The 72,089-nt window shown below is 38.7% G+C and overlaps 4 protein-coding genes, 1 long non-coding RNA gene and 1 pseudogene across 6 annotated transcripts; 2 read left to right on the top strand and 4 right to left on the bottom strand.

Annotated features, from left to right (window-relative positions):
- Positions 1-4,932: 4,932 nt before the first annotated feature.
- LOC307152827 (trace amine-associated receptor 13c-like) lies at positions 4,933-6,428 on the bottom strand (annotated as a pseudogene). Its single transcript has 2 exons — positions 5,537-6,428; positions 4,933-5,046 (listed from the first exon to the last, which is right to left on the bottom strand). The product of its transcript is annotated as a trace amine-associated receptor 13c-like (transcript).
- Positions 6,429-8,292: 1,864 nt separating this feature from the next.
- Positions 8,293-9,290, bottom strand: LOC307152837. The gene is made up of 4 exons (XR_013820062.1): positions 9,139-9,290; positions 8,703-8,756; positions 8,458-8,522; positions 8,293-8,357 (listed from the first exon to the last, which is right to left on the bottom strand). It is a non-coding gene; the product is annotated as an uncharacterized lncRNA (long non-coding RNA).
- A 12,183-nt stretch (positions 9,291-21,473) lies between these two features.
- LOC307152055 (trace amine-associated receptor 13c-like) lies at positions 21,474-37,480 on the bottom strand (the record flags this gene model as incomplete). Its single annotated transcript, XM_079860450.1, has 2 exons — positions 36,497-37,480; positions 21,474-21,518 (listed from the first exon to the last, which is right to left on the bottom strand). Exons 1-2 carry the CDS (start codon positions 37,451-37,453, stop codon positions 21,474-21,476), a joined length of 1,002 nt encoding a protein of 333 aa, XP_079716576.1. The 5' UTR covers positions 37,454-37,480.
- A 3,483-nt stretch (positions 37,481-40,963) lies between these two features.
- On the top strand, positions 40,964-41,962 carry LOC307153109 (trace amine-associated receptor 13c-like; the record flags this gene model as incomplete). The annotated part of the gene is made up of 1 exon (XM_079862283.1): positions 40,964-41,962. One exon carries the CDS (start codon positions 40,964-40,966, stop codon positions 41,960-41,962), a length of 999 nt encoding a protein of 332 aa, XP_079718409.1.
- Positions 41,963-58,424: 16,462 nt separating this feature from the next.
- On the bottom strand, positions 58,425-59,420 carry LOC307152646 (trace amine-associated receptor 13c; the record flags this gene model as incomplete). Its single annotated transcript, XM_079861466.1, has 1 exon — positions 58,425-59,420. One exon carries the CDS (start codon positions 59,418-59,420, stop codon positions 58,425-58,427), a length of 996 nt encoding a protein of 331 aa, XP_079717592.1.
- Positions 59,421-65,894: 6,474 nt separating this feature from the next.
- LOC307153108 (GTPase IMAP family member 8) lies at positions 65,895-69,863 on the top strand. The gene is made up of 4 exons (XM_079862282.1): positions 65,895-66,025; positions 66,738-67,275; positions 67,358-67,422; positions 67,914-69,863. The coding sequence occupies exons 1-4, from the start codon at positions 66,016-66,018 to the stop codon at positions 68,561-68,563; spliced, it is 1,263 nt and encodes a 420-aa protein (XP_079718408.1). The 5' UTR covers positions 65,895-66,015; the 3' UTR covers positions 68,564-69,863.
- Positions 69,864-72,089: the final 2,226 nt, after the last annotated feature.

Below are 72,089 nucleotides of genomic sequence, written 5' to 3'. Positions count from 1 at the left end.
GTGGCCCTTAGCGGCATTGGTTCTATGTGGCCTAGTGGCCGTTGTCTGTGTGTCTAAGTGGCCTTGAGGCATTGTTGCCTTGCTAAAAAATGGCCATGGTGGTCTCGTGGTCCTTGCGGCCTTGGTTTTGTGTGGCCTTGCGACCTTGTCCAGTCTTAATTCGTCTTCTGTGTGGCATTAGAGGCCGTTGTGGCTGATCGCCAGCCTTGTCTCTGTGGTCTACTAAGGCCATATGGCTGTTTGCGGCCTTGTCTCTGTGGTCTAGCAAGGCCTTGTGGCCCAGTGTGGCACTGCTCTGCACTACTTTGGCCTGGTTCTGTGTGGCCCAAGGTGGCCTGGTTCTGTGTGGCCCAAGGTGGCCTGGCTCTGTGTGGTCCATCTCGGCCTTGTCTCTGTGTGGTCTATAGTTGCCGGCTCTGTGTGGTCCATTGCAGCCTTGTCTGTGTGTGGTCCATTGCGGCCTTGTCTCTGTGTGGTATATAGTGGCCGGCTCTGTGTGGTCCATCGCGGCCTTGTCTCTGTGTGGTCTATAGTGGTCGGCTCTGTGTGGTCCATCGCGGCCTTTCTCTGTGTGTGGTCTGTTATGGCCTTGTTCCGTGTGGTCCATAGTGGCCTGGCTCTGTGTGGTCCATCGCGGCCTTGTCTCTGTGTGGTCTATAGTGGCCGGTTCTGTGTGGTCCATCGCGGCCTTGTCTTTGTGTGGTCTGTTCTGGCCTTGTTCCGTGTGGTCCATAGTGGCCTTACTCTGTGGTCCATCGTGGCCTTGCTCTGTGTGGTCTATCACAGTTCGTGTTTCCAATGGACTGTCTTTATGTAACTAAGCTAGCCTCATTCTCAGTTTTATGTTCACTATTCCCCAGCGCCTTGCTTCCCTTCAACTCGTTTCCTGTAGCTCAAACAATAGAGCATTGGAGATTATAACGGTAAGTTCATTTGGTTCATTCTCCGGGGAAGCAAGAAATGATAAGACGTAAAGTGTGTCTTGAAATGTAATATAAGTCGCTTTGGATGAAACTGTCAGCAATGGATACATTTTTAAATGTGTATATACAGCAGCAGGAATATTAAAATGCGTAAATGCATAATACAAGTCTTCACATTGTACCTTACAGGTTCACTGTTTCTCACTATGATGAAAGTTGCCCTCTTACTAATTAGCTATTAGCTGTCGTCATCATGATGTCACCCGGCTGTCTTCCTCCATGGCTCCTCCCTCCAGCTACGCCGCCGTGGAGTGCAGCCCTGGTTTTGCACTGGGGCATCATCTACCTGCTTCTGCTCAAGGCCATCCCATGGATCCTTCTACCGTCATCACCACCCTGGACTCTTCTGTTCTGCCTCCTCCCGGTTATCCGTCCATCTCCAGAACTGCCTCCTGTATCCTCGGCCTGTTTCACCATCTCCTTATCCTCCACAGCTCCTTCTCTTTACGGCGCGAGGACGCACCTTCCGGGAGGAGGAGGTTCTGATAGTTTGGACTTCTGTGTGTTTCACCACCTCCTGCCTGAGTTAGTCGTTTGTTGTCTTGGTCACTCATTATGTTCAGCTGTGCACTCATTATCTACCTCATTATCACGTGTGCAAGTTCAGTTCTGTTGGTGTTCATTGTCTTGTATTGTCTATGTTATGTGTGTGTGAGTAACTCTCTCTCTGTTTTGGATTTATGCCTGTGGATTAATTAAAGAGACTTTTGTCTTCATCTTGTTCGTGTTGATCATCTACACAGCAGATGTCACAAAAACAGGACAAAAACCCCTGTACCACAATACATTTTGTATCGCCAGATTATTGCCGATACACAGCCCTATGAAACAGTAGTAATATATTGTTTATTAGCACAACTCAGTGTTGGACACAGTACTATCCAACCTCTATTTGTGGACATGATACTTCGGCATCATCTGTGCAAAATACCGCTTTTTATGTGTTTGAATTCTGAAAGAGCAAGCACAACAAAGGTTTGCCTGGACTCCTCCAGCTTAGTTTTCTGACTTGTTTACTGGAACGTGGTCAACTCCGGTGTGACGTCATTCCCAGCTCAACATCCCTCTTTTGAGGTAAATGGAATGCAGCATTAAAGTGACAGCAGCCTAATAAACCTGCTGTCTATTATTGATGATAATCAAATAGTAAAAGACAAAGACAAAATCACTCACTGCTCTTGACTGAATAACTTTTGTAGCTTTAATAATGATTAATCCTTGATAAATACATTACAAAAATGATGAAAACAATTACTTTTTTGAGACACACTGATAAAACTTATTTTGTGGTGTGGTAAATACTACAGAAAAAAACAACGTAATTTACATGAAAATTTAGTTCAGGCAATAATTAAAAAAACTAAGTAAATTCTATATTAGTACTCAATTCAAGCGTGTAGAAATGAAAGTGTAAATATCAATGTTATAAAATTAAGTAAAATTACTCAACTTTTCTGATACTGGTGTTCCCATCATGCACTGGGCCTTGAATAATTAATTAGGTTGATTTTTCACTATTTTCCAGCTGTATTGCTGTTTTATCATTGCTTTTCTTGTTAGGATTAGTAACTTGACATTTTGTGACATTTGGAGTTAATTTTCTACTCATAACGACACATTCAAACACAAAAACGATCCATCAAATTTTACCGTCATTGTGTATTGTCTACCAAGTATTGAGGTCTCTGCATTCACTTTAATCAAAAATTTTATTATGTAAATATGGTGTTTTTACACAATATCTATTGTATTAATTACTTAGATGTTTCTAAGTAAAGCATATACTTTAAAAGTGTGGTTTAATTTAATATTATATTGTTTGAGTGAAATGTATTGCAAAGGAATCTTAAAGGGACACTCCACCCATTTGCATTAAGCTTTGCATTGTTAGAAACCCAGTCATACTATTGAATGGTCGTGCAACACTCTCTCATTTTCCCCTGAGACGGGAGAAATCCGTTATTTACCTCTTACACTTCCTCCTACAATGACGCAAAAATCGTCATTTTGCGTCATTGTAGGAGGAAGTGTAAGAGGGGGGGATTTCTGTTGAGACTACAGACACTCGTTCCTCATCTTTCCCAGGGGGCGGGACCCGCTCACGCTACAGACCTATTACAGATCAGTGGGTGGGACTTTACTCTCTGAAACTGAAAGCAATATCCTCCATCTTGTTTGAAGCTAAGCTAACAGGCGCTGTGGAGAGGAGACAGATGTAAAGTTATGACAATAGCGGAGGAGAGTGCTCAATATGATATAGAAGAAGAGGATTTCGGAAGTCTGATGCTTGAATCAGGTGTTTGTGGCTACCTTTACAAGCCGCATTATAGCGAAGAGCAGCCGAGGCAGAAGACCTGCCTGCCGCGGACGAGGAGCCCGGACTGGCTCGAGTTAGGGCGGACTGGTGGCGCCGGTGATCTCACTATGCAACTACGAACCGCTACGAACACAGAGATAGAGTCCGTCTGCGGCAAAGAATTTCAACGATGACAATTTCTCCTGGACGAAATCTCTGAATCAGACGAGGACACGGACGTTTGTGTTGTGAACTATCCTAGTTTCGCACCGCATATGTTCTGACTGAACATCCAGGTACCATGCAATAATTCACCTTTTCGAAAGAAATACAAACGAGGAGTAATGCACTAATAAGTTCGCCAACTAACTAGACATTTTGTGTGAAATGAATTTCAAGCTCTGGTGGTAGCTAGCCTTGTAGACGGAAGAGTGATTTCTCTTATAGGCAGATATGCGCTTTCTGGATTAGTGGGAGTGGCTTGCGGAGCTGTGCAATGTGGTGCATTGTGGGAGTTGTTGTCTTTCATACAAATGCGTCCTGAAGTTATTTTTTGTCTTTCCTCGGTCACGAAGGCACCAAATTCAAAATTTATTTTACATTTCGACTACATATATGACCCACTTTAAATAAAAAACAATGTTCAAATGGGTGGAATGCCCCTTTAAATTAAATAGATATTACTCAACCTTTTACTAGCCAAGTTAAAATTACTTATTTTCTTTGTTACTTTCACTTAACTTAGTTAAGTAGAGTTTACTTAATTCCATATGTGAAATTTACTTAAAAAATATGCATGCAAAAACTTGCCAAATAAAAATTAAGTAAATTTTACTTATTGTTTTTTCAGTGCAGGGCAAGTAAAAATATGAAGCAGCCAGTAGAAAAAAAAAAAAATCCTTAGCATTGAGCATTGCTATGTTAAAGGCACAGATAAATGTGATATTTATTATTATTGGTTTATGTGAAGATTGTTTTTTTTTAAGTTCACTTACATGTAAAAGTTATTATATTTTTAAAGCCTATTAGATGTAACAGTTATGGCTTTCAAATACAGTGTAATTTTGAATGGTTATAATTAATGGCTAAACATGAGGGGAGGGGGGGGGGGGGGATCCTAATATAGACATTAGTATTGGTATCATAGCAGCGATGATGGCCTTTATACTTAGTAAAATGATGCCATTAAACACCTATTTAAAATATAGGTCTTTGAATCTACAATGTAAAATTACTACAATAAAAAAAAAATTATGTTAGGCATGATTAATCAGTATTAATAAGGAATATGTAGGAGTAAATATTAATAAGGATTGATGATGTTTTTAACTGATATTTTAAAGCAGCAGTAAAATAAAGCATAGAAAATATTCAGATATGATGTCAATGTACAAGGTCCAAGTTAGACATTTTTATATGGTGGATGAGATAACTGTAAAAAGCAGAAAAACTGTCCCAATTATTCCTAATGTCAGAGCTGATTTGCTCTTTTTTCCTTACCGAACCTTCTATTACACATTTACCACCCTTTATCAGAGTTTATAACTTTCACTTGCTGATGTGCAACATAAAATATCCTAAAATACAAAGTAATAATCACTGTACAAGGAAACATAAGGGAATGAGATCCGTAACTCTCCAAGCAAAACTCGATCATTTATAGTCTGGGAAAAGACTGAAGTGCTCTGATGATGGATTCAAGATTTTTAGAGTAACAATGTGTTTAGCTGATATTCTAAACCATTTATAAAACAATGCATAAATAAGTAGCCTGGTAATACCAGACTCTGCTACTTCACTTTGCTTCGTAGAGAGAGTCTGGAATAGCATAATAGAGAAGTGTTTTCTCTCTCGCGGGGGGGGCGCTTGTCTGAAGTTTAAAATCATTGGTTACCCGTAAGCCAATCACATAACGTTTGGTTATGGCGTGTGTTATGCGCATGCTCAGCCGCATCTAACTTCCACTGTAAACACATGTATGATGCAAAAACTAAACCATTGAGCGAAATACCGGAGTGAACATGGCTGTGAACGACTTTTGCAGATTATGTGAAGTAAATCTACGCAAGTACGCATCCACCACGGTACAATCAGCGTCTACGTCACGGCTCTCAGCCCGCCCTCTGTTCGTTGATTGGCCCGGCTGTTTTCAGGCCGGTGGAAAACTGAAAGATACGCTGCTATCTCAGACTGACTACAGGAGCGAAATGAAATTAGCGGAAGTAGGAAGTCTGACGTAGTCAGGCTAATAAATAACTGGATTCATACAGGAATTCATGTACACAATCCAGCATGTTACATTAAGTTCAACTGATTCTGTAGACTCATTTCCTTCAATAAGAGTGACAATATAGTATGGTATCCAACACATAAAGAAAACTGCGACAACAATCCCCATTTTTTTCGACAACAATTTTTCCTGCCTTTCTTTGTGACCTGCTGACACCTGTGACAGAATTTACAACCTTGGCCTGATGCTTCGCAACACAGAAGATTTTCACATATATAGACATGATTACAGAAGAAGGGGCAACAAAAGTGACTATGAGATCTGTGATAAAATGTTCAAAATTAAAAGAAACTGAACAGTCTCCATAACACCTGTTATGTGTCTCTGGATAAAACATAGTATTGTGTAATATAATGACAGAATATATGCCACAACACAGCCAGTTTATAATAATGCAAAAAATAACTTTATCAGTTGTGACCCTTACTGTGTATCTCAAAGGGTCACTCACAGCAATGTAACGGTCTACAGATATAAAAAATAAATTACCAAGAGATGCCGTAACAACCATAAATATAATAAATGAAAATAAAGAACAAAATGTCTCTCCAAAGTACCAGCATGATTCTATAAATCTGATGCCCATTAAAGGTATAACAATCAGTCCCACAATCAGGTCAGCCACAGCCAGAGAGAGAATGAGCAGGTTGGTTGGAGTGTGAAGTTTCTTGAAGTGAGAGATGGAGATGATCACCAGCAGGTTCAGAAACACAGTGAACACTGACAATAAAGAAATGAAAACATACAAAACAACATACTCCACTTCAGGTTTGTTATTTTTGAAACATGACAAATTGTTGTCTGGAAAGCAATACTGTATGTTTTGGCTGTTGTCCTCCATGATTATTGTGTCAAACATTTCCACAATTAAAATATCCTTATATGTAGTCTGGGACTGTGTACCCCCTTCTGCATCAAAAGACCACTTTGAAGCTGTGGTACAATGTTCAAACTCTCAGTTCGACTTTCTGCCTTCCTTTACTGACTAAACTCTGATTTAAATGTATAAAAAACAGAGACATCCAATGAAATGTGAGGTTTGATTATACTGCATTAAACCCACCTACTATTTAAATATTCAAGCATGCAATGAGGAAGTCATCTCCCACATTCTTATCTTTTTGACCTTCTGGATATAAATACACCTGTCAAACATCTAAGGTCTTTGGATCAAAGACTTTTATTGGTCCCAATGTCTTGACTGAAGACTAGGGGTGATCAGCTTTTTTTTTTTTTTGTTCCAAACTGTAGATCAGTCTACCACACTGTTAGACTTTTCAAGGGTTTTTTACAGTAACTTACTGGCAACACTGTTGCCAGTAAGTTACTGTAATTAAGAGTTACAGTACCAAACCGTATTTCAGTTTTGTGTAAATACAGTGCATTACTGTAAAAACTAAGCTAATCAGTACAGTGCATTACTGTAAAAACTAAGCTAATCAGTACACTACTGTAATTATTTTTATTTGTACTAAATATAAATTAGATTTGATAATTTTGATATATGATTAATTTTATTTTTATCCTACATAAGTACTACTTTCATACAAACCAATTAGACAAAGTTATCACAAATACCATTTTTTTATTTAAAACATTTCGTATATATCACAAAATAAACATGCCAATGCTGGAAATGATGTGTGAAATTTTTACACATTAATGGGTGAGTTTAGAGACAACATTTTTTTGTGTTAATTTTAACTCATTCATTGTGTTAATGATTTTAACAAAGTAAATATGTCAGAGAGGTTAGCACAAAGATGTGTAAACGTGTTAAATTAACACATTATGTGCTGTCCTTCACTGCAAACATTTTTGAAAACATACATAAAACCATAAACAAAACATTAGCATTTGACTAAATGAATGTAGAGTCATTGGTTGTTTAGCTTATACAAGTATTATAATGAAATATCAACCATTACATTCATAAAACTGCAGAATATAAATACATTTTTAAGCATTCAAAAAGGAAATGTCCAAAACAGGACAAAACACAGTTCTTTTCACAATACAAGACACATAACCCCACCTTAAAAATAATATCACTTATTTCCAAAAATGTGTTGGATTCATGTACACTGGTGGCCAAAAGAAGTATTTAAGTGTCTTAATGTTTTTGAAAGAAGTCTCTTTGATGCTCAAGAAACATTTCTTATTATTATCAATGTCTGACTGTCTAGTGTCTACTCCATCTTTTCTACAGCATAGGAGTAAAAATCATCATCAAAAAAATCTTCAAAAAGCCAACACAATGTTTTTGTCCACCTTTGTGAATAAATGAACTTCTCCAAAGATTGGTTCCTGTTCAGAACTTGATTGACAACATCAGAATGTTCCCTGGTCTGCATGCGTGTCCACAAACACAAATGTACTCAGTCCTTCAGAGGAGATCCTGGTTCCAAAACTATATGAGAGAGAGAGAGAGAGAGAAAATATTAGTGTCACATTATTTTTAACCTCCTTTTTTGTTAATTTTTATTATTATTTTCACAAAAACTTAAGAATATATATTTGTAAACAGCTTTTGTCAATAAATAGCATACAAAAGAACTAAATTAAATTATGCCAGATTAAATTTTAATACTTACAAATCCTAAATTCTGTCCAAAAATGCTGAGATCCATAGAAAGTGAAGGAGTACCTGTTTGAGACAAATACACAGTAAGATACATGCAAGAAATCACTGTGTGATGATCGTTCTCCTTCCTACAGTATAACCCACCTGTGCGCTGATATTAGGACCTTCCTAGTCAGGTGGGACTGCAATGGTAGAGTCTTCTGGCTAATAAAATATCAAAATAATGCAAAAATATAAACTTAAGTTGTTTAGAATGCTAGATTTGGTATGAATGAATTAGTGAGAGTTTAACTGCAGTGTTTACCTGGATACATTTAATCTGGTGAGACTGAACAAAGACAATGGTCCATCTTCTGATTGGTTCATTTGCTGTGTAATAAAGTTAGACATAATGCAAAGGTCACTTATTTGATATAAAGTTTATAGAGATTTTATAAGATATTGTAAGCTACCTAGTCTGCACCAGTGGCTCAAAGCAATTTTCACATAGCGTATGCTAATAATTTCAGCAAACTTATCTCAAAATATATCACAAATGGGCTGCTTTACCTCTGGAATCTTGCTAGAAGTCACTGGCGCGAATTGGCGCTTTGTTGCAGTTGCCTTTAAACACAAAAATGGAAGTATATATTAAATTCCATTTAAAAAAAAAAACTATAATATGGTATTGTTTGAAAAATAATGCTAAAACTATAAAGGTTCTCATCAGTAGGCCAACATTAGGCTATAAACAGAATTTCACATTAGTTTATTCACATTTATTGTTTATGTAAACGCGTTGCTCGTTGGCATATTTTAACTCGACAATTCAATCTAACAAAGTGTGTAAAATGAAACGTTAGCCCAGTTTACCATGGTAAAGTTCGTTACCGCCATGTTGACGACGAGTAACGTTAGGCTAACGTTAACGTTATAACATAGGTTAAACTGGGCACAATCCTGTCAACACACACAGAAGGTATTTTTTTTTTTTTTTTTTTTTTACCTTGCTTGCTGATCTCTCTCTCGGTGAAGTGAATTCCGTCTCTTCCCCGGGCCAGACACGAACGTCGCGATCCAACAAAACACAGACCCCATTACCCATAGACATCATGCCATTACCTACACTGGATGCTCTGACGCGACACGACAAATCCCAGACAGTGATGCGCCGCGGCCGTTATATAGTCCGATACGAGTCCAAGCGCTCGCGCTATTTCTGACAAGGGACAAACAGGTTTGCATTTAAAGGTCCGGTCGCTTCAATGTGTCCAATATAGACAGCCTCTGGCTATTATAGCGTTGTAGACACGCGGTGTAAGGCAAAAATTAGGAAATAAAAAGCACGGTGGAATGGTGCCAGCCAGAGAGGCAGTTACGTCTAATACAGTAGTATACAGCAAATTTAAAAAATACAGTAAGTCTCTGTATGTGGTGTTAGACGTCACAGAAAATTCCCATGATGCAATGGGAATCACAGTTATTTACTGTAAAGAGAAATAGCAGTATAATACTGGGGGATTTAAAGTAAATAACTGTAGAAATTACAGAAAAGTCTAACAGTGCAAGTAGAGATGCACAATATTTCGGCCACCATATCGGTATCAGCCGATACGTTCATTTTTAATGTTATCGTTGTCGACCCAATAATAAAATTTGCGGATAAATTCAAGCCGATAAGTAATGGATTATGTCCTTCAGCTGAGACACTTCAGATGCATGATGATTTCAAATGGCTTGAAATATGATTGGAATCACTTCGAAAAGGAAAATACAATTAAGTGCAGTAAAAGAATGATGAGAATTCTTTTTACACCCATTTTAGCAAGTTGTTAAAGCGCATCCACAACGCATCCATAACAAGTTACACCTTCATGACAATAAGTTGGGCTTGTTTGCAGCTTTTTGTTTTGTGCAATTGTAAGTTGTAATATGTTTATTTTGTGTATATATGTATCTGATTTATCTCATATAGAGACATCATATAAACGCATAGTTTGGTTAAGAATTAACATGGTAGAGCAGCGCACCAGTGATCATTGTTTCAGCACATGCAGCTCAAACAGCAATGCACAAATTAATAACTATTGGGACTTTCACATTACATAATGTTACAATGAGAACACTATAATAAAACGTTGTGAATTCGTTGGGTTTAGTTGTCACGTTTCAGCACGCTGTTACGCAAAGAGTCCATCAAAAACAGGAATTTACTTTAAATAATAGTATATTTAGTAATAGTTTAGGAATAGTACTTTTAGCAAGTAATTCTAGACATCCATGCATTTTCAAAGCCATGATGAGAATTTTGATTAATCACAATGTAAACGTGTTCAGGGACTTTTTTTTAAAGATTGATTTGGTTTGCTTTAATCTACAAACACTAAAGAACTGTGATGTGGTGTGATGGGGAAAAGTCGCTTTGCTGGTAAAGGATGGAAGTTAAGAGAATTTTTTTTTTTTTGACATGCTCAAGTAGTGTCATTTCAGAGATAATCTTTCATTTAAGTGAAAGACTTCTCAGGTTTCAACACCAAATATTATTTATACTGGCCCAGCCAGAAGAAAAAATGCATTACATGTTTGTAATACATGAGGATCAAGACAAATGAGATAGAAACGGGATAAAATGACTAAGGATTAGTTCGAGTGATGATATGGACAGTTATTAAGCATTTCATTTTTCCTATTTTCCCAGTAGTGCCTGTACTGTATTTAACTTACACACAGTATTGGAGATATAGAGCCCAGTGTGTCTAACCAGAATTACTGTGCAGACTTTCTTTCAGTGATACTGTAATCAGTACTGTAAATCTAGAACTAGTTTACAAATCAATTTTTTGTTATTAAAATTGTAGGCCTCCTTTAATTGAAACTGACCTAGAGTATGCCGTTCATGTATAAAATTTGACATTTATTTTATACACAAGAATTAAAATTGTACTTTCTCCAATTTTATTTTAATATGTCTTTAAGTAACATAATTAGGCTTTAATCATACAGAGTTTTGTTAGATCTGGAGATGCTCGGGATAGTATACCTGTAATCTCTCTCTCTCTCTTTGGTAAATAAAATCAATAATTCCAGCATTATTCTAAAAAATGTCCAAACATAAATAAAGGCCTAGTACTAAAGCATAAATGCAATGTTGAATGAACATGATCACACACACACACACACAGGTGTGTGTTCACTCTTCACCCCTGTACATGTCTGCTTATTGCTGTTTTTTTTTTATTTTTATTTTTATTTACTTTTTAAATTTAAATTCTTATTATCTAAAGCAATTTATGAACATTTGGATTATTGAAATAAATAATATGTGATTACAATCAAGTCTTGGCTTAGTGGCTACTTATGCAAATGTATGTGAAAAACGTCTCGGTTACGTATGGTAACCCTCGTTCCCCGAGGAGGGAAAGGAGACATACATCATGACTGACGAAATGGGGATCTCACTTGAGAGACCAATCTACTTTGAGTGTAAACTAAATGAGCCAATGGACATTGGCATGGAATAATTGCACCAGCTGCTGTGCATCGTGGCGCAAGCATATAATAAGCGGCCGGTGAATCGCATCTTCAGGAGCCGGACTTGTGACTCGGCCGTACAGCGGAAGCTCAACAACTGTGGCGACGGGACGTACGTCTCCGTTCCCTCCTCGGGGAACGAGGGTTACCATACGTAAACCGAGACGTTCCCCTTCATCTGTCACTATGACGTACGTCATGACTGACGAAATGGGGATATCTACCAACACGCCACTGCTACTGGCCTTTCCAACGCTCCGCTTGAGTCTCCTGGCCTGACCACAATGTTGGGCAGAAAGTAGGAGCTCTAAGCAGAGAAGGTCAGTCACTGATGTTCTGCTAGACCCACTCAGTGTGACTTATTGGATAACGCTGGGAAAGCATGCCCTTGGAAAAGGTGACGCTCCGGAAGCCACGTCCTACCCCAGAGTGAGGCACTGTGGCGGTTTTATATATGGACTAGCCGAGCAGGGTAGTACAACATATGGCAGTCTCTGGGGTGGTTCCAGCCTAGTTCTAGGGGGGAAAGAACACCAGCAGAGATGACAGAGTGGACTCTGTCAAGGGAAAGACATGGGCTCATCCACAGAGGAGCTGATCGTGGAGGAATACACATATGGGGTCGCCACAGGGAACGCTACATATGGACACCCAGCCTAGCAAAAGTTCCACAATGCATACGAGTGTAGGCCTGGCGTCAGACGCTCCACAACGTCTGACTGCCGCAGGGGTGACGGAGGAACTCAACAGGGTTAGCCATTTCTGGGGAACACTACTGGAGCAAATGGACGCACATATCTGGCCCAGCAAGGCGGGAGTGGTGTTGCAATCCGACACTAAGAACGGGTCCTTCGCGCTACTGGCCACTGGGGGCGAGTAAACGGGAAGATACCGGCTCTACACAAAGGCTATAGAATCTAGCGAACGTGTTGGGTGTCGCCCAGCCCGCAGCTCTACATATATCTGTCAGCGATGTGCCTTCAGCCAGCGCCCAGGAGGAAGCAACACTCCTAGTTGAGTGTGCTCGCAACCCGAATGGGTAAGGCATGTCTTGGGACTGATACGCCAAGACAATAGCATACATGAAGGGAGTGGTAGGAACCTTGGGCACGTATCCATGCCGGGGTCTCAGGACAACCTGAGAGTTGGCTGGCCCGAATTCTAGGCACGATTCGTCGACCGAAAATGCTTGCAGGTCTCCTACCCTCTTGATGGAAGCCAGAGCAGTCAGGAGCACTGTCTTCAGTGACAGGATTTTTAACTCAGCTGACTGCAGTGGTTCAGAGGGAGGTCTCTGCAGTGCGCTGAGCACCAGAGAGAGGTCCCAAGAGGGTATAGAGGGGAGGCGAGGAAGATTCAGTCTCCTCTGACGATCTGATCTGGAATCTGACGATCAGGTCATGCTTTCCCAACGACTTACCTTCAATTGCATCGTGATGTGCGGTGATAGCGGCAACATACACTTTGAGGGTTGAGGGAGACAGCCTTTGCTCCAACCCATCTTGCAGGAAAGAAAGCACGACTCTGATTGGACATCTTCGGGGGTCTTCCCGGTAGGAAGAACACCATCCAATGAACAGGTTCCACTTCAGTGCATAGAGGCGCCTTGTTGAGGGGAATCTAGCGGAAGTGATGGTGTCTACCACCGCTTGGGATAAGTTACCTAGAACCTCCGCATCCCATCCAGGGACCAGACATGGAGTTTCCAGAGGTCTGGTGCAATGTGCCATAGAGTGCCCCGTCTCTGAGAAAGCATGTCCTTCCTCAGAGGAATGGGCCAAGGAGGGGCTGTCGCGAGGAGCAACCAGGTCCGGTTGGGCCAATACGGCAAAACTAACGAGACCTGCTCCTCATCCTCCCTGACTTTGCACAGGGTCTGTGCAAAAAGTCTCACTGGCGGAAACGCATACCTGCGTAGGCCCCGGGACCAGCTGTGTGCCAGTGCATCCATGCTGAGGGTACCCTCAGACAGAGAGTAAAACAACTGGCAATGGGTCGAGTACGGAGAAGCAAACAGATCTATCTGTGTGGCTCTGAAGAAGTCCCAAATCAGCTGGATCACCAGGGGATGGAGACGCCACTTTTCTCAATTCTCGTAAAGTACATGCATCTGATGAGTTTTATCGAGTTGATGTCAATAGCGCGCGCTCTCTGTAGGCATATTCATATTTTGCCGCTATGTGAAAAAATCCAGCAAAATGCGCTGGCGTGTTTGTCGACCCCAGAGGATTAACTTTAGCCTACCCATAAATTGTGATTACAGTATATATATGATCACTCACAGCAAGACGCCGCTGCGGTGGTGGAGTCCATGCAGGAGGAGCAGCGTTTGGCACTGCGCAAGCTGCGTGGAGAAGCTCATTTCCACCTCTATTGCGTTGGAGAAGCAATCCCTCGTAAAATGCAGGTTGCACACTTGAGCTCCACTGGCGCCTAATTTCCAAGTCTGCTGGAAAGCTATGCAGTCCAGCAGTGCTGATGCAACCAGCAACACTACACCTATGTACTGACCACTGTACTAAATACAGATAAATCTATGCTAACTTGAAGCTATCCTAACTGATGCAGTACTATGCATGGTAGCTCGTACCAAGGGAGGGCGTCGTGAGCTCGTACCAAGGGAGGGCATGGTGAGCTGGAACCTGCTTACTTCACGTGCCACCGCTTACTTCACGTACCACCGCAAACATCCAATAGGAAAATTCAACTGCAGTAGCCACCGTTCAACCTGAAGAGGGCAGCACTCAGACGTTTTTACATCATATATTGTAGAATTAAAACACTTTATACCCAAATGTCAAAAAAGTTACTCGAATCAATGAACAGCACTAATAAAGCCCCATTCTTAGAGATAATTAATTTAAAAAAAGTTGGTTTAGGGTTTAGTTACCCTTTAATGACAGACACTGCTGCCGTCACTTTAAGAGCCAGTGCATGGATCCATGTTATGTTTTCTTCATCAACTGCTTATGTTTATCTAAGACATTACCGACTGTGTTTTCAAGGATACTCGTCAAGACCGGAATTTTGACAATTTTGTGTCTTTTTGACCATTAATCTGTGAAAAAGAAGTTACTCGTAAGCTGTTTGTGAGGCTCCATTGCTTCAGAGAGCGTGCAAATACTGAATAGTTTAAAATCGCTTGAATGTTTTTATTGTTAAGACTTAAAAAGACGTGCAAATGATAAACTTTAGTGACGATGCAACACTGATTGTACGAAGCCCCTAAAGGGACGTGGTAAAAAATGGGATGGGAGGAAACAATATTTTTCAAATCTTTTGCGTTCCCCTGAGAACTTTTGCCTTCACTCGCAAAGATATTTGCATTCCCTTGTAAAACCTGTTGTGAGCATTCCTGTTTAATGCCCCCTGGCAGTGTTTCAGACAGCTCCATATGTCAATAGAGCGCTTCATAGTGTATGAACTTAGACTCAAATATAAAGAAATGCAGTTTGTACTTAACTCAAGGAGTTCAAGGAGTTTAGAAGTTGGCTAAACGTTGTTAAAACACAAATTACACATATTTACACTCATAGTAACATAGACAATGATCTACAATTTTCCTCAAAACAAGCTTTATAAAATAAATTGATCTCTATGAGGCTGAGAGACAAGTCCGAAGGGACCGTCTGCAAAGTTTCTCGGAGGAACACAAACGTTTTGCGAGAGAACGCAAAAGATTTGAAAAAAATAACTTTTCTCCCATCTCAAAACACCACCACGTCCCTTTAGAGGCACCGTACGATTGTTCAAGTGTCAATTCCGTCAACTGTCCCGACTCTCTAAATGTGAGAGTCTGGTATTGCCACCTCAGCGCGCCTGCTTGCCTTGTGCAGATGCAGTGTGGTGATTAGGGATGCACTGAAATGAAAATTATGGGCTGAAACCTAAATTTTATAATTATTAATTTCTTATTATAAATTAGTTTTTTGGATAATTGTATTATTAACAGTCTTTTTAATTAAATAATCAATAATCAATTATCAATAATTTTATTGAATCTGAATTTAAAAATAAAAAGCCAATAAAATAAAATAACCACACTTTTATTTAAAGTAACACACATGGACAGAAAAAAAAACAAAAAACATGCCACTGTATTATCGAATATAAGCTCTTTCAAACAAATAAGCCTTCAGTTTTGAAATTTCCCACAGTATGTGCAGTCCTTATACTAACCGGCAGACTATTCCACAATTTTGGCGCAGCTACTGCAAATGCCTGGTCACCTCTTAGTTTTTATTTTGTCCTTGGAACCACTAATAGTCCCTGATTTGATGATCTCAGAGACCTCCCTGAGTCATGTTTCGACAAAAGATCGATGAGGTAAGAAGGTGCTAAGCCATTTACAGATTTATAGACCATTAAAAGGACTTATCGGATCTATAGCAACCAGTGTAATGACATTAATGTGGGTGTGATATGTTCATATTTCTTAACTCCAGTCAAGAGCCTAGCAGCTGCATTTTGAACCACTTGAAGTCTAGAAAGAGTAGCACTTTATCCCTATATAGAGTGTGTTACAGTAATCAAGCCTTGAAGTAATGAGGGCATGAATAGCCCTCTCAAAGTTCTTAAAAGACAAAAACGACTTCACCTTTGCCAGTGCTTTTAGATGGAAAAATGTAGATTTGACTACAGAACTGACCTGTATGCCAAACTTAAGGGCGTTATCCAACTTGAATCTGAGGTTTTACGTATTGGGAAAGAGCACCTAACTTAAAATGTGATGTTTTTTGGACTCAAATACAACAATCTCAGGCTTATTTTCGTTAAAATTTAAACAGTTTACAGCCATCCAGGCCTTTAAATCAGCAAGGCAAGCAAGTAGAGAATCTAGACATTTTTTTATCTTGTTTTAGGGGCAGGTAAATTTTAGTGTCGTCTGCGTAGCAATGATAGGAAATATCATATTTCAAAAACATTTTACCTAATAGCATATAAATGGAGAATAGCACTGGAGCCAAAATGGAACCCAGGGGGATTCCACATGTAAGTGGAGCTTTACTTGATACGAATTCCCCAATATTCACTGAGAAAGTTCTATTTTTAAGAAAGGACTGAAACCAATTCAGAGCCTTCCCTTGGATGCCTGCACATTTCTCTAAATGGGACAGAAGGACAGTATGGTCTACTGTGTCAAACGCAGTGCTTAAATCCAAGAGCACAAGAACGACAGAGCTACTAGTATCTGCAGTTAACAGCACATCATTTATCACCTTAACAAGTGCTGTTTCTGTTGAATGTTATTTTCTGAATCCCGATTGAAAGACTTCAAAAATCTTTTTTTTCCAGAAGATTGTACAGTTGCTGATAGACTGTATTCTCTAATATTTTAGAGATAAATGAACATTTGGAGACCGGTCTAAAATTCTATAAAATTGTAGGGTTTAAGTTTGGCCGTTTGAGGAGGTGCTGAATGAAGGCGTGTTTCAAATAATCAGGGACAGTTCCTGATTCAAGACATTCAGCTTGTTTACAATTTACTAAGCTCCCCACCAGTTTCATTTACCCATGGCTCAAGCTTGGGTTTTTGATGTTTAGCTTTAAAGGGGGTCACTTCGTCTAAAATATTTGTGCAAGTGGTGTTAAATCAGCTCAAACCACTCAAATCATGGAGGTGCACATCAGAAATTCCAGCAATCACACTAAACACTGCAGAAAAATCACCACAGGTTTTAGATGTCAGTATACGAGACCAACGCATGGGTTTAACAGTGTTCACCATATCTGTTGTAAAAGGAATGGAGAACAAGATAGGCTTGTGGTCTGAAATACCAAAATCGCAATGGATATACCCATGCGTTAACACAAGATTGAGTGTGTGGCCCTGTAAATGAGTGGGGCCTTTTACCCACTGAGTTAAATCAAAAGAGTCAGTAAGACAAATTAATTAATTTACAAATGTGTTTGACGGGCTGCACACATGAATGTTGAAATCTCCAAGAATTATTACTTTATCAAAGTTTGATATGATGTCCACAAGAAAATTTTCCAATTCATTTAGAAAGTCTTTTGGCGCTTTTCCACTGCATGGTACGGTACGGCTCGGTTCGGTACGGCACGCTTTGGCGCTTTTCCACTGCATGGTACGGTACGGCTCGGTTCGGTACGGCTCACTTATGGCGCATTTCCACTGCATGGTACGGTACGGTACGGCTCGCTTCGGCTCGCTTTAAATGGTACCACCTCTGTTGAGGTTCCAAGCGTACCGTACCGATACTAAAATGTGACGTGAAAACACTGAAGATCACTGATTGGTCAGACAGAATCGTCACTACCAGTGTCATTGTATTTGCGACACGAGACCATGCACGAGACAAACCCGCTAGATTTAAATAGCCAGTAGACAACAGCCAACGCTGTAGTTTCTTGCAGTTAAAAGGTTTCTTGCAAACTGTTTCTTGCAGTCAGGGGCGGCGCCGGATAATTTTTAACGCATGTGCTGAGGGCACACACATGTGTGTTTATTTATATATATATATATATATATATATATATATATATATATATATATAATAAATGAGCAAAACTTGGCCACAAAATATTTAATATTCAATTATTTTAATGATCACAATTAAAGTTTTAATTTTATTAAATTCAGCAATCGAATATTCAAAAAGACTTAATAATAATGTTATTTCTCTCTATAGGCGCGTTTACTACAAATATGGCGATCGTCAACTTCATCTTTGCCAGACACTGACAGAAAACACTATTTTATAAATAAAAATCAATGCACGCATCCCCGGATTTACAAATGCACATCTTGCTTGTTGCACGCACATTATGTCGAAATAACGAGATATTATGTTGAAATAACATTATTATTAAGTCTTTTTGAATATTTGATTGAATGCTGAATTTTGCGCTTGTTCAGTTTAATACAATTACGCCTAGGCTATATATAGCCTATATACTATTAATAAATGAGCAAAACTTGGCCACAAAATATTTAATATTCAATTATTTTAATGATCACAATTAAAGTTTTAATTTTATTAAAACGCGTGCACTGATTTATAGTGTTTTCTGTCAGTGTCTGTGCATGGCCATATTCGTAGTAAACGCGCCTATAGAGAGAAATGCACATAATGGATTATAAGAGAGTAGCCTATTTCTTTTTGTTTTGAATTATTTCGTTTAAAGACATTTCAAGCTTTGTGTATTTGAGGATGTGATGTTTTTTCATCAATTGTTTGATGAAAAAAATATTAATATTAAGATAAAATTTATACAAAACGAAATTCACTTTAAAGAAAGGCTTTCTACAAAACAAAACTTAATGAAGTGGTCAAAATTATGTCCGACTCGCTCCATGTCTCTCTACTCGTGCTGTTCACTTTTCATAATCAACATAGGCAGATGGAAAAAAATAACATAACATTAACTAAATTCGCTTTTTTAATGGCAGTAGGCTAGTTTAAAACAGTACATTAGGCCTAGACTCTCTATTTGTAAAGATTGCTGCACATTCATTTAATTCTGAATTTTGCACACACAAGTTGAAAGGCATTTGTTCAAATCAAGTTCACGGATAATTGTGCGTGCATTTATTAATCATTATGATACTAAAATCATAACAAAGTAGGCTATGCTATGTACAAAAAAATCAGATGAGCCCAGAATATGAACGCAACGTTTAATTACACGTTAAGAATTTTCCTTCCATATAGTAAACCATTATAAGAACGTCTAATTTAATTTAAAAACATCCACATGCCGAGAATCAAGAGCACCATCCCCTGTGTTGTGCGTTTGAAATGTGGCGCGTTTACGATGATGTCATGGCAGTAGAGGCGGCAACTATAACGATCATCAGTCCCACCAAGTTTGAAGCGGTACTAACCATAGATATCATATAAAGGCTAGATGTCTCGTCCGCGCTGCTGGCCAATGGAGCTCGACATCCGCACACGGCGGCCATCTTACGACAGGGTGCTCGCTCACTCATAACATGGTGCATGTACTTTTAAATAACCATAACTTGCTCAATTTTCTACCGATTTTCAAACGGTTTGGTTTGTTATAAACGTCAGAGATGTAGCTATTATACTGCATACATATGAATAATTATGTTCAAAATGTTTAAGCATTCAGAATTATAGCCACGTTAATAACGTTTGTAAGAAACCAAACCGTTTGTAAATCCGTCCAGATTTCAGCGAGATAAGAGGATTTGTGTGCGTGCTGCTCACTCACCTTAATTCACAGAGCCCTGTCCTAAGATGGCCGCCGGTGATGCCGGAAGTGACTCCGCCTTAAGACATCTAGCCTTTATATGATATCTATGGTACTAACTGCAATGGAAAAGCAACCGAGCTAAAGCGAACCGAACCGTGCCGTACCAAGTCGAGTCGTACCACGCAGTGGAAAAGCGAAGCGAGTCGAATCGTTCCGCGCCGAGTCGAACCGTACCGAGCCGAACCGTGCCGTACCATGCAGTGGAAAAGCGCCATTTGTGTGCTTTAGGAGAGCAGCAACCACCACAGCAGTATCCATTTCAAGTTTTAGCAGTTGTAGTTCGAAACTGTTAAAATCATCTGTCATCAGAGTAGTACACTAAAAATCTTTAAAAATACAAGCCACCTCCCCTGCCAGATGTGCGAGGGCAGGTAAAAGGACTTACAACTGGGTGGAAGTTCAGAAAACTGACTCAAGTCCCCGCTCATAAGCCAAGTTTCAGTGATGCACAATATATCCAGATCATGTGTGACAAAGTCTTGTTACACACCTATCTGGCATTTATCAAAGCAATTTTCAACTTCACAGATTCGTCGTTGACTTGTGCAGCCCGACAGAATGAGCGTAGGTGTCGTGGATCCACACCATGGCAGCAAATACGAGCTGGATGATCCAGGAACGTCTAAGCTGACAAATCTGGGACAACGGGAATATTCCACCCGTACGATGGTTCCAACGAACACTATCAGATTCTCGAATAAAACGTTTTAGCTCCCACTGAGCCCCCGCAATCAATTTGACTTTGGTGGCCACACTGCCCTGTTTTCCACATTGCCTTCGACGCCTCCGCCCAGGCAGAGCAAACGGCAGAGTTACAAAGAGAGCTCGCAAAGTTACAAAACATTCCGGTTTAATTTCGATTAATTGTGCAGCCCTAATGTCAAGTAACGTGAAGTAACACATTGTAATACCTACTAGATTTAAATTTGTATATCCTGTTTAATGATTTGAAACTAATTAGAAATGCACATATACATGTATGTTTTAATTTGTTGATACATTATGAATAGAGTCATGTATATGAACAGAATAAATGATGTTTTATAAACAAAGTTCGAGAGGAGCACATTCAAATAATCAATCCAATCTACATGTCATCAAACAATTACTATGTCTACCCTATCAGCATGAGAAGAAGCATATATATATATTCACTCTGTAAACTCACCTAACATTCCTTGACAGCTTTTCAGCATCCCTCCACCACCCCGACTCCTCACTCTTGGCTCATTCTTTTGCAGCCAGGAATACGGGGGGAGTACTCTGGGTTCGGGCCGAATACCGAGCCCGGAGCCCTCTCCTCGGACAGCACGCCAAATACGCTTTTATTCTATCTGACTTATTTGTAAGTGTGAACTCGTGAATTAAGATTCCGGACAATTTGATAAAAGAGTAACAGGTTTGTTTTGTTACATTTTCAACAAATTACATTTATTTATTTGGTACATAGATTTATTATTGATTATCTATTAAAATTATCTAAAATTAGTTCTAAAAATGACAATATATGGTGTGCTTTATATAGAATTGCTTCACCAGTTTGAAGCACAAATTGTGGTAAAAATATCATGAATGATGATTTGTAAAAATATTAAGCCGAGAGGATGCTTGCTGAAATATTCTAAGAGTTAAGATGTGTTTAACAGATTTTCTAAACCAGGGGTAAAAAAATGCATATATAAGAGGATTCAGACAAGAGTTAATGTACAAGACCCATATTAGACAATACAGTACAGTGGGTGGAATTGCTGTGTTTTCAGCTAGAGTCAAGATATAGTATGGAATCCAGCAAACCAGATGTATTGCCACAATGATTCCTAATGTGAGAGCTGCTTTACTCTCAGATTTCCTCTTCATTGAACCTTCCATTACACATTTACCACCCTTCATCAGAGAGTTTATAACTTTCACTTGTTTTTGTGCAACATAAAATATCCTCAAATGTAAAGTTATGATCAGGGTACAAGGAAATAGGAAGGAAAATATGAAATCAATTACTCTCCATTCAAATGTAAGCATAACATTACATTCGCCATAACAAGCATCTGTTCTGGGTGGGATACTTACTACAATTGCAATATTATAAGTTGAAGAAAAAAGCCAGCAAAAACCGATTATAGTTATCATTCTAGTCATGGTTATTTTCTGTGGGTACAGTAAAGGGTGACACACAGCCGTATAACGATCAACAGCAATTAAAACTAAATTAGTGAGAGATGCTAATAAAAGTAGTCCCATGATTAACATAAACAGTTTACAGAAAGTGTCTCCAAAGTACCAACATTTCTCAATCAACTTGATGGCCTCTACGGGTATCACAATAAGTCCAGTAAGCAGGTCGGCCACAGCCAGAGAGAGAATAATCAGGTTTGTTGGAGTGTGAAGCTTCTTGAAGTGAGAGATGGAGATGATCACCAGCAGGTTCAGAAACACAGTCCATGCTGACAGCAATGAAAAAAACACATACATGATATTGTACTCATGTGTGGAGCGTTTCCCCTTGATACATGATGAGTTGATGGCAGGAAAGCAGTATTGAGTCTCATGATCCTCTGTCTCATAGGCCATGAGTGAGTCTCCTCCTGTTAGGAGTTTGTTCTGCTCTCCTTACTGTCCTTTAATTTATACAATGTCTGGATCAGACTGACCAACCCATGATCCACCGCTCACACTGATGCTGCAACTTAAAAAAAATAAAAATAAATCATGTTCTTTCTTTCTTTCTTTCTTTCTTTCTTTCTTTCTTTCTTTCTTTTCAGTACAGAGATTGAGATGGACACGCATTTGATCATGATGGGGGTCCATCTATTTATCGATTGTTACTTTGTAAAAGAAAATAATCTGTCACCTAAATGTGGCCAAGAATCTGCTCAAATATTAGACATTCATATTCATATCTTAAAGAGGTACTTCACTCTGGTGTACTCACAACTACAATACAATTTTGTCCATCATATCGATGGTATCATGATACAGTGATTCTGAAATAGCCTACTCTACTCATTGCCAGACAGTTTGATCTACGATATATATTGATATAGACCTATGTGTAACAGAAGAGGCAAAAAAGTGTTTGTTCACAGTATTTGTATTTATTCAAGACGTTGTGTTGTCTGTTTCAACAACTGACCTCTGAGATGAACATGTCTTGCAAAGTGTGCAGTGCCTGAAAACATAACAATTCTGGACTTCTGGAAATAAAAGAAATACATAAATAAACAAATAATCTGGCACAGTGCCAGAAAACATAACATTTCTGGACTTCATAAATAAACAAATAATGAATTTGAAATAATACACATTTCAGTTCTTAACAAAGAAGTTCACCCTCTGCAGCAGCTCAGGCGACAAAAGCACCTCTAGGGTCATCATGGCCAAATTTGTGCTCTTTTGTCCATTCCGGATTAAATGAGGTCTGACGTTTCGGCATATTAACGTTATGATATGACGTAGGCAGCATGTGGACTCCAAGTCGTGGAGGCTTGTTTATGTTTTTAACCAATGATATATCAGATATTTATTTCACACCGCTTTCAGCCAATCATTTGTTTGACCAGAGATCTTACGACACTAGATGCTATGCTGCTGCGTCCCAATAAAGATTCTAGAGCGGGTTTTTTTTTAGGCCGATTCTGCGCTACTCCAAAAAGGAGGACAAACGAGTGTCCGGCTTGAGGCTGCACCGGATGCCGGACAGGTGGCTCAAAATCCGGACGTATGGCCACCCTTCCACAGAAGAAAGAAAGTAATACACTTTTTGAATGACATGAGGCTGAATAACTGTGTAAAGTCTGAAGTCTGGTTCTTTTTGTCTGGTCCAAAAAAGAAAATTATACATTTAATCTTGGTTCACTTAGCATGCACACTGTCATTTTTAATGACACTGGATAGAACAAACCTAAACACATACAGTATACTGTATATATAAAATGGCTTTTGTGATGTATATTTTGCAACGGAACTTACCGGACATCCAAAACAATGCTGTGTGTGCTAGGCTTAATGCGCTCATGTATGTCCGTACATATGATGGCATTTCTATCAGCTGAGAACTTGTGAAGAGCTTATAAAATGTGTGAAGGAGTCACACTCAAGTAGAGATTTGAGATTTAGGAGATTTTAATCAAACTATACCTTCCTTAAATGACACAAATTAATTTATGAACAGCCAAAGCTCACTGGTCACTAACAAGTTTGTTGCATAATTTTTTTAATGTGAACTTTGGTGAATCAATCAGTGAAGTGTTGTAGTATGTCATTGATAAATGTGTAATTTTTTTTATTCTGGTTGTGTAAGATTCACCACATTAAAGGGGTCATGAACTGGCTTTTTTATATTTTTTATATTGTTGTCTGGGGTCAACTTATGACGTTCGCTTGGTTTTTACATTCAAAAACATCAAAATGAATAAGTAATAGGCTATTTTCTACCCTGGTTTTGAGGCTAGCTCCTGAAACGCTCGGTTTTTATGGGCGTGCCGCATTGAGGACTTGGAAGTAAACGCCCACTACTATGATTGGATTACAGTTTTGCATATTATAATGAGTTTCATGTAATGCGCGAATCGATGGGCGGGGCTAAACAGGCAGTGTTGAAGTAGGCGTTGATCTTCTCCTGCGGAGGCGGGGTTTGATACCCTTTGACGTCATAGATCCCCACTTTGAAAAACCTGTCGTTTGCTGTGCCTGGTGTCAATAAAAGCTTTTATTGGACTAACAAGGAAGTTTTCAGTTCTGAAACTTACAGGATATTTGTATAGTATGATGACCTCTTATATGTCAAAATCTCAAGGAAAATTTGATTTCTCAGTACTTGATTTGCCTTTCAGTTAGCAGATCAAAGCCTTGACCATTAGGCAGTGACCCCTCATGATTAGATGATATGAGCATCTGAGTAAATCAATAATAGTACACTCTGAAGACCAGTTATGGTTGTGGCTTGTTATTTATGAAATGTGCCCCGGAGGGTGCTGTTAAAATCTTTGCTGAATACTGAGATGATCCTTAACTGAACCATTAATTAAAGGTGTGAAAAACACAACACATAACAGACTGATGCAACAGCTTCTGCTTTTTTGATGAGTCATGGGTCAGTGACCTACTGTTTACTTCTGATTAACTGATTTTAATACCATAATGTATCTATCCAAATGAATGTCAAATGAAATCTCTGAGCTATACCACAAACTGAATGTCTTCATACATTAATGTTAGCATTTATTATTTCTTCATGGGAGTGAGAATTTTTAACTGTGCACCTGTGGAATGAAAATAAATTAAATTAAACATTGTTTTCTTATTGTAATGTTAATAAAAAATAACATAGAAAGTTTGAAAGCAGCATTAGTGTTGATGAACTGATGTGTATCAATGCATCCTGTAAACTTTAAACCATTATTAAAGGATTTGACACTAAGACCCCATAATAGAAAACTGACTCAGACACTCTCAAATATCTATGTGTGTGTGTGTGTGTGTGTGTGTGTGTGTGTGTGTGTATATATATATATATATATATATATATATATATATATATATATATATATATATATACACTCACCTAAAGGATTATTAGGAACACCATACTAATACTGTGTTTGACCCCCTTTCACCTTCAGAACTGCCTTAATTCTACGTGGCATTGATTCAACAAGGTGCTGAAAGCATTCTTTAGAAATGTTGGCCCATATTGATAGGATAGCATCTTGCAGTTGATGGAGATTTGTGGGATGCACATCCAGGGCACGAAGCTCCCGTTCCACCACATCCCAAAGATGCTCTATTGGGTTGAGATCTGGTGACTGTGGGGGCCATTTTAGTACAGTGAACTCATTGTCATTTCAAGAAACCAATTTGAAATGATTCGAGCTTTGTGACATGGTGCATTATCCTGCTGGAAGTAGCCATCAGAGGATGGGTACATGGTGGTCATAAAGGGATGGACATGGTCAGAAACAATGCTCAGGTAGGCCGTGGCATTTAAACGATGCCCAATTGCCACTAAGGGGCCTAAAGTGTGCCGAGAAAACATCCCCCACACCATTACACCACCACCACCAGCCTGCACAGTGGCAACAAGGCATGATGGATCCATGTTCTCATTCTGTTTACGCCAAATTCTGACTCTACCATCTGAATGTCTCAACAGAAATCGAGACTCATCAGACCAGGCAACATTTTTCCAGTCTTCAACTGTCCAATTTTGGTGAGCTCGTGCAAATTGTAGCCTCTTTTTCCTATTTGTAGTGGAGATGAGTGGTACCCGGTGGGGTCTTCTGCTGTTGTAGCCCATCCACCTCAAGGTTGTGCGTGTTGTGGCTTCACAAATGCTTTGCTGCATACCTCGGTTGTAAAGAGTGGTTATTTCAGTCAAAGTTGCTCTTCTATCAGCTTGAATCAGTCGGTCCATTCTCCTCTGACCTCTAGCATCAACAAGGCATTTTCGCCCACAGGACTAGGGATGCACCGATCCAATACTCAGTATCGGTATCGGCTCCGATACTGCCATTTTTGCCGGATCGGGTATCGGTCAGACGAGGCCGATCCAAATCCGATATTGTGCGTATACTATTCTGTGTTATTGTTAAGCCCCACAAAAGGCACACAAACATTATAAAGCACCATAAGTTTTCGTGCACAATATTATAAGTGTTCTGAAGCCATTATATAGTATAATGTGAGATATAAATTAATATTTAAGTCGTTAAATTCAAGATCATGTAAACGTTTCCCTCAGCTACGGCTGTCAATCATTCTTCATTCAGCATTCAAACAGCGCGTCGCGTCCGGTTATGACAGAACACACGATGAAACTCTCTCCAAAATGATTCAATGTTACTATTATTATACTTGATCTGTAGATAAAGGTCTATGGTTTCGCATAAACAACTTTATCTTGCTGGACTTTATTGCTGTAACGTTAACGTTACCTTAATCATGTTCTACCGGGTGTCTGTTAGATCACAACACTGGAGTAAAGTCAGAGCACTATTTGTTAACTGAAATTTAAAACTGTTAAAAGTAAAGGCTGAATAGACTATTGCATAGATAGATACTGTATAATACACTACGCATCAATATGTATTTTCTTTGTTCTTTAAACTTTTCAATGCAGACTCGACGCGCTGCGCGCTGTGACTCATGTTGCTTCCAGCGCATCATTCTGCGCTCGGGATGCGCATAAGCGCTCTGTGCCGCGATGTATTGGAGCCTTTCATATCATAATACAGTGACGCAATGAAACATTATTAATAGCCATTCTTGTTCTGTCCTATCTATTATGTTGCTACTTCATTAAACAGCTGTGCTATACATTTAAAAAATGTCTCAATTTTATAGTAGGATATAAAATAATTGCTATTTTTGATTTTTATCTTGTTTTTCATGAATGTATTTTACAACATTACAAAGAGCAATGTGTAAAGTTTGACCAGATTTAGTGTTACACTTATTGTCTCTAATTTGTTCCCCACTAAAAAAAATTTTTTCCACAAAATTTTATACAATTTTATACAATTATTGTGCACTCGTGATTTTTCTAGACTAAATTTTACTGCTGAATTATCCACTAATCTAGTTTATAATAGCATTTATGTCAGATTATGATCATATATTTTTTGTTGTTGTTGTTTTTCTTTTTTTCAGTTCTTATTATCAGTTCAACACAGAGTTATAGAAATTCTACTTGATTAAAAAAAAACTGCGCTGGTATCGGTACGGATCGGTATCGGCCGATACTCAGAATTTTTGGTATCGGATCGGATCGGTTCTGAAAAAATGGTATCGTTGCATCCCTACACAGGACTGCCGCATACTGGATGTTTTTCCCTTTTCACACCATTCTTTGTAAACCCTAGAAATGGTTGTGCGTGAAAATCCCAGTAACTGAGCAGATTGTGAAATACTCAGACCGGCCCGTCTGGCACCAACAACCATGCCATGCTCAAAATTGCTTAAATCACCTTTCTTTCCCATTCTGACATTCAGTTTGGAGTTCAGGAGATTGTCTTGACCAGGACCACACCCCTAAATGCATTGAAGCACCTGCCATGTGATTGGTTGATTAGATAATTGCATTAATGAGAAATTGAACAGGTGTTCCTAATAATCCTTTAGGTGAGTGTATATATATATATATATATATATATATATATATATATTATGGCAAGCCGTTCTTCAGGAAATAATTATATTTATAATATGAAGTCTGAATATATAGAATGAAAGTCTAAATATATATATATATAGAATGAATGTCTGAATGTATAAAATGAATGTCTGAATATATATGGAATGAAAGTCTGAATATATATAGAATGAAAGTCTGAATATATATATATATATATAGAATGAAAGTCTGAATATATATAGAATGAAAGTCTGAATATATAAAACGAATGTCTGAATATATGGAATGAAAATCTGATGTTATCAGCGCCATCTTGTGTTATTCATCTACTATTTTTTATACACATTTTGAACAATGAGCGAGTCCGCACGAAATTTAGTAGCAGCAATTTTAAGTAACGATCATCTAATTAACACCCTGGCGAAGGCGTGTACGGGCCAAAATACTGGCAACCGTACTCAACATCGTTCTACTGATGAAGAAATTAATTCGCTATTTCATCGCGGAAGAGCGAATGCGATGAATTCATAAGATTCATAAATTCCTTCGAGAATGATGCATAATGTTCTTTCAGCAACATTTTGTTGAACATGACTGCCCATAAGCGCTAAGAATGTTGCAAGAATGGAAATATGATCCTCGAGATGACGTGATGTAGACTCCAAATTGTTTATGTTGTTTGGAGTATGACCAACTGTTGCAAAAAAGTCTTGTAGCTCACCAAAGTATTGGAAAATTTCAGGGAATTACATTTTTAAATGAATCACAATTCAAAAGGCTAAAACAAGCTACACATTATTCAGTGAGAATTGTCAAATGTACACTTTCTTTTCACATATTCACACTTTCACATACATTTAGACTTTCATTCTATATATATTCAGACTTTCATTCTATATATTCAGACTTTCATTCTATATATATATTCAGACATTCATTCTATATATATTCAGACTTTCATTCTATATATTCAGACTTCATATTATAAATATTAGGGATGTCCCGATCCGATCCACGGCATCGGTATCGTGCCGATACTGGCCCAAAACGCTAGATCGGATATCGGAGGGGAGAAAAAAAATTATCCAATACCTATGATCCGATACCCATTAGCAGCTAGGGGTGGAACGGTACGTATTCGTACTGAACGTACGTTCGGTGCATGGATTTACACAGAGAATACACGGTATAAAAATAAATAAATCTCGTGTGCACATTAATTAATGTAATACGGAACTAACGTTACTGTTAGATACGCGCATATGCGGGTTCTTTAGGGACACCTAATCTGTAGCCCGCCTTAGCTCTGAACGCGCGTCTATATCGCTTCAAACGCTCACTTTATCATTATACGCGCGCGGCGCGTCCTATTCGCTTTGGTCGCGCGAATGGATTCAAACTGTTCAAGCATCGAACTAGACGCGATAGACGCAAATTTGACGCTCTATTCGCGTTTGGACGCAGCAAAATTAACAGGCTGCGATGTCAAGATTGCAATGCTGGAGTGTGTGTGTGTCAGAGAGAGAGAGAGGCACGGGCGCGATCGAACAGTGGACTGTTAAAACTGCAAAAAGTGTTTAGCCTACTTATATTTGTGTAAAACACAACATTGTGCTTTTGTCAAACTGTCAACTCTTGTCAAACTGTAACTGTCACCCAACCAAAATCACACACACACACACACACACACACACACACACACACACACACACGCTGTTTAAAAGCAAAAATTATCTCATCTTTTGGACATTCATCATTGCATTGGTTTTCATTTCTTGTCCTAAAACAGAGCACTAATCTGTTTATTTTTAAGTTACACATTCTACATTGAATAAAAAATAAAATCAAATGTGTTTTTAAAAGTAGTATTATTTTATACAGAAATAAATTATTTATAATTCAGATGAGAATAAAGTTAAGGTTAATTAAAATTTTAAGGAAACAAATATATTGATCTGAAATATAGCAAATTAAATTCATTCAGGTTATACATATCTCAAGGTCTTTTGAATAAAGGCTGGCAGTCTTTCATTATCAACTGTTGTTGTGGACTATATACTGGAGAAGTATTTGTTCTCCATTTGAGTGAGATGTTTTTATGTGGCTAATTGAGCAAAGTGCTTCCATTATATTTTATTATTATTAGTATTAGTTCAAGAATAAAATAAAAATATCGGATTGATATCGGTATCGGCAAATAGCCAAAGCTGCGGCATCGGTATCGGTATCGGAAGTGAAAAAGTGGTATCGGGACATCCCTAATAAATATAATTATTTCCTGAACGGCTTGCCATAATATATATATATATATATATATATGTCACGGCTAGCTCATTCCCGGCTGTAACATAAAGAGGATTACACATACAAACGAACGGTTTGCATTGCAAGCTTATTTATTAAGGGAAAAATGATATGTTACAGAAATATAACGCAATGTCTAGGGATTTAAATAAGCAAAAGAAAATAATAGTCCAATGGGGTAATGAATGTTGGTAAATAAAAGACAAATTAAAAGAGATCAAATTGGAGCAAACGACTTCTCTGGAGAACTACGTTCCACCAGAAAAAGTAATGTTGGGTAGATCAGTCCAAACATTTATACTATCCACCCATAAATTATCGAAATATTCATCGCGGCCTTGTCTGTGTGTGGTCTGTTATGGCCTTGTTCCGTGTGGTCCATAGTGGCCTGGATCTGTGTGGTCCATCGTGGCCTTGCTCTGTGTGGTCTATCACGGGTTGTGTTTCCAATGGCCTGCCTCTATGTAACTAAGTTAGCCTCATTCTCAGTTTTATGTTCACTATTCTCCAGCGCCTTGCTTACCTTTCACTCGTTTCCTGTAGCTCAAACAGTAGAGCATTGGAGATTATAATGCTAAGGTCATGGGTTCATTCTCCGGGGAAGCAAGAAATGATAAGACGTAAAGTGTTTTCTAGAAATGTAATATAAGTGGCTTTGGATGAAAGCGTCAGCAATGGATAAATGTTTAAATCTGTATATACAGCAGCAGAAATATTAAAATGCATACAGTAAATGCATAATACAAGTCTTCACATAGTACCTTACAGGTTCACTGTTTCTCACTATGATGAAAGTGGCTCTCTTACTAATTAGCTATCGGCCTATGAGGCATTCCATGTTTCATGTTTCATGCTTATTATGTAATTTTTTTCTTTCTTTCTATGTTTTAGGAACTACAGGATACACAACTGGTGGGTATACTTTTCTTTACCGTTCTTTGGGGGTGGGCTCCGTCCCAGTGGATTATACCTCCACCTATTTTTGGGGGTCGGCTGCGCCCCTGCCTTTCGTCTTCAGGCAGGAAATGCAGAGTCCGTACCCTCGGATTGTGAGTTTTGACCTACGCCAAAGAACTTTATATTATATATTGCTTGCTGGGCTGTTAATAAATGTATAATTGTTCCGGTATTTATTCTCCCAAGTCTTTCTGGTAGAACTGTCTCTATAGCAAATTTGGAGTCTCTAACTCAATCCCTCTAGCGCCACCAACTTTTGAACCGTAAAGGCCATGAAAACTGTATCCGATCTTCTTCAGACAATGATGGCAAAAAGTTCTAAAAAGCTTTTTGATGAATCCAACCATTATCGAATAACATACAAAGTAAATTGACATAAAGCACCCCAAATTGGACACACTTTATCGTATTCAGATACCCTGGTAATCCAGAGTTCTCGCGAGAGCACAAGTTGAATTTGCTCAGCGAGTTACTCTGGTGTCGAGCAATGATGATCATTAAATGTGCCCCTCGATCTGAGCTGCACCAATCACATCGGGTTATCTGATATAGGCGGGCCAGAGGCGAGCTAAACAGATGATGACAGTGCTGTGATGTCGAAGTCATTAGTAAACATTGCAAGAAGGCTATGGATGAATACCAGTTGTTTGAAACGGCTTTGGCCGCTACAATGAACGAGTTAGACTTGGCTTTTTATCTAAAACAGGAACAGAAGAAGCCGCTCGAATCGTTCCTTTGCAAGAAGGACGTTTTTGCTGTTTTGCCGACCGGAAACGGTAAGAGTATAATCTACTAGTTAGCTCCGCTGGTAGCTAAGTGTATGGGGTTTATTGTTGTGATTTGTCGTAGTGTTATCCAATTGCGTGCGTGAGATTTTCAAATGCATCCTTGATGCCGCCCCTCGAGCTGGGCGATTTTCATTAGTCGACGCCAGACCATTAATCTTTTAGATTTAGGTCTGGATTTCCAGGCTAGTATTCAGACCAAACTTGGTCCATGTCATCACAAGCATGACCTGAGGTTACATGCTGCATTCAGCGCAGTGCCACCTACTGGTCCATAGATAAAATGGCTATTTTTGCTTATAACTTCTGAACGGTTTGTCCACAAATCATAAAAGTGGTCTCGTTAGATTCGGGGAAGCATGTTGAGTCAAATGATAACCAATTATGCTGTTGTGGCGAGCAGGACGAGGTCGAGGGCCGTGGGAGGACGGCGCGAGGCCGGTGTCGTGATTATGATGAGCCACACCTGTGAGACGCACCGGTCTCGCATCTCTCACGGAGGAGCGGAGGCATAAAGGAGGAGCGACGACAGTGAAGAGCGAGAGAGGACAGGCCTGATTTTTAGTTCATGTTTTGTTTCTGTTTGTGTCGCCAGCAGTCGTCCGTGAGGGGCTGCTGGCTTTTACTTTCATTTTGTATTTGTTTTATTTTTATTATTAAAATCTTTGAATGTCCGCCGGTTCCCGCCTCCTTCTTCCCATAACAACATACCCCGTTACATTGGTGCCGAAACCCGGGAAGGAGGAGGAACGCGCTGTCAAAGAGCCCTTGCCGCTGTTGGGAATCCGCGGTGCCATCGAGCATGGCGGGCAGTTTCCGTCGCCATGGACGCTCGAGGCGGTGCGCTGGAGTGAGTTGCCGGGGGGACGGTCGAGCTCGCTGCTGGCCGCCTGAGTGCTGGAGGGGCGGCTGCCGTCCGGTAGGGAGCGGAGGAGTCGTCGCCGTTCGCCGTGGGCCGGAGCCTGCTGCCATCCGCCATGACGGGGAGGAGCAGGGAACGGGGGACTCCTGCCGACTGCCCGAACCCGGAGGAGCCGTCGCCGTCCACCGGGCGGCGGAGTAGTGTCGTGCCGTCCACCGAGGTCTATCCAGCGTCACCGCCAGGCACCGCGGAGAAGATCGCCCAGCGGGTGGCGGGCCGGATGGCAGCGCGTTGTGGGAACCGGATCAAGTTTTTTTTTTTTTTTCCTCTCTCCCCTCTCTCGTCTCTGCCGCTCCTCATGCTTCCGTCTCCTTTCCTCTCGCCTCGTCTGTCCATACCCCCAGGTACCGCAGCCGCCGTGATCGGTCCCCCCGGGGAGGGGGGGGGGGGGGGAGTAGGCGCAACCTCGGGAGTACCCCCCGGCCTGCGAGGGGCGATGGGGGTATGTGGCGAGCAGGACGAGGTCGAGGGCCGTGGGAGGACGGCGCGAGGCCGGTGTCGTGATTATGATGAGCCACACCTGTGAGACGCACCGGTCTCGCATCTCTCACGGAGGAGCGGAGGCATAAAGGAGGAGCGACGACAGTGAAGAGCGAGAGAGGACAGGCCTGATTTTTAGTTCATGTTTTGTTTCTGTTTGTGTCGCCAGCAGTCGTCCGTGAGGGGCTGCTGGCTTTTACTTTCATTTTGTATTTGTTTTATTTTTATTATTAAAATCTTTGAATGTCCGCCGGTTCCCGCCTCCTTCTTCCCATAACAACATACCCCGTTACAGCTGTGTTTTAGGAACGCATTAGCGTATCGTTACGAAACCCTGTATGGTTCATCAGCACAATGCCCTGAAGGAGCCTGAGAAGTTTTGAGACAACGCCATCTAGTGGTAAAATCAAATATTCAAATGCTTATAACGTTGGGTGAGTTCAACTTATCTTTACTTTTGACTTACGAGTCACCTCCTTAGACTCCTGAATCCTTTCCTTAACGATATAAAACATGCTAGGCTTTGCCTTATTGTTTGTGCAGCGCTGTGATTTAGCACCTAAAAAACTTAAGCGAATATCTTCGAAACCGCTAGTCCGATCGAGACGAAACCACTGTAGGAAATTCTGAAACATAGGTCGCTGGATATATGCTAATGCCCAAGTGGCAAAAAATCCAATCAAAGTCGCCCATGGGTAAATTTTTTTTATGCACTCCACTCATACATATACAGTGCTATGCATAAGTTTAGACACCCATGCTAAAGTTGACTAAAAAGAGGAATAAAAAATCTTTTTTTGGAAATTGAACTTAATGCTTTGTGAATGAATAATGTATCGTAAATAAATAAATGGTCTTCCTTAAAATACAGGGTGCATAAGTCTGGACACCCCTATGTTAAATTCCCATAGAGGCAGGCAGATTTTTATTTTTAAAGGCCAGTTACTTCATGGATCCAGGATACTATGCATCCTGATAAAGTTCCCTTGGCCTTTGGAATTAAAATAGCCCCACATCATCACATAGCCTTCACCATACCTAGAGATTGGCATGGAGTACTTTCCATAAGATCATCTCTCAATGCAAATCAAACCAGCTATTAGGCTAACTGAAATAAAAACATGCCAATCTCTAGGTATGGTGAAGGCTATGTGATGATAGCTCTGAGGACACATAAAAAATGGGGGAATTGTGTCGCTTGATGGCGCTATAATAGAACAAAACATAAAACTGTCATTAATTACAATACAGTATTCTGACATAAACTGCTATATTTTATAAATGCATTGGTGCATCATTATGAAACTCGGTATGTGCCATCAGCACCATGCCATGAAGGTACTCAAAAGGTTTTCAGACAGCGCCACCTTGTGGTCATATGTTAAAATACAATTTAAATAAAATGCTAATAACTTTTGAATGAATTAACCTATTGTTATAAACTTGTCTTAATAGATTACTTGGGTCATGCCGAAAACATAGATTGAACTGAACTTCCTGTCTGCCATTTTGATTTACTTTCAAAACCTACTTTTTCGAACTTCTCCTAGACTGCTTGTCCGATTTTCACAAAAATTTAATCATATCATCTTCAGACCATCCCGGCAAAAATGTATGGATGTTGTGTCGATAGATGTAACCATAACTGTTTTCTTATAGCGACAAAGTTGAGGCATGATGCCATGATGACTCTGAGACTGCATCTCTGCAAGGCCTTGACATATTGACACCAAACTTTGTATGTGTCATTGTCACCTCACTCTGACCACACCACATCAATTTTGTAATTGTACCACCTATTGGTCAAAAGTGATAAACCATTAAATCATATTATTAGGGAATTTATATATATAAATATAAATATAAATATTATACAAAATAAGAAATATTACAATTGAATATTTAAAATAGTGATTGAAATTATGAAGTGAGTTTGGAGTAAAAACCCATTCAGACATTAAATTTTCTCTTTTGTTGGACAACAGGTTTGTAACGCTTCTCATTACAAATTTGGAAAGATGTTTGGTAGTTGTTGCTTTTCTAAATACACGTTATAAGTGACACAAGCTCTTGTGCTTGCAGAGATGGAGCAGCATTTACTGCAAACCTGATCGCAGTGCTGCGCTTCATCATGAAACACGCTGCGCATGTATGTTTATTTAATGGAAAATTGCAGCCTTTGCCATTTCATAATTGCACTAAACCAAATCACAGTTTCGGTTTGATTTCGGTAAATCATGCAGCCTTCACACAAAAACAAGCATACAACAAACTATCACTTCACACAAAAAAAAACATCTCTGTTATTGTTATTATATTATGTAGAACTGTGGATCCACAACATTTAAATGCTCTCATAGCACATTTTATGACATCCAAGTACCACCTAGTCACCACAAATGTTTTGTTTTATTTTTTTATTTTTTTTCAGTATTGGGCAAGAAATCTCTGAGCTCACAGCTAAAGGGTTAGTTGACCCTAAAACTGAAAAGTCTGTAAACATTCACTCCCCCTCATGTTGTTCCAAACCTGACTTTTGTAATAATTAATAATTTTAATTAAATACAACATTACACTGAGCTTTAAGTTTATCTACATTAGTCCAAATGATCATAATTACTAAGCAATAGATTAGAGAAGTACATATATTTTCTATTAAATAGATATCCATCCACTAATTGATTAAACAACCTTTGTGCTTTAAAATTATCACTCAAAGCAGATCTTAATATTAATCTACAGGGTTAGGGCTAGGTTTAAGTTTAACCTAACCATTTTCTCTTATGCTTTCTTGTATAACATCAGTGTGATGATTTAACTGGCACAATTTATATTCTTATGATAAGATTCTGCACTTAAAAAAAAAAAAAAAACACTTTGCTGTTTTTAATTCATCTGTTTAGCCGACATTTTCTATTTGTTTCCAATAACAATGAACCCCATGGACCCATTGAGGAGAAATTAATGCCAGTAAATCTTTTTTACTTGACGATTATAATTCATGTTTTACTGACTGGAATATTTTAAGAGTTATGATGTGTTTAACTGACATTTTAAACCAGGGGTAAAAGAAAGCATAAATAAGAGGATTCAGTCCTGAGTTAATATACAATATCCATAATAGAATATAGGCCGTGGTAGAAGCCATTCCTGTGTTTTCTGTTAGGGACAAAATAAAGAAAGGAATCCAGCAAAATAGATAAACTGTGACAATTATTCCTAATGTCAGAGCAGCTTTACTCTCAGATTTTCTCCTCACTGAACCTTCAGTTACATGTTTTTCACCCTTCATCAGAGAGTTTATAACTTTCACTTGCTGATGTGCAACATAAAATATCCTCAAATATAAAGTTATGATCAGGGTACAAGGGAACAAGAAAGACAAGAACAGATCAGTGACTGACCAGTCAAAAGTAATCACAATTGTACATTCTCCATAACATGCATACTTTTTGTGTGAGACACTCATAACTATTGCAATGTTATATGCTGAAGAGCAAACCCAGAAAAGACAGACTATAAATAAAGTTTTAGTTGTGGTTATTTTCTGTGGGTACTGTAAAGGGTGACACACAGCCACATAACGATCAACAGCAATTACAACTAAATTACTGAGAGATGCTGAGAAGAGCAATCCCATGATTATTAAAAACAGTCTGCATAAAGTGTCTCCAAAGTACCAACATGTTTCAATTAGCCTGGTGGCCTCTACGGGCATCACAATAAGTCCAACAAGCAGGTCGGCCACAGCCAGAGAGAGAATAATCAGGTTGGTTGGAGTGTGAAGTTTCTTGAAGTGAGAGATGGAGATGATCACCAGCAGGTTCAGAAACACAGTCCATGCTGACAGCAATGAAAAAAACGCATACATGATATTGTATTCATGTGTGGAGCGTTTTCCCTTGATACACGATGAGTTGATGGCAGGAAAGCAGTATTGAGTCTCATGATCCTCTGTCTCATAGGCCATGAGTGAGTCTCCTCCTGTTAGGAGTTTGTTCTGCTTTCCTTACTGTCCTTTTATATAGTGTCTGGTTTAGACTGACCAACCTATCTACCGCCCACTCTGATGATGTTTATGCCATCATTTTACATCTATGTTTTTATAAATGTATGCACACACATACACAAACACACATTTCTTTCTTTTGTATTAAATTATAAACTTAAAACTAAATTAGAATTTTCTACTAGAGGGCAAAGTGAATACATTTAAAGGTGACATATTATGCCCCTTTTCACAAGATGTAATATAAATCTATGGTTTCCCCAGAATGTGTCTGTGAAATTTCAGCTCAAAATACCCCCCAGATCATGTATTAATGCTCGTCAAATTTACCCCTTTTTGGGTGTGTCCATTTAAATGCAAATGAGCTGCTGCTCCCTGCCTCCATTCAGAAGGTGTCCTTTACACGAGCTTTAGTGGATACATTTATGTAGTTGTTGTGGAGTTACATTGATTCATCTGTTTCTGGGGGATTTCTGTTGAAAATAAAATTAATCCACTGCTCTCTTGTCTCATCAGAGGCTGGGACACTAAATAATGTCAATTATAGTCCCAATTATAGCACTTAAAGACAAAAAAGTCAGATTTTTATGATAAGTCACATTTGAAACAAACTTGGCTGTTGTCAAAAGTGCAGTTTGTTTTAAATTGCTTATGTTAACACATTTTTAGCATGAAAATGTCCTTCACATTTTGTCAATATCCTGTCATGTCATATTACTTAATTTGAGTCTATTTTTAATACATTTGTCAGAGCATTTCAGGCAAAACCTAATCAAGGGAATTTGTTACAATTTCATCAGATATAACTGGACTACAAGGTTATAAATGCATTATGTAAATGCTTGGCTAAAGAGATGCGTCTTTAATCAAGATTTACAGAGAGAGTGTGTCTGAGCTGAATATTATCAGGAAAGCTATTCCAGAGTTTAGTTACTATTGGGTGACTCAGTAGGTAGCACTGACGCCTCACTACAAGAAGGTCCCCGGTCGAGCCCCGGCTGAGCCAGGAGGCCTTTTTGTTACCCCTTTTCCACCAGCATCAACTGGGTGCTAGATCAGAGCCAGAGCAACTGCCAGTTCGGAGTTGGTTCGACTGACGAGCCTTCTAAAAACCGGTTTGCCTATCCACAGTCCAGAGAACCACTACAGAGCCAGATCTTACGTCACTGTATACATCTCATGTTGCCCAGCAACGCTAGCACGGCAGCGCCACACACAAACACACCAGGCTTGTTCGAGATGCATTGGCTTCTCGCAGACCGATTGGCGCATGTCATCAAAGCACTGCGAGAGCAATCCAAAAGCACAAGGAATCGTATGCTCTCCAAACATTCCCGCAGCACTCCGATCGGTCCGCGCCGCCCCCATGCATCTCGAACAAGCCTTTCATCAACAATGGCGGTCGTGTGGCTTCAGTCAAGCGAGTGGGCGATTTGCAAGCGCTATCAGTAAGCGCTTCCTACCTTGAGTTTGGGCCTAACGACTCCATAGTCATCCTTAAGCCAAGGCATGGTTATGTCCCTAAAGTGCTCTCTACTCTACAGGTTATTTCGCTAGCAGCTCTTCCCTCGCCAGAGGACGAAAGAGACGCGAATCTACTCTGCCCTGTCAGGGCTCTCAGAGTTTATCTGAAGCATTCTGCCTCGTTCAGACAGTCAGAACAGCTCTTTGTATGCTTTGGCGGCCACACCAAGGGGCTCGCTGACACAAAACAGAGATTATCACGCTGGATAGTGGGCGCTATTGCGCTGGCTTATGAGTCTAAGGGCCTTCATTGCCCCTTAGGCGTTAGAGCTCATTCCACGAGAGGTATGGGCTTGGTCAAGTGGAATACCTATTGAAGATATCTGTGCGGCGGCCGGCTGGGCCTCGCCGTCCACATTTATGAGGTTTTATAACCTGGAAGTTCCTGCTTTGCAAGCAAGGGTTCTTTCAATATAAAAAAGTGTTAAGTACAATCCCCCCTAAAACATAGGGCCCGATATATATCTGGTCCTGGTTAAACTCGAACTACGGTTCTTATATACATATATATTATAAAGGACTTGGCCATTTTAGGCCCATTCCTGGGTTCCCTATACAAAGCTCGTCACTAGACTGGCTTCTATTAGGATTCATAACTTTACTCTTCTATGGGCCTCAGGCATCCTGCCCTGGGCTATAGTATGGAGCGAAGTTTTAAGCACGCACAGCGTTTTGAAGGGGGTTCCCATAGCGTAAGCTAGCCTTACGCAATATGAGAGACCTCTCGAAAGGGAATGTCTCGGTTACTAACGTAACCTCGGTTCCCTGAGATGAGGGAACGAGTATTGCGTAACCCGCCAATGGCCGCCATGCTACTGTGCTTCGATCAGGGGATCGCTTCAGTCGATTTAAACCTGAATTCCATGGCTGAATGAGTGCTTATATAGCTATAAGCCACGCCCATTCTGGCAAAAGTTAAAAGTTAACATGAGTAATAAAAACAGCAAAGGGCCAAACACAGATCCTTGTGGCACTCCATACTTTACTGGCATTATATTTGATAGCTCCATGTTTAAAAAAACTGAATAGTAATCAGACAATTTTGTAAAACAATTACAGTCTCTGTGCTATGATGGGGCTGAAACATGAAATATTTATGCCAAAGGTAGGATAATTGACAATTTTTTCCTAATATTTTATGCATAAACAGAAGATTTGAGATGTGTCAGTAGTGTGTCAATTCACTAGGATCTAGTTGTGATTTTTAATGAGAGGCTTTATAACCAGCAGCTTAAAGGTTATCAGGGCATGAACTACAGATAAGGAGTTAATAATATTAAAAGACTAACAGGAAGCAACTCTTTCATTACAGTAGATTAGTGGGTATGGGGTCTAGTATACATGTGGTTGGTTTTGATGTAGTTTTGTAAGCTTTTCGTGTTGTATAGCAGTTAACTGCTGTTGTCCTTAGAATACAATGTTAAATGTGTCAAAATCAACATTTATTTTTTATTTCTTAATTATTATTATTTATTTATTTTTTGTAATGGGGCTAATGAAAATGTTGGCAGGACAAGTAATAATCTGAACCTTACCATTGATGCACATTTTTAGTTCTGTTTATCAGTTCATCATTTGTGCTGTGGATTGGAGTATGTGAAATATTTTGGTAAAAATAACTACAATTCTTAGTGAATAATCAGAATAAGAATTCCATTTAAATAGGAGTGAAGAGGTTTGCTTTGACATGTAAACATCTTACTGTGATTAAGTCCTTATTATAAAAAAAAAAAAAAACATTTTTGGTGCACGTAAATGTATAGTCACTGAATGCTATGAATATTTAAATAGTAGGTGGGTTTCATTGTAAAAACAAACCTCACATTTCATTGGATGTCCCTTTTTCTGTACATATACATTTAGTCAAGTCAGTGAAGGAAGACAGTAAGTCAAACTGACAGCTGGAACAGGACCAGGCTACATATGAGGATGTACTCAACTGTGAAAATGTTTGACTCTAAGATTATGGAGGACAACAGGCATAGAATAGGCCTACAGTATTGCTTTACAGACAACAATCTGTCATGTTTCAGATATATCAAACCTGAAGTGGAGTACGTTATTTTGTATATTTTCATTTCTTTAGCATCAGTGTTCACTGTGTTTCTGAACCTGCTGGTGATCATCTCCATCTCTCACTTCAAGAAGCTTCACACTCCAACCAACCTGCTCATTCTCTCTCTGGCTGTGGCTGACCTGATTGTGGGACTGATTGTTATACCTTTAATGGGCATCAGATTCATAGAATCATGCTGGTACTTTGGAGAGACATTTTGTTCTCTATTTTTATTTATTGTTTTTGTGGTTGTTTCAGCATCTCTTGGTAATTTAGTCTTTATATCTGTAGACCGTTACATTGCTGTGAATGACCCTTTGAGATACACAGTAAGGGTCACAACTGATAAAGTTGTCTGTTGCATTATTATAAACTGGCTATGTTCATGCATATATTCTGTTATTATCTTATATAACACTATGTTTTACCCAGAGACACATAACAGATGCTATGGAGACTGTACAGTTCATTTTAAATTTGAACATGTTGTCACGGACCTCATAATCACTTTTGTTGCCCCTTCTTCTGTAATCATGTCTATATATGTGAAAATCTTCTGTGTTGCGAAGCATCAGGCCAAGGTTGTAAATTCTGTCACAGGTGTCAGCAGGTCACAAAGAAAGGCAGGAAAAACTCTGGGCATTGTTGTAATGGTTTTCTTCATGTGTTGGATACCATACTATATTGTCATCCTTATTGAAGGAAATGAGTCTACAGAATCAGTTGAATTTAATGTAACATGCTGGATTGTGTACATGAATTCTTGTATGAATCCACTTATCTATGCACTGTTTTATAAATGGTTTAGAATATCAGCTAAACACATTGTGACTTTAAAAATATTGAAACCATCATCAGAATACTTCAGTATTTTCCCAGACGATAAATGATCAATATATTTCAATATATTGTGTGTGTATATATATATACATATATATATATATATATATATATATATATATATATATATATATATATACATATACATTATATATATATATATATATATATATATATAGGTGTAAAGAGGTTTGCTTGATCTGATATATTATTTCTTGTATCATTGCACAGTGATTATTATTTTCTCTTTTCGGACACTGGCGGTCTCAAATCTAGCTTCACTGAAAAAAAAAAAAACAGTTGGATTAACAAAAAATATATATATGTACATCGGTTGCACATATTAAAGTTAGGTTTACGCAACTTGATTTATACATGTTAAAGCTACATAATTTATCTTTGTTAAATAAACATGATTTATATGTGTTAAAGATACATCATTTATGTTTGTTAAATAAACATGATTTATATGTGTTAAAGATAAAAGTTTTAACGTTCCTACTGATTTTAAATCCAGATCAGGTTTGGGTTTTATTCATATTAATGTGAGAAGCTTGCTTGGATGTGGTGTGTATCTGGGTAAAAAATACCAATGCTGACGTCATAGTAATATCTGAAACATGGCTTAATAAATTTATGTCAAGGAGCTTGAAACTTGAAGCTACTGTATTACTTAGTCAGTGGTTAAACAATATGAATTGCTAGCTTTAAACCTCATTGTTTCTAAAACCGTACATCCTACAGTAGTTGGTTGCTATCTCATGCACACAGTGACTTCACTTAATTATAAGGAGCTTGTTCTCCTGGGTGATTTTAATGTGAACTTGTTGCAGTCAGCCTCTGATGAGCTTAAATTAATTTGTGATACTCTTAACATTTTTCAGCTAGTTTAGACACCTACTAGATCAACTAGTGCTTAAAAAGTCAACATTAATTGATCTTATTTTAACAAATATTCCACACAAATATTCATTGGCTTCCGTATATGCAAATGATGTTAGTGATCATTGTGTCGTTGCCACAGTTAGAGTTACCAAACTGCAAGCAGAAATCACGTATTATTGCAAAAAGGTGGATGAAATATTTTAATGAGGAATGTTTTTTTTTCCATGACCTTGCTCTTTATGATTGGGATAGGATTTTTTTTATCCCTCATGTCGAGTCCACCTGGCAATATTTTTATGATAGTTTTACATCGGTTCTTAATAGGCGTGCACCATTTAAGATATTTAGAGTCAAAGGCAGGGATAACCCTTGGTTTTCTGCTGCATTGTCAGTTCTTATACGTGAGCGGGATGCTGCTTGGGCAAAAGCTAGGCAATCTCATTCAGGTTCTGACTGGATTTGTTTTAGACAGCTTCAAAATAAATGTACAGTCGCCATTAGTAAAGCTAAAGCTGCAAAAACTACAGCTGCTTTAAAGTCACAATTTTCATGGGCATTGCCTCCAATAGTCTTCCAAACTCTTTAGTACAACATGTAGCTTATTTGTTTTGTCTGACCATTTATAGGGGAATAACAACATAGCTTTATTTAGGTCATCAAGTGTAAAAAAATTCAGAATCAAATTTCAAAATCAATAATGCCAAGCAGTAAGCCAGCTCAACCGGCAGAACACCCTCAAATATGTTGTGAGCAACATCAGGGGGAAAACCAGAGACAACATGAAAATGAGTCAGATTTTTGGTAAAAACACACTCTTGTTTAACTCCAAAACACTGTGTACTGTTTTGTGCTGTGCACATAAGCTATTTTAACATGGTCAGCATGGACCTCTATAGTTCTTGGGCTAAATAAAACAGATGCAACACAGTGAGACTTAATAGCACAACTTTTTGCTGTGCAAAACTGACATACGTAATCACCAAAAAACTCTCAGTAAAGCCAGCAATACTGTGCGCTCCTCAGTTATCGGCATACGACGAAAAGGGTACCCCTAAAACGTCCATATGAGACGAAGACATAAGCGCACCAGCAGCGCCTCCTAGCGGTACCCTAACGCATACCTAAACCTACCCATAACCCGAATCGTCACATATGGACGTTTTAGGGGTACCCTTTTCGTCGTATGTTGCCGTATGGTCAAGACCCGTCAGTATGTGACGTTTTGGGGTGAGACTGTGTTACTTTAAGAGATGCACCTAATAAAGGGACATGGCCTACACACCAGAGTTTGTCCTCCAGAGTTTTAAGATCTTTCAGAAGAGGTTCCAAAACTTTGTCATAACCATATGTTTTTACATCATCAATTTTGCAAAGCACGGCAAGATAAATAGATGATAAAGATGAGTGAGATCCTGGTGGAAGGTTTGCTAATATCCAATACACACCACAAAATTGTTACGAACCAACAATTACTAAAAACACACACAAAAACTGATTTTGCACGGGCACTTTGCACTAGTAAATAAAACATAAAAAGCAAAGGCAGATCGGAACATTTCATGAACAAAACCGGGTTCTGTACATGGCAGACAGGGGAGCTTTGAAATCCAGACTATAAAGATCAATAACCGGAATCAGTCCAGGAAACATCAACAAATCCAGAGGAGCAAAGAAACGAATGAGACTAAATAGCAGACAAATCAAACCAAAAACTAAACAGGCGTGTGTGAGCGGTTACAATTTTTTTATTTTTTTTCTGTGCGTTTCCAAAAAAGGAAAAAAACATTCAAGCGAAACAAGTAAGTTACGCGGTAAAGTCGCTGTCTGTTCAAAGAGTTCTGAAATGTAAATTACTCATCATTAAAGTAATTTTGGCTTCAACGTTTGGCATAAAGTTAAAATATTTGTCATACCTGACCAGAAGATGTTTAACACTTTTCCTAACGGTAAGGATTAAAAGATATCTGAATAGTAAAAGAAATATAGCTTACTACAGTACTGTAATTTACACAAGATCACAAACTCCATGAATTATCAGCTAACCTTACTCTATCCCTATAATGCCTGGCTCACACTACAGGAGTTTTAAAATCCTAACCGATTTTGAAATCTGGTTGCAGCACACACTTAAGGAGAATCTTTGCAGATTTTCTTCCCTCAAATCTTAAACATGCTCACACTACAAGGTTTGAAAATCGCGGTGCACCACACACTACAAAATGTTATTAAGATTATCGTGCTAGAGGAAGCGCCTCACGTGATCTCACGCAGCAGATCTGAAGTGGAAAAGCATGGAAACATATGGGATATGCATTGCCATGAGACACACACGCACGCACACACATACACACGCACAGAGACTTTAAACCTACCGGTACCGTCTTTGAGTTAAGAGCTTAGATCGGGCCCAAAAAATCAAGCCCGACCCTACCCGAGCCCATGCACATTGTGTCCGGGCCCGGCCCGACACAACACATTAACATAACTGTAATTATGAGCCCGAGCCGTATTTAAACCCGACCATTTTTTTAATACGTGGGCCCGTTATAACCAGGGGCGGTGCCAGATATTTTTTTAACGCAGGTGCTGAGGGGGTGCTAGATATATAGCAAATAAATACTATTACAAAAATTGGCCACTTAATATTTAATATTCAATCATTTTAATTGTCACAATTGAATTAAAGTATTCATTTTATTAAATTGACAAAGCACAACATTCAGCATTCAATTAAATATTGATTAAAGATTTATTATTATTAGGCTAATAATGTTAACATAATATACTATCGTTATTTCGACATAATATGTGTGCGTGCAACAAGCTAGATGTGCATTTTTAAATACGGTGACGCGTGCATTGATTTTGAAATCCATTTCGTTTTAACGCGCTTTTTAGTTTCGGTTTCATTACTGAACATGTAACGTTATGCTGGGTACACACCAAAAGATAATCGGGCTGATTTTGGGCCGATTTCCCCCCTTCCGACAATCCTAGCTATGTCCCGATTATCTTGATGGTTCAACAGATTATCTTATCAGATTTTCCCTTGGTGTGAGGTGTGTTAAGAGTGTCCGAACCTGCTCGGAAGAACGTCGGAGCCGCCCCGATCGCGAATCGTAAATATTAAACATGTTTAATATTTACGATCAGAAATCCTGATGTGTGGGGGGAACCCCGAGGACAAACGCGCGCACGTTCTGGAGATTATCACGTGAAACGAAACAATATCCAATCAGAAAGTGAGATGATGGAAGACGGTCATTCTCACACACACACGCACACATGCAGGAAGCTGAGTGTTATAAGGGTTCAGTGAGGGATTAAATAGGCTAACTTTTTCTAAAGAGAAAATAAATACAATAAAGAATAAATTAAGACAATAAAGAATGAATATATTTCTGTATAAAAGGTTACATATAATGGTGGGTACAATGTTATTTTTTTTTTATGTGAATTTTCTGTGAAAATCATTACAAACACTATCATCATAATTTCTTCCTGCATATCATCCGACATGCTTATTCTGAAGTCTCGCGAGCTTTTGTGAGATTTCCTGTGTTCACAGTTGAGAATCTGGTTGAAAATCTGTTTGTGTGTGGTGTGCTGTCTTTGTCACATCATGGCACACCACACACTATAGGAGCAAAATGCTTAAATCTAGGATTTTTTGTCCTCATGTTTGTGGTCTATCACATTTTGAAAATCTTATAAGATGTAAAAAATCTTTTGGTGTGTACCCAGCATTACTCGCCTTTGTGCCTGCTGACCACAGCATAATACTTATTTATTTAGCAATAAATAAATGGAGATAAAAACGCGTATCGAGTTGAGTCATTCAAAATTATCTCAAGGGAAATTCCTTCAGCAGCCCTGCTGTCTTTTTGACAGCACTGACGTAATCACAGACTTGCTCATCCCGATTTAAAATCTTAAATATCAAACATGTTTGATATGATCGGGGCGAGCCCGATTTGTGCGAGAGCAGATCGGGAGGTGCAAGATTCGATCTGTGAACGCCTCACATTACCAGATAATCTGCGCCGAACATCGGAACCGATCGAGGTCATCGACAAGATTTTTTCTCCGATTCTCGGGAGGGGGAAATCGGGCATAAATCGGCCTAAAACTCCTGTAGTGTGAGCCAGGCATAATGCTGGGTACACACCAAAAGATAATCGGGCTGATTTTGGGCCGATTTCCCCCCTTCCGACAATCCTAGCTATGTCCCGATTATCTTGATGGTTCAACAGATTATCTTATCAGATTTTCCCTTGGTGTGAGGTGTGTTAAGAGTGTCCGAACCTGCTCGGAAGAACGTCGGAGCCGCCCCGATCGCGAATCGTAAATATTAAACATGTTTAATATTTACGATCAGAAATCCTGATGTGTGGGGGGAACCCCGAGGACAAACGCGCGCACGTTCTGGAGATTATCACGTGAAATGAAACAATATCCAATCAGAAAGTGAGATGATGGAAGACGGTCATTCTCACACACACACACACACGCACACGCACATATGCAGGAAGCTGAGTGTTATAAGGGTTCAGTGAGGGATTAAATAGGCTAACTTTTTCTAAAGAGAAAATAAATACAATAAAGAATAAATTAAGACAATAAAGAATGAATATATTTCTGTAAAGGTTATATATAATGGTGGGTACAATGTTTTGTTTTTTGTTTTTTGTTTTTTGTTTTTTTAATGTGAATTTTCTGTGAAAATCATTCCAAACACTATCATCATAATTTCTTCTTGCATATCATCCGACATGCTTATTCTGAAGTCTCGCGAGATTTTGCGAGATTTCCTGTGTTCACAGTCGAGAATCTGGTTGAAAATCAGTTTGTGTGTGGTGTGCTGTCTTTGTCACATCATGGCACACCACACACTATAGGAGCAAAACGCTTAAATCTAGGATTTTTTGTCCTCATGTTTGTGGTCTATCACATTTTGAAAATCTTATAAGATGTAAAAAATCTTTTGGTGTGTACCCAGCATTAGTTAGACTGAACAAATAAATTTCACATTAGACAAGGAAGTTGTAGGTTGTGTTTGAATAATTACGTATCTTATTTAGCTGAGGAAAATTAAACGCAATTCTCTCATATCCTTGCTCGATGAAGAATGAGACAGACCAATGGTCGGTTGAAATTAAAAGGCTGAATCGCGCTTCAGGGCAGTGACGAGTGTATATATGTCGTCCAGTGGTTTTCCAGACACCCTAGGCACCTCAATTACTAGTCTCTACCCTGTAAAGGCCTTCTTCCCTTCACCTTTGTACAGATAAAACGGTTCACGTGGGTACGCGGAAGCAATAAAAAAAATTTTAAGGCCAGACAAGTAGTTTGTTGAGGGTTGGTTTGTAAAGAAGGACTACACGCCTGCACACATATTCAAACGCGTGTACCTTTAGACTGAACACGTAATGTGCATGTGCACTTCAGATGCGCACTGTTCGCCATGATGGTTTTGAATTGCTTAAAGTAGCCTATGATTAGAATCACTTCAAAAAGGAAAATACAGTTAAAGTATGTCATATAGGCTACATAAAATTATATTGTGTGCTTGGGACATGGCTTTTTCTGGTGAGACTTCTGTTTTTGTAATCAGGCTCTCAAAAATTATATACAAATTTGGATTTAGATTTATCGGCCAATGTATCGGTTATCGGCTTTCAAATGTAAAGAAATGATGTTTTATTAACAAAGTTCGGGAGGAGCACGTTCAAATAATCAAGCAATCAATCAATCAATCAATCAACTCATCAAACAATTACCATGTCTACCCTATCAGCATGAGAGGAAGCATATATATATATATTCACTCTGTCAACTCACCTAACTTCCTTGACAGTTTTCAGCATTTGGCCTCGCCCTACCTTCCTATCATTTCCGAAATGAGCTCTCCCGTCCAATGAAGAATCTTTCGTCCTTCAGGAATCTTTGCCGCAATCCTCTGGTGTTATCTCGCGGGCGTCAGGCCAAACAAACGGGTCCTCACCACCATGGGCGAAACATCCGCGATTTCCTTCCGCGCATTGCTCTAAACCGGACCATTCAATATTTCCTGCAATAGAGAAATGGACTATAAGGCCCGCCGAGCACCACGCTCGCGTCTCGGGCAATGCCGCCCTCTTCACACGAACAAACGGGTCTTCCTCCAAGACCAGGCCGCCGCAGCAGGCCCTCAGTAAGCCGCGCCGCAGATTCAGTCCCGGCCGGCCAGCTCACACTCTAGACCCGCTGGCTCGACTCCGTGAGTGCTCAGCTCAAAACCTTCTCATTTTTGTCTCTGGTTAAATTTCGCATCGCTTCAGTCGAGTCTCAAGCACAGTTATGCCATCTGGATATTCATTTTGATCGGGGGAATACACGTTTTAAACGGTTTCTGTTCAAATTATTTGACGTCATTAACGCGCTGCTTCCTTGTGGCTTAAACTATCACGTACAAACAGTAGCTCGATCGCACATTAGATTGTAAGCACACAGAATCATTATATCGTTAACGTTGTCTTGCAATTTATCTACAAAATCGCTTCGAAACTTCGTTATAGCACAGCTGTATTTTATTTTAAAGTAATTTAAAACCACAGCTTCACCATTGAAAAAATCTGATTAAGAACGAACAAAATCGGCAGGTAATGTGACCCATAGAAATGAAGAGAAATTTTTAGATAAAATACACACAAGCAGTGTGTTTCCACGGCAAAGTTTGCAGTCCTTAGTGATTTTTAAAACACAATTGGATAAATTCAAGGCGCAAAATTCTATGAAAGCTCTTTGTCTTTTACAATAAGTGAGTCTATTTTGAACTTGACTAAATAAATGAACCAGCAACAGATAAAGGAACAAACGATCATCTAAATCAGATTGTACTTTGCTGTTTGATTATCAAACAACAATTACAGTATCAAATCGATGCGTTATCAAATCAGGTTATAAACCATTTAGGCTTCTAATGTATTCATTCAAAATAAATAAAATAAAAATAATTTAGCAATCGATCTCTCAGCCCCACACGGTTCTGGTGAGCTTTGGATTCCAGTCACCCAGGATAAACCATGGGTCTAGCCACATCCATTGAATTCTGGGCATTAACTTGGATACAGTTCATTTCCAGGCTGCACTGCACTGCAAAGGATATTTCTGGTTTCATCCACCTTCTCAGACATTTTAAACTGTCCTAAACGCGAACTACTATCTTCGCTCGGCCACTTAAACTTCAGATGTGCATAATCCTGCAAGGCTGCCCTCTAAACTCTAAACCTACAAGCTCACCATATCCACCTTTCCCGTAGGATCCCATTTGCTTCTCACATTGCCACAGCAGTGTCATCTCCTCCGCTCCCACAGCAGCTCCGTCTCTGCCGTTCCTCTGGTTAAACTTCACTGTCACAGCAGTCCATTCTGCTCCCACTGGAGTCCAGTTTCTCTGGCTAACATTGATTTCACTGCCGCAGCAGTGATGTCTCCTCACCAGTAACGTGCGGTGAAATCTTGTCATGGGTAGGCTGTGACCTATCAATGTGGCATATATGTTCATATATTCATTCAGCAACCCAAGTTCAATATCAGGCATCATCACATCGCTGCCTGCATACAGCAAAGTCAGTCATATGTGAGGCTAATGCACAATCAAATCTAATAATCAAATTAATGGACACATCTATCTTATGACTTATACAACAAACAAATGTTTTGTGCGGGACACAGTAAGAGAGGGAGGCGGCGCGGTGTCAGCGAACCGACAACCAGCCTAGTCACTCCTTCAAAATGCGCAAACGCGCACAGACAGCCACACACACACACACACACACTATTGGTCTGGTGACGGCGCACCAGGATTTGAATAGGCTACAGTCAGAAAACATTGTGTCAGCAGTACAGCTTTAAAGTACAAAAACAGCTTATTCGCTCCTACAAACTGCGTTACGCGCACACACCGACACGCAGTTGTCATGGTGAAACATACAATCATTTGGTAACTTATCTCTGAAAAGCCCTGAATGTGCTCTGTACAGGACATGTAATGTCTCAGAAAAATCGCTAAAACATAATGTCCACTACAGAGGACAAAACACTATAGTAGGTAGTCAGGAGTTTTACTAATCACAACTAGGTAAGCAAGATGATACGCACCTTTGTACGAACAACAGTGTTTTCACAACTCGGCGGTTTGTAGGCTTCCAAGTCATGAACCCAGCCATTTGTGAACTGAACGTGGGCTTCCATAGATTTATAATTACGAAACTGAGCCTCGGAATAAGCACTCACACCACAGACTAAATAAACAAAAATATCTGGAAATGTCAGAGGAGGTAAATCGTCGGGGTCCATATTCATATTTCCGATCAATTACATCTTTTCCATGTACCGTTTTCTTGCGTCAGGTAGAAGTTTGTCTCTGTATAGTACATTTCGTTCTTTTAATCGACTTTTCAACATTGTTTCGTGTAGTAAGTGATTGTTTTAAATCTAGCCCGATGTGGCCTCACAAAATGGCGGCGCACTCTTGTTTACGTCCCAGAATGCACTGCGCAGTGACGTCGGTTGCCAAGCCCGAGAGCGAGTGGGTCACGTGACATGAAGCAAGCTCGGTCTCTGCCTCAATGTTGATCATTCAAGACAGCATGAGAACTGACTGCGCATGCGCAAACCTACGTAAACTACGTTCTATGGACCGAAGAGGCACTGCTAACCTCTGCCTCAATGGCCATGGCTTTGAATTTCCTGCATGAAACAATGGTTTTAGGAGCAAACAATGGCAAAATTAGTATATTATGTGTGTATTCCTGAACATTTTTGTTACAAAAATTTATATTTGGAATAAAATAAATGCAATTAATAATGTGGTGAATTAATAAAGTTCTTGGAATTAATAAATGTAATGTCAACATTTCCTTTGGTGAGGCACTGCCTACCCTGCCTACCCTGACTGCACGTCCCTGCTCCTCACGCTCCTGCAGGAGCTCAGTTTCTCTAGCTAATGTTCTCCACTGCCGCAGCAGTGATGTGACCATTGGCTCCCGCAGGAGCTTAGTTTCTGTCTAACCTTCCTTAAATAATTGAATGGCCTGACCTTTTTCTATAAAAAATCTGATTTCTCTCCCTGTGGATATCCAACTGTTCACCGACGCAGCTCCCTCTATCGGTTTCGGGGGATTCTACCAAGGCCGTTGGTTCAAGTTTACATGGCCCGCCCAGCTGTTAGACTCACCGCAGTCATTAACATCCTCAGCGCTGTTCGAGTTGTATCCTTTAGTGGAAGCAGCTTTCCTGTGGGGTAAAGAATGGTCCTCTAACAGCATCATAGTACACTGCAACAACGAAGCATCCGTGCATTGCATCAACAAGGCCGCTCAAATTTCCCCTGCAGTAATGCCTCTCCTAAGATGCCTCATTTGGATTGCAGCCTGCGATCAGTTCATCATAACTGCAAAACATGTTCCCGGGTCACGTTTTGCTTTCCAGAAATTCAGGTTGCTGGCACCAGACACGGACCCATTCCCAACCTCAGTACCTCACTTCAGAGCTGATATCCACATTAACCACCCATTGAAACCACTTCTTGACGCCTCTCTTAATTCCATTCTTCAAGCCGTTTCACCCAGCACCCTACAATCCTACTTAACCGCATGGAAGCTTTATAAGTCTTTCCACTTCCCATACAACCTGCCTTTTCCCAATTTCTCTGCTCGCCATCACTTCATTCATATCCTATCTCAACAGCATCAAGAACTGCAATGCTCTTCTAGCTGGACCTCCATCATGTGCAACTAAACATCTACAAAGGATTCAGAACGCTGCAGCTCGTCTTGTCTTCAACGAGCCCAAAGGGCCCACGTCACTCCTCTGTTCATCTCTCTGCACTGGCTACCTCTCGCATCAAGTTCAAGGCATTGACGCTTGCTTACAGATCTATCACAGGCTCAGCTCCCTCCTACTTTTACTCACTCCTACAAGCCTACATCCCTACCAGAAGCCTACGGTCGATCAACGAGGGACGTCTCGTGGTTCCATCACAGAGAGACACAAAATCACTTTCCAGAACATTATCATTCACAGTTCCATGCTGGTGGAATGCTCTCCCCACCCTCATCCGGAATGCAGAATCCCTGGCAACATTCAAAGACAAATGAAAACCCATCTCTTCCATGAGCAATTAACCTCATAACCCAACCTACTCGCCCAGATGCCAGACAACCAATAACGTTAGACATACTTACTATGCATCTCCACCCTCCGCCAAGGCTACCACTCTACCAACACTGCCCGCACACTGGACGCAATGTTCATAGTGGCTTTTTTCAGTTTCCTCAGATGCTCAGAACTCACCATCACTTCCAGCTTTAACCCAAAAGTCCACCCCACAATCACAGATCTATCAGTGCTAGACAATGAAACCATCTCCTACTCCATAAAGCAAAGTAAGACAGATCAAATTTTGCTCCATTCAGGCATCCCAGAAGACCACTTTTCCAGCCATTCATTTTGCATAGGCGCAGCAACAGCTGCCCAAAAAAGGCCTCTCTCAGCAGCAGATCCAAGCACTTGGCCACTGGTCAGCGGAGGCTTTCGAGTTACATCCGCTCAAATCGCTTCCATATCAAAGAAGCCCAACGAACCCTCATTAATTCTTTGACAACTTCTCATACACCCAACCCTACAGACCACCACTCCTGCAGGAGCCACGTTCCCCATCCTAACTCGCTTTACTGCAACAGCAGTGCTATTTTCCGCTCCAGCAGGAGCTCAGATCTCTGTCCCACTCACCTTTTGGATCACAGTTTGAAAGCAAGTTGTTTCCAACACCACAACAGCAGCATCATCTCTTCCAACAGGAGCCCATTCTCCACCCAACTGGCTCATCGGACAGTTAAAAGCAAGTCAACCAAGTCTACTACAGCTAACCTACTCCACTCCCGCAGAAGTTCCGTCACTCCATCCAAACTTGCTCTACTGCCGCAGCAGTGTCATCTACTCCGCTCCCGCAGCCAGCTCCGTTACTCCGTCCAAAATAGATTGGATATTTAAGAAAGCAAGTTTGGTCCACTGCCGCAGCAGTGTCATCTAGTCCGCTCCCGCAGCCAGCTCCGTTACTCCGTCCAAAATAGTTTGGATATTTAAGAAAGCAAGCTTGGTCCACTGCCGCAGCAGTGTCAGCTACTCCGCTCCCTCTGGAGCTTCGTTACTCCGTCCAAACTTGCTCCACTGCCGCAGCAGTGTCATCTACTCCGCTCCCGCAGGAGCTCAGTTCTATATCCAAAATTGTTTTGGATATTTAAAAGCAAGCTTTGGTCCACTGCCGCAGCAGTGTCAGCTACTCCGCTCCCGCAGGAGCTCCGTTACTCCATCCAAACTTGCTCCACTGCCGCAGCAGTGTCATCTACTCCGCTCCCGCAGGAGCTCAGTTCTATGTCCAAAATTGTTTTGGATATTTAAAAGCAAGTTGAAAAGCAAGTTTGATCCACTGCCGCAGCAGTGTCATCTACTCCGCTCCCGCAGGAGCTCCGTTACTCCATCCAAACTTGCTCTACTGCCGCAGCAGTGTCATCTACACCACTCCCGCAGGAGCTCAATTCTATGTCAAATTGTTTTGGATATTTAAAAGCAAGTTGAAAGCAAGTTTGGTCCACTGCCGCAGCAGTGTCATCTACTCCGCTCCCGCAGGAGCTCTGTTACTCCGTCCAAACTTGCTCCACTGCCGCAGCAGCTTCATCTACTCCACTCCCGCAGGAGCTCAGTTCTATGTCCAAATTGTTTTGGATATTTAAAAGCAAGTTGAAAAGCAAGTTTGGTACATTGCCGCAGCAGTGTCATCTCCTCCGCTCCCGCAGGAGCTCCGTTTCTCCATCCAACTCGCTTTCACTGCCGCAGCAGTGTTTCCTCTTCCGTTCCCACAAGTACTCAATTCTCCATCCTTCTGCATCAGATAGTTGGAAAGCAAGTCGAAATCAAGTTTGATCCACTGCCGCAGCAGTGTCATCTCCTCCGCTCCTGTAGGAACTAATTCTCATCACACTTGCTCCATCACACTGCAGCGGTTATACCATTCTCTTCCGCAAAAGTACATTACGTACCATCCCTAGCCTACTACCGGAGAGGCACAACCATCCAACGTCATGACAACCAACTCCCATCCGATGTTACAAGAAGCCTTCCAGCGACTAACCCTTTCCCACTTCTGATACCTTAAGCTTTGCACTCTGCAAGTTTTTGGGGGGTCATCAACATCAACATCATTCTGGTGGCTGTCCGGCATTTATTTGCAGCTTTTGGGGGGAGTACTCTGGGTTCGGGCCAAATACCGAGCCCGGAGCCCTCTCCTCGGACAGCACGCCAAATACGCATTTATTCTATCTGACTTATTTGTAAGTGTGAACTCGTGAAATGATGTTTTATTAACAAAGTTCGGGAGGAGCACGTTCAAATAATCAAGCAATCAATCAATCAATCAACTCATCAAACAATTACCATGTCTACCCTATCAGCATGAGAGGAAGCATATATATTCACTGTCAACTCACCTAACTTCCTTGACAGTTTTCAGCATCCCTCCACCACCCCGACTCCTCACTCTTGGCTTGTTCTTCACAGCCAGGAATACGGGGGGAGTACTCTGGGTTCGGGCCAAATACCGAGCCCGGAGCCCTCTCCTCGGACAGCACGCCAAATACGCATTTATTCTATCTGACTTATTTGTAAGTGTGAACTCGTGAATTATCGATTATCGGTATCGGCCGAAATGTTCATATCGGTGCCTCCCTAGTTTAAAATCCATTTAGAAGTAGGCTAGTATAGCATGTGACACCACTTGAAATTTCATGCCAACTACGGATAGTAGTATAACATGTCACACTGCTTGAAATTTCATGCAAATTACCCATGTGACTGTTTATTCAAAATAAAAAAAAAGTTAAACAAAATCAATATAAACAAACAGTGTGGCAAACCTGTGAAAAAGTAGTAAACATCTGACAAAATAAATGTAAAAAAAAAGGATAGATCAAATGAAATCATTTGGGGCCAACAGAAACGCAGCACTTCAAATATATATTAAGAATAAATCAATATAAATGTAAGTAATAACTGTATATGCATACCTGGTAGAGAGCAGAAAGGTTTGTATTGCAGAAAGGATTGTTTGCACGTTGGCTCGTCTTTTTCTTGAGAAAACTAAACACGTTTTAGGCTATAGCCTACTATGAGCACTGTTTCTGTTATACCAAAAAAAAGCTATTGACAACTGAACAGACTGAAATATGCAAATAGACCCAAAGCTGGGTTGCCAACTCTCACGCATCTCGCGTGACAGTCACGCATTCAGCCTCAATCTCACGCTCTCACGCTCAACAAAGAAATCTCACGCAAAAATAGACATTCTTCTGTGCTGTATTTTTTTTTCACTCATGTGCACTAAATTTCAGAATTACTATAAACAATTCAGGCTCTTAACTACTGGATGGACCACTAGTTATGGCGCAAATTAGTTAAAAATCTCCCAGAACCTAGAGCGAGCACGCATGCGAGACAGAGACTGTCGTCCAACCGATAGCGCGCGCACGCACGGCAGAGAGGGAAAGTCTTACAACTGCGCATTTTATCAGTTGCGGCGCCTTCATCTATAGGCTACACTGCAGCACGACGTATATTCACATCAAATGTTAACGCAGAGGAACGGGACACTGCAGTTCACAAAAGTTCATTATTTGCATGTGCTTTAAAGCCTTGCCGGTTAAACATGTCATTCGCTGCTGATGCGCTGTTCAAATATGCGCTTTACTGAGCGCGTACACTCGACGCGCATATGCACTAAAAGCCTTACTGGACTAAAAGTTATCTTTTGAGTCTTATATTGCGCTAATACTGTCAAATATGTTCAATAACCAACTTGTTCAATGTTTACATAAACAAGTTGGTTATGTCTAAAGTGAAAGCAAACAGAGAAAATTAATTAAAATCTGCTTGTCATATATGCGTGTATATTAGACGCGTCGCGTGCAGTTCTTAAAGAGACAGTAGCCCTAATAATAAACATGCTGCCGCTTGTTCTTAAAGAGATAGTTCACCCAAAACCAAACAGTTGCTGGTCCCCATTAACATATATAGTAGGAAAAAAATATACTATGGAAGTCACAGGGGTACATCAACTGTTTGGTTACTGACATTCTTTCAAATAACGTTTATTTTCAACAGAAGAAAGAAACTTATTCAGGTTTAAAACAACTTAAGAGAGTAAATTATGACTTTTTGGGGGGAGAACTATGCCGTTAATGTTAATAAAACAACAAAACACACAGAGGAAATCATTCACTGCTCTTGACTGACAACTTTAAGTCTGTTGTGTTTTATTTTCATATTTGTCCATTTAATTACTTTCTTCAATTCTACTGTTAAATACACCTATAGCTGAAAAAATAAAGCACTGTTTATTTCATTTGTATATTAAGTTGTGTATGTGTAATATGTATCTCTGTTCTTAATTTTTAATAAAGAAAATAGTGACAAAGATTTCATCTTCGCCACTTTGACCTAAATGTCTGCCATTCTTTTTTATTTTATATTTTGTTACCTATATTTTGCTATAAGGCTTTGTTTTTAAAATAGGGACATTAGTTTGGCTGTAATGCTCAGTCACATGCAAAATAGTAAAACCAATATGAAAAAGAATCATGATAAAATCGTGATTTTTTCTGAAAAAAAAAAAAAAAATTGTGATATTATTGCCATATCGCCCACCCCAGGTGTAAAAAAGTGCCTAGATGTGCTTAGATGCTAAAAATGTGTTATTATTTATCATTATATCACACTACAATTAAACATAATGAAACATTCATTTGAATTGAAATTGTTTTATTAGCTTAGCTAATATTATTTATTAGCTTTTTCTAGAGATTGCAGTCATGCATGACATGGTGAAAAATGACTTGAAATAATACTGAAAATAGGTTAAGATGAATGTTAAAGGTGTGCCCCCTAAAAGCACAAGTGGCCCCTGCCTGGCCCCCCCCCCCAGTTAGCCCCCCCCAGTTACCCATTGATATTAACATTGATATTAATAATCGAGCAGTTATTTTTTCTCATCATATTTTTTTCAACAGTAGGCCTACTTAGTAGGCCTATGTTTTAACACTAGCAGTATTTTTCTTCATGTCTAAACAAGATTTGTGATTGCATCAGTTTTCCACTCTGAGTTTGTAAATTCTTATAAAATAAGTTCTTTAGATGATCTTAGTCATTTGAAGGAATTAAAGAGAACAAATGGAGACTGATATGGTGTCATTTTAAAACCATGCAAGCTACACAAAGATTGATACATACTATCTTGTAAAAATGAAGATCACACTACTTTATTTGGAAACAGATTATATATAGGGATAATTTACTCAAAAATGTCATCCTTTACTCAGCCTCATATTGTTCTAAACCTGTACGCATTTCTTTCTGATGTAGAACACAAATTATATTTGAAAGAATGCTGAGATATTTCTCAAAATGTTTTATATTCCACATAAGAAAAAGTTATACAGTTTTGGAACAATATGGGAGTGAATAGATTACATCATTTTCATTTTGGGGTAAACTATACCCTTTATATGTGCTTAGTAATGCAACAGTAAGAGATCATTTCTCTTCCATGAATAGGTTGAAGTATTCTGATGAAGGCTTGAATATTTTCAGAGTCAAAATGTATTTTGCTGATATTCGAAACCATCTATAAAACATTGCATAAATAAGTGGATTCATGCATGAATTCATGCATAAAATCCAATACATTGTATTAATTACAAAGGAGTCACCTGTGTCTTGACCAAGAGTAAGAGCAGCTATATAATATGGTATCCAACAAAGAAGATAAATTATTACAACAACCCCTAAGGTTCTTGCAGACTTTTTTTCTGACATGGCCTTTTTTTCTGTGAGTGAATTTATACGCTTTGCTTGATGTATTGCTATGACACAGATTTTCAGATATAAAGTAATTATTAAACAACAAGGTGTCACTAAAGTAACTAAGACATCTGTTATGATATATCCCAACTTAATAGTAAGTATACATTCTCCAATACACATATGGTTTTTCTCTGGATAGAGTAGAGTCTCGTACAAAAGAAAAAAAGAATATATGCAGGAAAATACCCAGTTTACAACAATACAAAAAACTGCTCTGTTAATATTTACCTTTGATGGATATCGCAAAGGGTTATTCACAGCAATGTAACGATCCACAGATATAATAATCAAATTACCAAGAGATGCTGATACAACCACATAGAAAATATAAGGAAATATCGAGCAAAATATTTCTCCAAAGTACCAGCACGGCTCAATCAATTTGATACCCTGCACTGGCATAAGAATCAGTCCCACAATCAGATCAGCCACTGCCAGAGAAAAGATCAGCACATTGGTTGGACTGTGGAGCTGCTTGAAGTGAGCGATGGAGATGATCACCAGCAGGTTCAGAAACACAGTGAACACTGATATTGTAGAAATGAATATGTACACAATAATGTATTCGAATCCAGGTTTTACATTTTTGGTACAAGACAAATTGTTGTTCGGAAAGCAGTATTGGAATGTTTCATTTTCCGTGTTTGTTGCGCCCCAGTTAGACATATTCAGGATAGCTCACTTTTGAGTAGACTCTGTGCTTCATCAGAGAACTATTCCAAATCTGTACGAGGATGCTTGTCAGTTTGGCCTCCTGGAGCTCATTACTGACATGACTGTTATATATATACTTGCAGAAAGCGCAGAGACACCCATTCAACGTGACATCTGACGTCAACCCACCTACTAGTTAAATATTCATAGATGGGATTAAACTGATTTATACAGTTTTGAATTAAATGAATCCAATAATCTTTTCTTAAAAGAGAATATCTCAGATCTTATTTTAAAGTTACATTTTACACATTAAATTATCTGCCCAGACACACTTGCTGTAGGTTTGACTACTAATCTTTCTACTGCCATACATTCTAACTTACTACTAAAGTTATGCATGTTATTAATAGACAATAAAATGAAAAGCTTGAAGCTTTAGACATGTTATACTTTAGACATGTCCCTATAAATTCTAATAAAATGAATCTTTAATGTAAAAAGACGTAAAATTTGCTGAAAAAAAATGACTTGTCACTCTTTATTATTATTAAAATAATAATATTTTTTTATTATCAGAACCACAAATATTCCCGTATTGCATTATTATACATTATATTCAACATTATATATATATTTTTTTTTTCCTCACACAGTATGCTTTCAATGGAAAAGTATTTCAAAAATCACAGTATTTCATTCATTGGATCTCTTACACAGACTATTATTGCACTACTATATAAAAATAAACAATATGAAATGTTTTGAATAATCACACTACTAAAACTAATATGACATGGTGATTTAAATTAGGTTTGCGCTTTCACTTTGAGCAGTGCCGTTCCAGCGCATGAACTTCAGATGATCTATACAATCAATCACAGTTCCAATCGCAAGAAAGTATGTCAAAATGAGTATTCCAAAACTGTAAATTAGTTCATCAAAAAAAATTTAATTCTGCATTTACTCACTCTCATGTTGTTTTTGCACGTCACGCAAACATTTGAACGTCTGTGTTTATTACAGTAGGCCTATGTGTGGCCTATGCCTTGTTGTAAATCTGTTCATTATATAAAGCCATCGTGTCTCTTCAGAAGACCTGGATTTTTACTAGACCACTCGATTGATTATTTTTACAATGCCTTTATGACATTTTTTGGATCTTAAGTTCTAGAGGAATGGACTTTAAATGGAGGGACAGAAATCTCTCAGGTTTCATAAATATCTGTGTTTGGAAGTTGAACGAAAATAGGTTTGAAACGACATAAGGGGGAGTATATGATAACAGAATTAAAATATATTTTTGGTATACCTTATAAATACAGTAAGCTGAGCCTTGAATAAAACAAATTCGTGAATAATATTGTTTGCATCAACGATACAAAGAAACTTGCATGAATGAGAAAAGGCCCGGGATATGCTTGATATTAAAAAGAGGTTTAAAGCCACGAAAGGTAGGCTACTCAATGCGGTAAACCGTATGTTGTCTGATAAAATAAGATAACAAAAGTAACTACATTGTTTTACATATTTTAGAGTGAAAATGTACTCGTGAAATAAGATTTTGGTCATATCCCCACTTCTAGTAGGCATAACTGTGTTGCATATCAATGAATCAGCCTGATGAATACTTCAATGAATGAACTCACCAATCCAAAGCAGCTTACTGAATCAACATATGACAAATTGCATGTCAATACATCATAATAGAGCTATTAGGCTGCTCTTACTTGCTGGGCCAAAAAGAAAGCAAAATATATATTCTCTCTTTATGCCTCACAATCCAGTCTTTGTTCCTGGTTATTCTCATTTTTATAACCATCACTGTACATTAGAAAATCAATATTCTCATCTGAATCTGCACCACCATTACCCTGACATGGGCAACCACAAAATGTGATGATCTGACAGTGAGGTAGAGGGAAAGCATCTGTCATGATGAAGGTGGTTACGGCACAAACAACATCAAGGGCTCAGGCTGTTCAACACTCTTATTTTTTGAGCTTTGCCTGTTTGCCTAACACCTTTGATTGTTAGGCTTCAACAGCACGTTTAATGAGACTACAGATGACAAATGTCAGAGACAGGTGCAAACAGACTCTCAAGAGAGTTACATAGTTTGTGTTGATTGGTCACAAGTGTTCACAGAATTATTGCATCATAAGTCAAGCACAAAGACACCAGAGACCGTGCTGAACTAAATTGTACACTTAAATTAACATTGAAGGAGGAGACATCATTACAAATACATTTGTAATAGGTGCTAAAAGCCTCTCTAGAGCATAACACTTTGTGAGATAAATAACATGGTCAAAAAAGTGTTAATTGATCACAAAAGAGAGTTATTATGTCATAAGTGTGGAGAACTCTGAAGCTTGTTGAACTCTGACACTTTCCTTTAAACACGTACCTTCATAATGGAGTAATTTGACAGTATTACTCATATTACATTTTTATCTTTAAAAATGTCCCCTTATCTTCTTAGGGATGATGAATCTGCTGATTACATATATCTACCTACATACTTTTCTGCTTAGGGCTCTCATACACACACAGCATTCACATAGGGTGACCCTACACCTACTGACCAATCATTTGCAATGATTTTTCTAACACTTTTCTAGTTCTAGATTTAGAATTACATAAGTGTATGTAAATTTAACAGTTTTTAGTTTCAAATCTATGAAATATTTTGCATAGTATATTTACTATGAACCATTTTTATATTTTATTCATTTCCATGAATTTTCCAATTATTTAAAAGATTAAATAATGATTTTAAAAATCATTTTAAAAAGATCAAAAAGAGTCAAATCTATATGATTTATTATATTTACAGCTGAGCATATGAAGAAGCTTGCATGTCATAACTTTAAAAATTCATAATATTTACAGGCCTGGAAACCAGAATATTAAAAAATAGGCCTACATCCAGGTAACTGGGGACCCATGCATTAAAGTTGAAGGGTGTACTTTTTCTAAAGGTAATATATACAATATAAATTAGCCATTCATGGGTAAACTATGGCTGCATGGTGCTCTCAAAACACTGAACTGCTTTTTGGCATGTCAACTTCTAAATCAACCATTGATGTGAGTCTGATAGTAGCAGTGTTTAGCAACAATTTAGGAACTATCATTTTTGCAATATCATTTTAGTTGCTAGTTGCACAGAAATTACACATTCCGCCATATAGTACTTAAAGTGATAGTTCACCCAAAAATGAAAATTCATTAGAAGTTCTTTCTTCTGTGAATAACAGATTTAGATATTTTGAATAATTAACTTTTATTCTGCAGACAAAAACCATGGGATAGTTTTTTGTTTGTTTGTTTGTTTGTTTGTTTTTGGTTTGGTTTTTTGGGTGGGGGTGAACTATCCCTTTTTAAAAATGTTCCTTACTTGATTCTTTGGCTTAGGTCCCTCTCTAGGGTACTGTGTGATGTTCTTCAATGGTGTATGGTGAAACTCATTAAGGCCTGTTCCTGGAACCCTAAAAGAGGGAAGAAAAATACCTAATTAACCAAGGTGTTCCTTACCAAAAGCATTTTGCTGTTCTTGTTGCATTACACGGCTTTAACCAGCAGATGTCCTCAGCATGCTATGTTTTGACTGAATAATCGATCTAATAATCTAACAATTTAGCTGACGTAGTCAATATAGTGGAATAAAAACAACACCTAGGGCCCTATCTTGCACCCAGCGCAATTGCCTTTGTACACCGACGCATGTATCATTCCTATTTTGCGCCCGCGCACAGCTGACTTTTCCCTCCACAGATGCATGTCAGTAAATTAGGAAATGAACTTGTGCTCCCGGGGGCGGTTCAGTGCAAAGAGGAGGCGTGTTCCGGCGCAAACGTTCCCTGGTGCTATTTTGCAGGTTTAGAAAACAATTCCGCCACTAACCAGGAAAAACCTAGTATAAAGTCAGTGGCGCATTGCGCATGTTATTCATATGCTATTTTAAGGGTGCATGCTTGGCCATAATCAATGTAGCATGTGCACAACGCGCATGCACTTTGCTTATCTCATCTACACACAGATGCAGCAGTTCTCATTTTTAGAAAACCATTCATTATTACAAGGAAAAATATTAACACACGAGGGAAATCATTGTTGTGTCCATGAAGATGTGAAAAAAATAGGTATAAATCTAGCTTACACATTTACCCAAATTTTTATATGCCTGTTTAACCGAAGCTAATTTGGGTGGGTTTCTCCCATCCCCATACAATGCCACTTCTCTGTGTTTTACGGCCCTGATGAGAATGTCGGTTTCCTCTGCTGTGAACCGCTCCTGGCGTGCGCCTGGCAAATCCGCCGTTATAATGGCAATATAAATGTGAGATGTCGCTCTGATTGGTTTATTTCACGTTACGCCCAAACCACATCTATGAATAATGAAGCTACTTCAGACCAACCCATTTTAGATTTGCGTCGGGCAAAGAGTCATTTATCCCGCCGGTATAATAGCAACAGCGCCCAAGACCCGCCCACAAAGTTACTTGCGTTTCGCGCTTGATATTTGTGTTTCAGATCGTTAAAATAGGGCCCCTAGTCTTTTTCACCGCAACTTCAAAGAAAACAATGTTGTGGAAACGAGCGCTGGATACCTGAGGTAATATTTCTCACCATTTATTCAGAGGGTATGACTGTTTTCCATATCCATTTTCTTGAAAAGGGGCTTGACTTGTCAAACAGTGGTGGATTTTTCTGTACCTCGGCGATTAACTTCTCCACAATGTCGTCTGTCATTTTAAATGCGCAAGCCCTTTAAATTCGAGTGTATTCTGATTGGCTCTCAGTGTTTTAGTTATCTTTATCTTTAATCATGTTATTGTTCTTGGCTTTAACGGGCCTTAAACCTTAGAGCTCCCCCTAAAGGCAGACAGGTGCACTAATTGATTTTGTCCACTTAAAGCTGCAGTCCGTAGCTTTTTTGGGTTAAACATTATCCAAAATATTTTGTTGAGCAAGTACATAACCAGCTAGTGTTCAAAACTATCTGCTTGCCGTAGCTCGGTTCAAAATGGTAAGCTTGTAATAATGTTTTTAATTCCAGTGGTACTGGTGGATTTCCGCGGGAAATTCAAGCATGTCTTTGCGTTTTTTATGTGTACACATAAAGAAGGAGTCTCGGCTAGTAAGCTATATTGCGTGTGAGGACATCTTTCTCACAGCACTTGATATAATTAAACGTATCAATTTGATGGCGGATCCAGAAAGGTTCAAATGACAATCACTAGTGACAACTGGAGATTCACCTGTTGTAAAACGCGAAAGACTTCGGAGAAAAAAAGAGACTGCAACCGGCCCATGCGAAAACAAGGATAAATATCGGAAGGGCATTAAATGTAGTCACGCAATGCTGATGTTGTTAACATTAACAATTTGAGAACAAAGTATAATTTGCACAGTTTGACGTGATATGATAAGCAATCGTTAGATTTAATCAGCGCGCTTTACTGCAATGCTTTTTTCCCCTTAGTTGGTCAGAGCAAAAGTGGATGTTACTTACTTGTTCAGACAACATTTTCCGGTGAAAATTATTATGTTGGTCATACTTCCAAAAAGTAGAATCTGTGATTGTGAATGGCAGTATCCACACCACCAGCGCGGTGACTGACAACCGCACATTCTCCTCAAAACATTGGATTCATCCGCACTGTGCCATGCCGAGGCACAACGCATATAAAGTTTATAATTCCGCGGATAACTGCAATTGCAGATTTCGAACAGAGATTGCGACAAAGAGGAAAAACTGCGGACTGCAGCTTTAAAGGCGCAGTAAGCAATTTCTGAAAAAAAAAAAAAAAGCTGATATTTGAAATCATCAAAACAAACAAGTCTACCCAAAAGGATCACAAATTCATGAACACGCTGTGCAACACAGGCACCCTCATGAGTGTATACGGCCCTTACTGCTGATTGGCTACAAATGTGTTTTGGTCCTCGGTCTGATCCACTTTCAACAGTATTTCTCAGAATTCGCTTACTGCACTTTTAAAGTTTTGTAAAGAAACTAATAATACTACTTTTGATATAAAAATGACACTCCTGTCATATCACTTGTATATAAAATGTTTATTTTATTCTATATATGGCAGGTCTCCTCTCATTGGGCAAGTTGAGGTCACATGACCAGTTAAACACTGGTAACGTTGGAGTAAAATATTCAGGTGACAAATATGCAGGAGTACAAGATCATGTGACTTGAATCTGGTTATTCAGGCCACATGCATACATTTTACTCTCACTTGAAGATTCCAGGTCTGTCAAATCAAAGTCTTTTAAGTTATCTTTTTTCTTACAGACTTTTTTCTTAAGCTGTCAGAGTAAGTTGTCACTCCACAGAACATAATAAAATCATATAAAAGTGCAAAGTATGACAACTATAATCTCAATGTTTAGTGAGGACCTACATGATCACTTTGATCCGCCCCTTTTCATTGTTTAAAAAAAGTTTCAACCTCACCGGAATTTCACATTCAGTTACTGTGCAGACTCTTACCAGAAATTCCCTCTCAAGAAAATGTGTATCAAGTTTTGTCTGTTTTTGTGTGAAATGATCTGAAACTTCGCAACGAGAATAAAACGAGTCAGTATGTCAAAAGGTAAGCTTTTAAAAAAAATGTTTGTGGTGTTTTAATTTGAAATCGTTGTGGCTCAATAGTGAAGAATCTTGGAAACATTTATACATTTGAGCTTTTCAGAGACTGATGTAATCGAAGATAAAGTATAGCCAAGGTCTTGGGTCTGTTTCTAAGGGAACACATATTGATGTAAATGTATACTTTGAAATTACTATGGATTGATTTGTATAATGTTGTGTGCCTATTTAAAAAGCTTTGAGAAGCTCTTAAAAGAGCATAAGAATATTTTGATAACACTAACGTGTCATTTGTTAACATTAATTTAGCAAAAACTTAAATGAATATTTCTATACAGCATTTATTTACATTCATGTTTATGTGAACATACATTTTTAAAACCAAAAGTCAACATTATAGCCTGACATCGTCATACTCAGATTCTAGTCAGAACTTCTCGAACTAAAAATTTTGTGGGCGGGGCAAAGTTCGGCTGGCATCCAGGCTATCAACATTAGTGAATGCACCTTAAACTGCATTTACATCTGTTTATTTAGCAGATGCTCAATTCAAAGTATAGCTCTAACATGAATAATAAATGCTGGAAAAACACACTGCTCATTAGTTCATGTTAGGTAATGCATTAACTAATGTAAACAAATGACACCTTATTGCAAAGTCTTTCCAATTATTTAAATTCAGGATTTCAAAACTGCTTTTGTGAACTTCATTACAGGACATGAACACACTGAGCAGTTCTGTGGAGACATACATTTTTTTCTGATAGGGGCAAACTGCTGGTGTAAGTGTCTGGTGGGAAATAGAATTCTTGGGTATGAACAATTTCTGCCAGAGCAGTCCACATCTACTCAAGAAGTATCGCTGCAGACAGGAGTCAAATGGATTACTGTTATTCAAGAGCCTCAGACTGTAATCCAGAGGTACATGGAGACATCATCTAGGTGTTCATGTATGATTTTATTTGTTCTGCAGCGTGACCATGTTTCTCAGAGGGATATGGAAACATGTGCACGTTTTCAGCAAATGTTAGGAAAGAAAATGGAGGAAAATACTGTTGTAGTTCTGGTCAGTAGCGCAGATAAGACACCAGTAAGGCCAAACAAAGAAACAGATGAGAACCTGGATAGCATTCTCTATCAATGTGGAAGGAAAGTGTGTGGTTTTAACAAAAATCTGGAGCAACATGACTTAATTGAACAACTGATTACATGTAACAAAAGTGTGCCTGAGCTCCAAGTATATAAGCATGAAAGGTAAGACTAAACATATGAGTTTATCCAGATGATTGTACGCATCCTTGATCCATTTTCTGTTTAACTGTACATCATCACACAGGGCCACTTCTGTGGAAAAGAGGGTCCGGAATCCACATGAAGCAGTGACACGAGAGCATATACCAGGTAACAACCATTATAATCAAAATCTTCAAAGATAATAATAACAAAAACGTAATCCGCATTTCTACCCTTGAAAGAAACTAAGAAAGACACTAAGAAAAAAAATTCTAGACTTAGAGGAGAACATTTCATGTAAAGAGTGGGGATGGTCAATTACTGATTTGTTTGATATTACAAACACAAGTCTTTCTCGCAATTTCAATTACCTTGGTGACATTATTTAAAGGGGTAGTGAAAATCCTGTCATAATTTACTCACATTTAAGTTGTTTCAAACCTGTATGAATTACTTTCTTCTGTTAAACACAAAAGAAGATATTTTGAAGAATGTCGTTAACCAAACAATTGAGCAATGCCTTTAAATCAGTTCAATAATGTAGAATAAGAACAGAAAGGATGCAGTTTTTGAAAATGATTCAATTGAATTGATTAATTTCTATTGTTACATGCAGCATATTAATTATATTAGATTAATTATATTATATTATATTTAAGGAGGTAACCAAGCTGCCATCAAGAAAAAAAACACCTTGACCATTGTGCTCCTGGGACAGACAGGAAGTGGAAAGAGCGCTACCGGAAACACCATCCTGAGAAATCATCATTTTGAATCACGTGCCAGTTCTGTGCCAGTAACACAGGTGTGCCAGATGGCAGAGGAAACTGTTTGTGGAATCAAGATCAGGGTCATTGACACCCCAGATTTCTTTGATGAAGACCTAAAAAACCAGGAAAAGCAGATAAAGAAATGCAAAGAGCTCGGGCAGCCAGGGCCTGACGTGTATTTGCTGGTCATGGAACTTGGCCGTTACACAGATGGCGAGAGAGCGATAGTTCAGAACATACAGAGAGCGTTCGGTGCGGACGTGGTTAAAGAAACCATTGTTCTGTTCACAAGCAAGGAGAAGTTAAGAGGGAAAACTCTTTCAGAGTACATTAAAAACACTGACACCCAACTGCAAGAGCTGATCCCAACCTGTGGGTCAAGGTGTCATGCATTTAACAATAATGACCACAATGTTTCTCAGGTCAAGAGACTATTAGAGATGATTTTGGAGATGAAGAGGAAAAATGGAAATACAGACATTTTAGAAGACTACTCATATTCTGAAGAATCAGAGAAAAAGGACTGCAGAATCCAGTAGACACTGGCAAACAATTCATGTGATAGTTGTTTAAAACTGATTCGTTGTCTTTTGTTCTGTGCAAGTACACTGTCAGAAAAAAAAGTTCAAAATGGTACCTTTTAGGGTACAAGTGGCCGTCACTGGGGTGGTACCCTGAAAGGGAAACCTTTTTGTAGCTTTAATGAGAGGTACAAAATTGTACCTGCACAGTACCTTTTTTTCTGACAGTGTAGTTTGATTTGAAAACATGTCTTGTTAATTTTTGCTACAATCAAATGAATATACATCATTGTTATGTTGCATGTCAATACTTTACATGTACAAATAAAGATATTTTATTTAAAAATCTCATTCATGCACTACATTTTCATTTATCAGGTATGAACAACTAAACAACAAACAGTAAAATAGACAAAGACTAACCTATTTGGACTGTGAAACCTAATCGGATCCCTTACGAAAAAGAAGTTTATTCAAGTGTGCTATTAGTATACTTCTTTTCAACTAAAAATAAGAAAGTATACTTTCAGTCTACTTTTTATTTACTTCTCAGAAATATACTTTATGTACTTCTCAGAAATAAACTTCAAATTCCACTTAAGTGTACTTGACTTATACTGACAGAAAAGTCTAAGTATATTTGGCCTATACTTGTTGATCGAGATATACTTAAAAGTATAATTAAGTATTCTAAGCATTCTTGGCTTGTACTTGTGTTTACTATTTTGATTGAGTAGCTTATTAAATACTTTTTAAAATTATAATATTACACACCGTCTTATAAACTAACATGTTCAGCTTTATATAGTAACAAACTTTCGGGTGGAATAGCTTATAGAGTAAATAAAATAAGCATGGAAAATAAGTTTATTCAAATGTTCTATTATTATACTTCTTTTCAACTAAAAAGAAGAAAGCATACTTTCAGTCTACGTTTTATATATTCCTCAAAAATACACTTTATGTACTTCTCAGAAATATACTTAATAAGTGTACTTGACTTATACTGAGAGAAAAGTCCAAGTATATTTGGCCAGTACTTGTACTCAATCTTTTGATCGAGATATACTTAAAAGTTTAATTATTCAAAGTATACTTGGCTTGTAGTTATGTTAACTCTTTTGATCGAGTAGCCTATTAAATATACTTTTTTTACATCGTTTTTCATATACAGTGTTATGAAACTTTGTTTGAAAATATTGATTAAAATATTGATATAAAACAGATATGTTTATAATTCTGCGTATCTGAATTTTTGTGTAGGGTAGTCCACAGGTGTACATAGGAATTTACTTTAATTAAACTTTTCCCCACCATGACTGAGTTTTCCAGCTATCCATGTTTTCACTGGTATACGGTAGGGGGCGCTATATGACGTCATCTTCTAGTACAGAATCTCCGGATCAAAACACAGGAGAAGAAGAAGCTGAAACAAGTGATCAATGCTCACTCAAATGTAAAATAATGTGATCATCAAACATTAAACAGTTTGTAAATCAAAACTGCTTAATGTTTCCAAATGAAATGAAGCGTAGGCCTAACCCATGAAGAGACAATGACTGAAGCTGTGGGGGTGTCGGACTCGATTTACTCCATCTATGTTTGATCATCGTTCTGAATCTGATCAAGGCGTAGTCTTTGACAAAAATGCGATTTTCTCAACTATTTTGTTTAAAATGTTGCCTTTCTTTATGAAACTTACCGACATTCAAGTGTTGATAAAAAAGGATGCATGAAGCTAATAAAATGTTTTTAAAATTAAAGTAGAATTAAAGGTATTTTTCAAGTATAAAAAATAACATTTGAACATAGTATAGGCCTACTGCAAGTGCAAAAATTATATATAAATAGTAAATTAAGTATAATGTTAAGTTCACTTAAAGAAAACTTGTAGTATACTTGCGGTATAAAACTACTAAACTAGTAGTTTACTGAGAGTACCCTAAAAGAGCAAAAATAATATATAAATGGTAAACTATAAGTATGATGTTAAGTTCACTTAAAGAAAACTTATAGTACAAAACTACTAAACTAGTAGTTTACTGAGAGTACATTAAAAGAAAACTTGTAGTAAAACTACTAAACTAGTAGTTTACTGAGAGTATACTTCAAATTTGCTACAAGTATTAAAATAGCAAACTACTAGTATACTCATAAGTTCACTTGCAGTACAAATGAGAAACATAATTATGAACTAGTTGTGCACTTAAAGTTTACTACTGTTACACTTATAGTACACTTAAACATATACTTTTATATACTTCAAGTGGGCCAATTTAGTCCCAAGCGATATTAAAATAGTACACTTACAAGTTTACTACTAGTACATATTGACATTAGTATACTTACTACATAAAGTATACTTAAAAATATACTTGAACATTACTGAAGTATACTTCATAAAATTAACTTGAAGTATACTTTTTTTTCGTAAGGGATGGCATATAAAAAAAAATTGTTTGCACCATTTTTATGTGCTGCTAGTCAGAGGTAAACATTTCAGAGAATGTGATTTACATACTCTTTGGGATGTTTCATGAATGCTCCAAAGTTTTTCCTTTTACAATGATGACGAGAATGCAAACTATTGTGGCATTGGTTATCTCAGTCTATATTTAACATCCCTTCTAAAAAACATTTTTCATAGTTTCTTCCTTATAAGAAACATTCTGAAGAATTTCTTCCTGTTGAGAAACATTTTGCATAGCATCTGATCAGCACAGATGGCAAACAGATAGTGTTTACTGATTGTTGGTAAACTCAGTATGATTGTAGTTAACATTATTTGAACACTGCAAAATCCCCAGTGTTAAATTAACACTACTCAGTGTACATATGTGTCCACACTATGAATGTTAAAATAACATTGAAGCAGTGTCAAAGTTAATGAGATAAAGTCCCCTGGGGTTAATCATTTTATCCCCTTAAACTCATCTTTAATCACGAAAATTACATATTTACATATTTTTGTTTTTCATGCCTTAAAATAGCTTGAATGTAACTCTATACCCTTCATTTATACGTGGAACCATGAAAATCCACTCACTCACACCAGATCAAAGATCCACAAGGTCAACTTTACTGTAGTAAATGCTGCACAATGGCAAGTGGAAATACAGATTTAATTCAACCATATATGTTTGAACCAGGAAATGATTCAGAACAAGAGGAAAAGCACATTATACAGGCTCGTATACATGTTGATGTATCAGAATGGTAATGCATTTTATGTATCACTCTCTACAATGTCGGACACATAACTGTAATTAATATGATTAGCCTTTTGTTTGACTGTGTTATAAAACAGCTAATTGTGTGTTCCTAATGTTACACAAACCATGTTCCCATTCGCCATCTCATGGTGTGTTTGACAACAATGTACTGAAAACAGACGACAACGTTGTCAAAATGATCCCCATTCACACGGATCAGTGAAATTGACTAAAAAGGCTGTATTATGCATAGTTGAAGTCACTTTGTCAAGAAACACCCCGTGAACACATAATACGCATGTGTGAACACGTAATATGCATGCGCATGACGT

Source organism: Squalius cephalus, assembly GCF_949319135.1.
Source record: "Squalius cephalus genome assembly, chromosome: 24".
Classification (NCBI taxonomy): Eukaryota; Metazoa; Chordata; class Actinopteri; order Cypriniformes; family Leuciscidae; genus Squalius; species Squalius cephalus.
This window is presented reverse-complemented; position numbering and strand designations above follow the sequence as displayed.

What these genes read in the sequence shown, in the direction of transcription:
- LOC307153108 (XM_079862282.1), top strand. An exon ending in CAAGTATATAAGCATGAAAG is followed by an intron (nt 67,276 to 67,357) that starts GTAAGACTAAAC and finishes ATCATCACACAG; the next exon opens with GGCCACTTCTGTGGAAAAGA. An exon ending in GACACGAGAGCATATACCAG is followed by an intron (nt 67,423 to 67,913) that starts GTAACAACCATT and finishes ATTATATTTAAG; the next exon opens with GAGGTAACCAAGCTGCCATC.